The following is a 72,089-nucleotide window of genomic DNA, read 5'->3' as shown; positions in this document are numbered from 1 at the left end:
ATGAGGATATTAGAGACCCACATGGTGGATTTTACTACTTTCCAGCTGGAGGGCAGGGCTCGTAGATGGTGGCAGTCTTATCTTCTTGGCAGATCAACAGATTTTCTTCCCTTGACTTGGAATTAGTTTACATGACTTTTCTTGGATAGGTATATTCCACCCTCCCAGAGGGAAGAGTTTCAGTTTCAGTTTAAGCAGCTCCAGCAGGGTCAAATGTCAGTGACCGACTATGAGGCGAGATTCTCTGAGTTGTCTCGCCATGCACTTATTATACTTCCTACTGAGACGGAGAGAGTACAGAGGTTTGTTGTGGGGTTGAACTCCGGTATTCAGGCCACTATGGCCCAAGAGGTTAAGATGGGGACTTCTTACCAGCTAGTTGTGGAGATAGCTCGGAGGATTGAGGGTTATTATCAGCGGGGTCGAGAGCAGATGCCGCAGGACAAGCGGTTTCGTTATTCTGGAGTGTTCAGTAGTGCTCCGTCTGGGGGCATAGGTCAATTTGGGAGGGGTCAGCCTAGCAGGCCCACATAACCAGCACCATTGCCTTCTCGAGGTGCTCCAGTGCGACCTTATTTCAGCGCCATATCAGAGAGTTCCTACTGCCCACCAGCTATTCAGGATTCCTTCAATGGGTATTTAGGCCATCAGGGTAAGACTTCAGGTCAGTAGTCCATCGTATCGAGAGGTTGTTTAGAGTGCGGGGATTTCAGCCATGTGCGAAGGTTCTGCACCAGGCTTCGGGCAAGGTAGTGCAGCATGGTTCTCAGCCTATAATTACATCACTAGTAGTCGCACCGGCCGTCAGGCTTCCTAGAGGCGGAGGGCAGGTGGGTAGGGGCCGTCCTAGAGGTGGATGCCAGGTAGGTGGATGCCAGTCAGGTGTTGCTCCAGCTAGATTCTATGCTTTCCCATCCAGACTAGATGAAGTGGCCTCAGATGCCATTATCACATATATTATTTCTATCCGCGGTAAGGATGCTTCGGTATTATTTGATCCAGGGTCTACCTATTCATATGTGTCACCTCTGTTTGCTCATTTCCTAGATGTTCCGCGTGAGTCCTTGGGCACTCTTGTTTATGTGTCTACTTCAGTGGACGATTCTGTTATTGTGGATCGGGTCTATCGGTCCTGCATTGTTACATTTTGTGGTTATGAGACTAGAGCGGATATTTTGCTGCTTGTTATGACCGACTTTGGGGTCATCCTGGGCATGGACTGGTTATCTCCATATCATGCCATCCTTGATTGTCATGCCAAGACTGTTACCTTGGCGATGCCAAAGTTGAATAGATTAGAGTGGAAGGGTTCGTCTGTTAGCACACCTAGTCGGATCATTTCTTTTATGAAGGCTCGACACATGGCCGAGAAGGGTTATTTGGCTTATCTAGCTTATGTTCGGGATACTACCTTAGAGACTCTGGCGATTGATTCAGTACCTGTAGTCCTGGAGTTCTCCTATGTGTTTCCTTCTAATCTCCCAAGCATGCCACCAGATCGTGATGTCGATTTTTGCATTGATTTGGCTCCAGGTACCCAGCCTATATCTATCCCACCGTACCATATGGCTTCAAAAGAGTTGAAGGAGTTGAAGGAACAACTTGAGGAGTTGCTGGCAAAGGGGTTCGTTAGGCCGAGTGTGTCGCCTTGGGGTGCACAAGTGTTATTTGTGAAGAAGAAAGATGGGACTATGCTGATGTGCATTGATTACCACCAGTTGAACAAAGTTACCATCAAGAACAAGTACCCATTGCCGATGATTAATGATTTGTTTGACCAGTTGCAGGGTGCCAGGGTGTTCTCCAAGATTGATTTGAGATCGGGGTACCATCAATTGAAGATTCGGGATTCAGATGCTCTGAAGACTGCTTTCCGGACTAGATATGGCCATTATGAGTTTCTAGTGATGTCTTTCGGTTTGACTAACGCCTCAGCGGCATTTATGGATTTGATGAACATAGTGTTCAGGCCATATATTGACTCGTTTGTCATTGTCTTCATTGATGACATTTTGATCTACTCGCGCAGCATGGAGGCGCACGAGCAATATTTGAGAGTGGTACTTCAGACCTTGTGGGAACAGAAGCTATATGCTAAGTTCTCCAAGTATGAGTTTTGGCTAGATTTTGTAGCATTCTTGGGGCATGTTATATCAGGCGAGGGTATTAAGGTGGATCCCAAGAAGATTGAGGCAGTTCAGAGTTGGCCTCGTCCTACTACGACGATTGAGATAAGGAGCTTCTTTGGGTTAGCAGGTTATTATCACCGATTTGTGGTGGGCTTCTCATCTATTGCAGCACCTTTGACTAGATTGACCCAGAAGGGTGCTCCGTTTCGTTGGTCCGATGACTGTGAGGCAAGCTTTCAGAAGCTCAAGATAGTTTTGACTACAACACCGGTTCTAGTGTTGCCTTCTGATTCGGGGATGTATACTGTGTATTGCGGTGCTTCACGCGTTGGTTTGGGTTGTGTATTGATGCAGGAGGGGCGATTTATTGCATATGCTTCACGTCAACTGAATCCCCATGAGAGGAATTACCATGTACATGATTTGGAGTTAGCTGCTATTGTTCATGCTCTTAAGATCTGGAGGCATTATCTTTATGGGGTGTCCTGTGAGGTTTACACTGATCATCGCAACTTGCAATATTTGTTCAAGCAGAGGGATCTCAATTTGAGGCAACGCAAATGGATTGAGTCACTAAAGGACTATGATATTACCATTCTTTATCATCCAGGCAAGGTAAATGTAGTTACTAATGCTTTGAGCAGAAAGGCGAAGAGTATGGGTAGTTTGGCATTCATTTCAGCAGAGGAGAGGCTATTAGCTTTGAACATTCAGTCCCTGGCTAACAGACTTGTGAAGTTGTATATTTAAGAGCCCAAGCGAGTTCTTGCATGCGTCGTTGCCCAGTCTTCACTATTGGAGCAGATCAAGGCTCGTCAGTTTGATGATCCGCACTTATTGATTCTCAGAGAGACGGTACTACAAGGTGGTTCCAAGGAGGTTACTATTGATGAGGATGGTGTTCTGCGACTCCAGGGTCATCTATGTGTTCCTAATGTCGATGGCTCGGGGGAGAGGATTCTAAAGAAGGCACACAATTCTTGGTATTCTATTCATCCAGGTGCTACGAAGATATATCGTGACCTGAGGCAGCATTATTGGTGGCGGCGGATGAAGAATGACATAGTTGAGTATGTTGCGAGGTGTCTAAATTTCCAACAGGTTAAGTATGAGCACCAGAGGCCAGGTGTCCTATTCCAGTAGATGACTATACCTGAGTGAAAGTGGGAGCGCATTACTATGGACTTCGTAGTTGGGTTGCCGCGGACCTTGCATAAGTTTGATGCAGTTTGGGTCATTGTCGACAGGTTGACCAAGTCGGCGCACTTCATTCCGGTTGTGACCATGTATACTTCAGAGAGGTTGGCCCGGATTTATATTCAGTAGATAGTTCGGTTGCATGGTGTGCCTGTTTCCATCATATCCGATAGAGGCCCCCAATTTACTTCACATTTCTAGAGAGTAGTACAGAGTGAGTTAGGGACCCGGGTAGAGCTCAACACGGCTTTTCATCTGTAGACCGACGGGCAGTCGGAGCGGACAATCAGATCTTGGAGGACATGCTCAGAGCATGTGTGATTGACTTTGGAGGGCATTGGTATCGATTCTTGCCTTTGGCCGAGTTTGCTTACAATAATAGTTATCAGTCCAGCATCGAGATGGCTCCATTTGAGGCTTTATATGGTCGGCGATATAGTTCACCCATCGGATGGTTTGAGATCGACGAGGCTAAGTTATATGGTACGGATTTGGTGAAGGATGCCTCGGAAAAGGTAAAATTGATTCAGGAGCGACTTCGCACAGCACAATCCAGACATAAGAGTTACGCGAATCAGAAGGTGCGTGATTTATCATTTATGGTGGGCGAGAATGTTCTCTTGAAAGTCTCGCCGATGAAGGGGATCATGAGGTTCGGGAAGAAGGGCAAGTTGAGATCAAGGTTTATAGGTTCATTTGAGGTGTTGAGACGAGTTGGGGAGGTTGCTTATGAGCTTGCCTTGCCTCCCAGTCTATTGGGAGTTCATCCGATTTTCCACGTGTCTATGCTCCGGAGGTATCATGCCGACAAGTCGCATGTGTTAGACTTTAGCATGGTTCAGTTAGATGAAAGCCTGGGTTATGAGGAGGAACCAGTTGCCATTGTTGACAGGCAGGTTCGCTAGTTGAGGTCCAAGAAGATTTCTGCGATAAACGTTCAGTGGATGGGCCAACCAGTCGAGGAGGATAGTTGGGAGGACGAGGAGGACATGCGGAGCAGATATCCACACTTATTCAGCACTCCAGGTATGATTCTAGAACCGTTCGAGGATGAACATTTAAGAGGTGGAGAATGTAACGACCCGACCGGTAATTTTTATCACGACCCAAATCGATGGGCCACGACGGGCACCCGACACCTTACTCAACCGAGTACCAACGTAACGTATATTTTGTATGACCACCCAACATGATATAGAAATTTATGCACGTGACATACGGGCCTATAAGGCCAATATGATCATTTATACACTCAAAACATAAGCTGACAAGGCCATACAATCTTTTATATACATGACATATGTCTACAAGCCTCTAAGAGTACATAAACATCATGAGGCCGGGACAGGGCCCCGATATACCAATCAATACGTGTCAAATGTATACTGACCAAATAGGCAACCCCTGAGCAAATGGAGCGCACCAACATCTTCCGCTGAGTTGATAGCCTACTTGGAGGACTCTCGACCTATCTATCAGGACCTGTGGGCATGAAATGCAGCGTCCCCAGAAAAAAGAGACGTCAATACAAATAATGTACCGAGTATGTAAGGAATAAAAATCAGTAAATAATAGACATGAGAAACATGGAGTAAATGACTCAACATGTAAGTCTGAATAATTCTGTGAATCAATAATATTTACAATGCCATGCATATGCGTATAAATGTCATACCATGCATAGGAATATGCGTACATAACATCATCAAACCTCTGAGGGCATCCCATCATATCATCTCGCCACTGTGGGCAAATTATTAACGTATACCGGCTGATCAGGTGGTGATGCGTATATAACGCCGTAACCTTTTCCCATATCCCATATACATATAATATACGCGTATATAACGCCATCTGATCATGGGTCAATATACATGTATAAATGCATGAAATGCATAAGAAATACATTAATAAGATTTCTCGGAATGTCATAAAATCAATATGCCTTTCGGATAAACTTTATCAAATACGTATTTTTCTGAGACCCATGAACAGAAGAAATAATAATAATTCACATGGGGAATCAAGAATATAAACACCCCTAGTTCTTCTATGAATAGAGTCATTTATGAAAATTGGGCGTTTACTCATTTCGTTTGTATCATATGGATCATGCCAAAAAGAAAGAAGGGATAGCCTTAACATACCTGAACCGATTCTCTTGACAATCCCTTTAACACCCGTTGATTGCGACAACACGTAACGACAGATCAAAGTAGGGGAAAATTCGTATGATATTCTTGATAAAGATTGCACCGTACTCCCTTAGAATCGCAAAATCCTGTTGCGATTACGCAGTATAATTTCGTATGAATTCATTTGCTAATCCAAGAACTCACGTTTCTATTTCAATATGGAGTCTCGTATGAATTTCAAAATCCCTCACCTTTTCGTCCTTGACTTTTCCCTTTTTATAACTCCCCCCACCCCAAATGAATTTTTATTGAAGTAACCCACGTTACTATCATACATGTTCTTGTATGAACTTGCTGAAGACTCCCTTCCTCATATAGTAGAGATATCAACACCTCTTTAAGTGATTTATAGAGGCTTTTAAATTTTGGTGGGTGTGGGACCCACTTAGGATGACTTAGCCACCTAACTCTAATTTTGCCACCTTACCATATAACACTAAGAGTCATTTATTTGGGGTAGATTTGCTGCCACGTTTGGGGGAAATTCTTAATTATCTTGCTAATCCCCCATTAATCAGTAATTAACCAACTACCCACATAATTAATAATTATCTGAACTTACTTAAAATACTACTCACTTTTAACATACTTTATACTAGTGTCATGTGGTACCTTGTATGACACTAGTCCATAAATACGGGGTATTATGGCTTGGACCGTATTTTATCTCAAAATGACAACCTTCAACGAAACTCATTTTCTTTGATTCGTTTACCCCTTCACCTTCACGAATTTACTCATCATTTGTTTGAAATAGCATAATACTTATAATCCCCAAATAATCTTGTCCTTGAACTGATGTCAATTATCTTATGACAAATTCAATGTACAATACTACATGGTATAACATCGTCGTAATAAAATACTACGGAGCGTAATGTCATCTTAATATAATACTGTGGAGCATAACATCGATGTAATACTATGGGGCGTTACATCATTCCCCCATTTGGAACATTCGTCCTCAAATGTTGACTGATGCACTTACCATTTTCATAACCTATGTCTTTCGAATACTTTAGTATTCTCTCCTTGCCACCTAGGCAACTGTTATGTGAATATATACAAAGTCCAGGGCATTCCCCCCTTTAGGCCTCTTTCTCACACCATGACTTGTGGTCGGAATCCTTCCAATATCGTAACTGTTGTTACCTTCTGTCATGCAGCCTGTACGACTCTGACCTTGTAAGGGCTCCTATGCGACTCTTCTCTCCTTTCTCCTCCAGCTTTTATCCAAACTCTAGGCCTCACTTTGTAAACATATACAGAGCATGATAAGGTGTCCCTCTGGGCATCTATGGGTAAACTGAAGTTCTTTGCTCGGTACGTTGTTGAACTTACGCATATTGCTATATCTTGTTTCATAGCATTCCAATGTGGCTCACCTCACATGGGTATTTTAATCCCGAACAATTCATGAGATCCTCTTCAAGTCATTACTCAATCGAAGGCCCAAACTTCATCTTTTATCTATCACAAATACACCCTCATTCTACTACCAGGGCAACATTCCATCTCTTCTAAATGCTACTAGTCTTAGACTCCTTTGAGTTCATTCGGGCTATACTGAGCTTTCTATAACTTAGAGAAACCATCAGCTCTCTTGTTTTCATGGGTTTAATCCCGAGGTCCATTCTCGTCACCTTCGCACTTGCCTTTTCTTATCCTTACTCATGTCTTCCTAAAACCTTGTCGCTTTACTATACTTTAGCTTGCGACCTACACATATCTATTTATACTACTCGTAACCTTCCTTCAACTTGCTTGCATAATAGATTTCCTTATGTCATCCTGGAACATCAAGCGAGACATCACATCGTCTCTAACTCTTCTTTGCTCTCTTAATTAGGCTTCTCGTTACCTAGAAACCATAGGCTGAAAGACATGCCACTGACGACGCCGCTATCATTCCTGGATATTGAATCCCCGCACTTCTAGCCTTCTATCCAAAGTAAGGACTATTCACAACCTTCTGCATTTGAGTATCTCGTACGTTGTCCACCTTTACCTTACTTATCTTAAAGTCTCACATCATATCTTCTATCTCTTTCATGACCTCCCTTCCACATAGGTATAATTCACATTCACAACTTGAAGCTCTACTATAATACTTGCACCTCTGGTGCATACACAATCTGGTGGCAGGTTCATACTGACTTCTGATGAGGCTGGTACTCTTCTATCTAGATTTCTCGTAGAGCCGTTATAGAATATGGTTGTTGTACTATCTCTCTTGTACCTCTGATATTAAGAGTGATTCTACAATGTTCTCAATCATGATTTCTATAATTTTCTGGATCCAATAATCAGACTCCTGATTTACTTGGTTGATGTAACTCTTTAGTTTCCTCTTTCCTCTGACCAACCTTTATGCAAGCTTAAGCTATCTTCCGATTTACGGCTCCTGGTATTAGTTATTACTTTAGCCTTTCATGGACGCTATGGAATATCCATGATACAATCATTTAATAATTCAATCTTTTGTCCGTGACCTAGACTCAATTCTTTCTTTTAACTTATATCGGAGTCTTTTATAGCTGTACGATTGTCAACATATATACTGCATGGATAATACTCCAAAATCTTAAGTGCGTTCATAACGTAACTAACTCTGGATCAGTGATCGAATAATTTCTTTCGTTCCTTCTCATCTTTCTTTAAACGTAAGCTATTACTTTTCCTGGTCTTTCTGTCCCTTCATTGCATGCGTACTTAGATTATCTTAGTTCCCACGCATTTGTGCAACTCATATGATCTCAACTATTACTTTTGGTTTCATTTCCCACTCATTAGCTACGATAGGTGCAACTTTCTTATGGAGTGCGTACAATGTTGCTGTAAGGATGTTGTTACAAGACCATTTCCTCTTTAGGTCACTGTGCTTAGGTTGAAGCCTTCTTCCTTATTTTCTCAGCTAGCCTTTCGTTGTAGTACTTAGGGAAGACCCTTTGACTCTTGTAAAGTTGCGAGCTTATTACATCGTATTCCCGATAGAATTTTTGATGTCCTTCCTCGCCTATAATTATCCGTAGTTATTTATTTCCACGCCCTTGTGCTTGTAGGGTTGATTCTGAACTAATATTTTGACTATCTTCCCAGTGTCATTCTCTTTTATTTCTGTAACACTCATACGGTACCTTTAACTACCCCAACTCATATCTGAATATTTCTCAAGGATCACAATGTCGTATCTGCGAGACTGAATTCCATATGTTGGGGTTCAATATGTTTATCTCGCACGATCTGTTGATTTGTCTGTATCCTCTTGTCTAGCCATTACTAGGCTCTTCCTGAATCAACTACTCGTTGGCCCATTCTCATATCAATATTCTGCGTAATCTTCCGTGGGTTATTTCCTTTGTCTTAACTTACCTCTCGCACTGGCTCCTTATTTATCCATAACATCCCGGGCAGGAACCCTTACTTCCTTTCTTTGACGTCATGCTTTCATAATTATTTAGCTCCCCTTGTTCCATCCACTGGCTCTTCGGGTTACCTAACATTCTTTCTTTACTAGGGACGGGAGCCATACTAAGGTAATATTTATCCCTTCAAGGCTTCTAATGTCTATATTTGTAGTACTCATATCTATCTGTACTATTTTAGAGTGCACCATATATTAACACGTTTGCAATATCCTTCGGAAATGTCAATTAACGCAAACAATCCATTCACTATGTTGGGTTACTCTAACCCCAGCCGGATCCTGATATCCCGCCCTTTTTCTTAAACTACACATGTTAGCCCTCATAGAGCATAACTGAAATAGGTGTGACCAATTGTACATACCTCTGTTACTGTTGAAGGTAACTCAAAATGCTTATATCTCTCTTCCTGAATTATAGATAATGTTCATCTTTACTAACTGGGTACCTTGTACCCTTCTTCACCTTGCTTCTTTTACTTGTTGAAACTTGTACCTTCTCATTCTCTCGTCGCTTTTCACCATATGGGTGGATAGATATTCATGCCTTAGGGCTCCTTAACAAGAAGCTCACACGTCTTAGTACACACATGATCTGCTGGAGACCTTATATTTACTCATCATAAGCATGATGCAAAATTGAGTTCCTCTTACTCAACTCTTCCACAACCTCATTCAATCCCTTACCAACCGTCTTTCTACATGTAGGCATCGTCGTATTATGAACAAGATAGAGTTTAGGAAATTGAGTTCTTACAACTGAGCTCTACCACACGATCTAGAGTAAGAAGAAAGAGTGACAGTCCTAAATACCCTATAGCCTCCTGCTTATAAGTGTGGTGCACAACACACCCATAAACAAGACTCTACTAGACACGGCTTGTAGACTCCCTAGGATAGAATTGATCTGATACCACTTTTGTCACGACCCAAACTGATGGGCCACGACGAACACCTGGCACCTTACTCAACCGAGTACCAACGTAACGTATATTTTGTATGACCACCCAACATGATATAGAAATTTATGCACGTGACATACGGGCCTATAAGGCCAACATGATCATTTATGCACTCAAAATATAGGCCGACAAGGCCATACAAACTTTTATATACATTACATATGTCTACAAGCCTCTAAAATTACATAAACATCATGAGGCCGAGACAGGGCCCCGACATACCAATCAATACGTGTCCAATGTATACTGACCAAATAGGCAACTCCGGAGCAAATGAAGCGCACCAACATCTTTCGCTAAGATGATAGCCTACTTGGAGGACTCTCGACCTATCTATCGGGACCTGCGGGCATGAAACGCAGCGTCTCCAGACAAAAGGGACGTCGGTACAAATAATGTACCGAGTATGTAAGGAATGAAAATCAGTAAATAATAGATATGAGAAACATGGAGTAAATGACTCAACATGTAAGTCTGAATAACTCTGTGAATAAATAATATTTACAATGCCATGCATATGCGTATAAATGTCATATCATGCATAGGTATATGCGTACATAACATTATCAAGCCTCCGAGGGCATCTCATCATATCATCTCGGCCACTGGGGGCAAATTATCATTGTATACCAGCTGATCAGGTGGTGGTACGTATATAACATCGTAACCTTTTTCCATATCCCATATACATATAATATATGCGTATATAACGCCATATGGTCATGGGTCAATGTACATGTATAAATGCATGAAATGCATAAGAAATACGTTAATAAGATTTCCTGGAATGTAATAAAATCAATATGCCTTTCGGATAAACTTTATCAAATACGTATTTTTCTGAGACCCATGAACAGAAGAAATAATAATAATTCACATGGGGAATCAAGAATATAGACAACCCTAGTTCTTCTATGAATAGAGTCATTTATGAAAATTGGCCGTTTACTCGTTTCGTTTGTATCGCATGGATCATGCCAAAAAGAAAGAAGGGATAGCCTTAACATACCTTAACCGATTCTCTTGACAATCCCTTTAACACCCGTTGATTGCGACAACACATAACGGCGGATCAAAGTAGGGAAAAATTCGTATGATATTCTTGATAAAGATTGCACCGTACTCCCTTAGAATCGCAAAATTCCGTTGCTATTACGCAGTATAATTTCGTATGAATTCCTTTACTAAACCAAGAACTGTCGTTGCTATTTCATATGGAGTCTCGTATGAATTTCAAAATCCCTCACCTTTTCGTCCTTGGCTTTTCCCTTTCTATAACCCCTCCCCCCCCCCCCCCAAAAAAATGAATTTTTTTTTGAAGTTACTCACGTTACTATCATATATGTTCTTGTATGAACTTGCTGAAGACTCCATTCCTCATATTGTAGAGATATCAACACCTCTTTATGTAATTTAGGGAGGCTTTTAAATTTTGGTGGGTGTGGGACCCACTTAGGATGACTTAGCCACCTAACTCTCTAATTTTGCCACCTTACCATATAACACTAAGAGTCATTTATTTGGGGTAGGTTTGTTGCCACATTGGGGGGGAGGGGGGGTTAGGCTTATCCACATAATTAAGAATTATCTCAACTTACTTAAAATACTACTCACTTTTAACATACTTTATACACCTTACTATCATGGTCATGTGGTACCTTGTATGGCACTAGTCCATAAATACGGGATATTATGGCTTGGACCGTATTTTATCTCAAAATGACAACATTCAACAAAACTCATTTTCTTTGATTCGTTTACCCTTTCACCTTCACGAATTTACTCATCATTTGTTTGAAATAGCATAATACTTATAACCCCCAAATAATCTTGTCCTTGAACTGATGTCAATTATCTTACGATAAATTCAATGTACAATACTACAGGGTGTAGCATCGTCGTAATAAAATACCGCGAAGCGTAACATCAACGTAATATAATACTGCGGAGCATAATATCGACCTAATACTGCGAGGCATAACATTTTTGCTTTCTATAACCCCGTTCTCCTAAATCAGACTCCTCTTATGTTCTCTTACTGTTATATGACTTGTGGGGATAGTTAGTTCGGGATTTGGAAGGGTTCAGGTTGAAATCTGAACACTTGTTTTCTTAGGTTGGCCTTAAAAGGCTAAGTTTGACTTTGAACAACGTTTTGAGTAAACGACCCCGGAATTGATATTTGACGGTTCCAATAGGTTTGTATGATGATTTCAGTTTTGGGCGTATGTTTGGATCGAGTTTTGGATGACCCGGGAGCGTTTCGACGCCTAATAGTGAAAGTTGGCATTTTGGGTGAATGTCATATGTTTGGGTTGAAGTGGATTTTTACATTATAGACGTCTGTTTAGGATGCTGAGCCTGGTAATAGCTCCGTATAGTGATTCTAGACTTAGAAACGTGCCCGGATATGGATTTGGAGGCCCGTAGGTCGTTTCGGGGTCATTTTGTGAAAGTTGGAAATTTGAAGGTTTTTGAAAATTTTGACCGAGAGTGGACTTTTTGATATCGGGTTCGGATTCTGATTCCCAAAGTTGGAGTAGTCCGTAATGTTATTTAGGACTTGTGTACAAAATTTGAGGTCAATCGAACGTGATTTGATAGGAATTTGACGTGCGGATGTGTTTTCAGAATTTTTGAGTTTTCATGATTTGATTCATGTATTTTGGCATCCGATTCGTGCTTTTAGATGTTATTACAGCGTTTCGATCATGCGAGCAAGTTCGTATGATATTTTTAGACTTGTGTGGACGTTTGGTATGAATCCCCGAGGGCTCGGGTGAGTTTCGGACGCGTTCGGATGGATGGGTAGACTTTAGTTTTCTGGTTTTTTTGCTGGTGTCTCAGGTATCGCAAATGCGAGCTTTTGTTCGCATTTGCGAATCTCGCATTTGTGAGACAGGCTTCGCATTTGAGAAGAAGCCCGGTCAAGGAAGGACTCGCATTTGAGAGATTTCCAGTTTCTTTTGCGATCAACCTCCCTTCGCATTTGCGATGTTGTGGTTACAAATGCGACCTTGACAGTGTGGGCTCAGCTTCGCATTTGCGAACAAGGTGTCGCAAATGCGACACCTGCGGCCTGTGCAACAACTTTTATTATGGGACTTAGACTTATTTTCCTCATTTCTCATTTGGTCTTAGGCGATTTTGAGAGCATGTTTGGGGGGAGGGGGGAGGGGGTTTCCATCAACATTAAGAGGTAAGTGATCCCTATCAATTCTTTAACTAAATACACGAATCATAAGTAGATTTAACATGGAAAATGGTAGGATTTATGGGAATTTTGAGAAAAACCTAGGGTTTTGATAAAAATGGGGTTTAACCACGAAAATGATTATGGAATGGGGTAAAAATTATATATTTGAGTTCGTGAGTTTATGGGTAACAACTTTATTCAAAATTTTCTGGAATCCGGGCACGTGGGCCCGGGGATGAATTTTAGAAATCCTTCAATTGGGGTTGGGTAATCACTTTAGTAGTTAGGATATGAACTTTTGAACATGTATTGATTATTTTATATAACATTTGACTAGTTTCGAGTCGATTGGCACCGAGTTGAGGGTTTAAAGCACATTTGCGGACCGGAAAGTAAGCTTTGAGACGAGGTACGTCTCTTTTCTAACCTTGTAAGAGAGAATTAACCTCATAGGCGAATTGAATTAATATGTGCTTCTATTTGTGGGGGCTACTTACGCACGAGGTGAACGGTTCGACCCTCGTAGAATAGATGCATCTATGGTTCGTGTCGTTCGACCCTCGGTAGTGCACAGTTTATATATTTGTATGTTGGATCGGATCGTACGACCTCAGCATAATCCGTGCGTAATAAATTCTTGGAGCCCAATTATAATTGATATTATTTCATTGGCTTGAGAGATTAATTTGTTAAATGATGAAAATTAATTTGGGATTTACTATTAGCGAAAGAATTATTTATTTATTTATTATTATTGAGTTATCAGCTGTATTTATGTAGCCCATGCTTAATATAATTTCGGTATTTTATTGTTAGCCCATAGTAAGTGTCGAAGTTGACCCCTCTTCACTACTTTTTCGAGGTTAGACTAGATACTTACTGGGTACATGTTATTTATGTACTCATACTACACTTCTGTACTAATCGTTCAGGATCCGAGACAGGTGCATCTGGTTATCAGTCCGACGCGCATCTTTGATCCCACGAGACTTTGCGATAAGCTGCCTTCCAAGCCCGTTCTGCAGCACCCGAAGTCTTTCTTTTGCTTTTACTTTCTGTCTAATTTCCTTCAGACAGTAGTGTAGTATTTTTTATATATTTTACTAGTAGCTCATACACTTGTGCCACCAGGTCTTGGAGATTATGCTAGTAAACACTTGGTGATTTTTGATTATTTACTTCATCTCATTTGTTTTTAAAACTGTCTATTTCTCATGTTATTTAACTTTTCACTTCTTATTTATCCAATAACTAAAAATCAACCATTTCTAAATTGTTAAAAGAAATAATCACACGACTAATTCATTGTTGGCTTGCCTAGTAGTAATATTGGACGTCATCACGACCTATAGGAGAAATTGGGTCGTGACATAAGTATTTATATAAAAAAAATAGAAAAATAAAGAGGAAACAAAAACAAGGCAAAAAATAGCAATCTCAAAACTCAAGTAAGATATTAGGTTCTTTTTAGAGCGTTTAACCACTCACCTCACAAAAAGAGGAAAAAAGAAAGAAAGAAAGAAAGAAAGAGCAGAAGAAAACAAAACAATTATAGCAAAAGAAAAAAAAAATAGGAGTAGGATATTCCACAATTTTGTTTGAGGATACCTAGTGTATATACAAAGAGCCGTCAAAAAGGAGGAATGAGACTATTTTCTTTAAATCTTTTGGGGCATTTGTGTTTAAACTCAGTTTTAGAGTTACAATTGTACTTATAGCCATTTTTTAAGTTTACCCACTTTAAAATCAACTTTAGACTTATCGAATTTGAAGTTGAAGGAAAAAAGTGTGAAGTGCAATCCACTTAAGGCTAATTAAGCCTGAAGTGCAAAAATTACGCTAAAGATACACTTAAGGCCTGAAGTGCAATAAATATTTCATGCACTTAAAATAGGTTTCAAGTGAAAAATTTGCACTTAAGATGCACTTAAAGTCAAATAGGTCTGAAGCGTATCAAATGTTTTCATGCACTTAAGGCCAAATAGGTCTGAAGTGCAAGTTGCCCAAAATGAAAAAAAATTGTTCTTTGAATTTCAACAATCTAATACACGATTCAACACCTAAAATCTATTCCATATGACCTCAAATTTGAAACATAACCTCCAAATATCACAAAGAACAAACCCCAATAATCAATTTGTCAAAGTGACAAAAAATCTAACAAACTCATTTTGCAATTATTATTATTATTATTATTATTATTATTAATAATAATAATAATAATAATAATAATAATGAAGAAGAAGAAGAAAGAAATGAGCGCCACAACATCTTACTACTACGAAATACCAAAAACCACCTTAAAACCTGCTAACAAACTGATGGATTATATATTATAGCGTAAACAATTTCAGTATCATATTCACGTATAAATTAAATAATTAGCATATACGGAGATTATTCGAGTTACCTCTTGAAGCGTGAACAAAGCAGATTAATCTCGGTCTCTAGTTTCAGAGTAGCAAGACCGCGACCTCAGCAAAACGTTCCACAGTCTTCTACTGTGTTACCCAAATAATATCCGAAAAGAGAGAATTTCGGATGGGCAAAATTTCAAGGAAAAACGTGCAAAAAGCCAATGCAAAAACGGCCAGCCCTATATGGAGTATATATAGACACATTTTTAGGTTTAAATCCTTTTCCAAAACGTGTTAGGTTTTCTTCTTGCACTAAGAAAATATTTTCTTCATTTCCTATTATTTAGGCACAGTAGGGACCGCATACTTTAATTAACAATGCTCCCTATTATGAAATTAATTTTGAAATTCGAAATTAATTTCTACCATAATAAATTACGAATTATTCCACTAAAAATTCATAATTGCACTCCTTAGTTCAATTTTGAAATTCTTCCATAAAACTTTATTTAACTCCTCATGTTAAGATTCAGATACTAATCAATCAAATTAAATTATTGGCAATTTAATTTATTAATTACTTCCTTTAGACTTTCGCTTAACTTATTTCATGTGTCGGATACAAAATCCACCAGCCAGGTTTACACATGAAAACTTATAAGCTTTCATAAAGGAATATCATCAATCTCAAAAGCCGAGATATGGATTCTATCAACTAATTATTACTTCGCCAATGTATATTATTATTGTCCAATTTACCAGGCTTATTGACCCACGAAAGAATCTCGCATTTTAATAAATTAAAACAATAAATGACATATACAACAAATAATAATTATATCAAGATAAATTATATTTAATCTTGTGCTACAACCATTCCGATGGTTTGTCCAATTTCATCATTAGATTGTGAACATAAACTTTATGACTTATCAGAACCGATGATCTAATCTTCCGTGTATAAGCTAAACTCTATACACTAAATCATCTACTATATAAGCAACGGACACACAGACAAATACAAGAGGAGGAGGAGGAGGAGTAAAAGTCTTGCAATGGCTAGCACAAACACCGTCACTTTTTTTTTTCACAGCGACTAAGAAGAAGGAGGCCTGAAGTTGTTTGTACTTGGGATACTAATTAATTTTTTTTTTAAAAGTAGGTACAAGTTATATGGGGGCAACCAAATAGGGCGCCTGTGAAATTCTAACAAATCCTTTTCAAATTTAGGAATTATCGATATAGGGGAGCCAGAATTTTTCAAACAAGAATTAAAATATGAAGAAGTTAATATACGAAAAAATAAAAGATGATTCAACATTAACATTGTGACGAAGGTGATAAAGGCAACACAATTCATCATGTTATGGCAACAAAGAAGTCAAACCATATTATAAAAGCGAGTAGCCCTTAGAGCAATAGCAAACGGCCTACTTATAGATTAGGCGGCCCAAAGATTGCGCCATAGCAATAGCTATGTGCACCAGCATACATAGAAGAAGTGTGACACTGATCACTACACGTCAATATACATCTTTTGTACCAAAGATATTAGTAATGAAAAATAACAGTAGCATAAGCTTGAGTTCTTACCACGAAATCCAAGTAAGTTATAACTTATATCACATTTATTTTGCACTTATTTTTGTTTGCCTAGTTTCTTCTTTCAGTTTCTAATGCTTATCTTCACTAGCTAAATATAGTTGATCGTTAGTTTCACTGTCGAGTGCCTTTTCACTTTTCCCCCTTTTTTTCTTAGGAATATTGGATTTAGGTTGATTCTTTCCTATGTTAGTTTTAGGACTCGTTTGTCCATAAATTATTTTCCTTTTATCCGAAAATCTCTTTCAGAAACACGTTTGTATATGAAAATTTATAAGTTTTTGGAGATTTTTCGAAAATGAGTTTTTCAAAAATTAAAATTTTCAAATTTTACGGAAAAGCCTTTTTTGCACTCACAAAACTGCAATAGTTTTTTAAATGAAATGCATGTCCAAATATAATTTTAAATTCTAAATACTATGTTTCAATTTAAATCCAAATACTATTTTTTTTTCAAATATCATACAATAATTTTTATGTCCAAATGCCTACTTAAAGTACAATTGATCCAAAAAGAGGTTGTGAATTGTGGGGGGTTGACGGTAGAAATAGTCTGAGGGCAGTCTGGCGTACAAAGTATCACATGTGTATGCAGGATACGGGGAAGCACTACATCGTGATGTAGACAACCAACTCTAATACAAGTATTAGTGACTACTTCCACGGTTCGAACTCATGACCAAATCACACAAAAATAATTTTGTTATTGCTCAAAGGCTCCCCTTCAAACATAGATTAGTCTTGATTAGTCTAAACTGAGCTCTTGTTTTAGTGTGATTGATTTTAGTAGTCTTTCTTCCTATGTTGCCCGGATCCTTCAAAAATATCGACATATAAGATTCAAAAGTTCTTTTTTTTTTATTAAACTTTATGTCAAGTCAAACTAAGATAAATAAAGCGAAATGAAGGGAGTGCTAGCATTGTGTTCCATCCTTTCTGAAATTTAGTTTGCTCATTGCTCTTCTTTACCTTAGCTTAATTTTTTCCTATTCCCATCACCAGTATTGTTCTTATCTAATTTTTCCTCTTTTTCAGTGCTAATTTTACAAATAGCAGTAGCAACATTAATTGTATTTCTGGGATGGGCATATTTGGCATTAATTAAACCTCCCCCTCCAAAAATTTGTGGCTCATTAAATGGTCCTCCGGTGACTTCACAAAGGATTAAACTCAGAGATGGTAGATATTTGGCCTACAAAGAGAGAGGCATTGACAAAGAGAATGCCAAGTTCATGGCTTTGATAGTTCCAAAGATGAGAACCTACCTATCTCCCAAGTATGTAAACTCTTCTCCTTTTAATCTGTTTATAAAAAGTTGTTATAGCTACAGAAATGTCATGAAATATTTAAGTACACCAGTTCCAAAAGTATTTTTTGCTTTCTTTAATTTCGTGTCTAATCAAGCACCATCACGGAAAATAAAATGGAGAAACTTCCGAAAAATTATTTTCGCGAAAAAATTTCATGTTGGGTCAGATTTAAAATGGATGTTTCAATAATTTTTATGAAACTCTTAGCAAGTGCATGTATTTTAAAGGGATCTTTATACAAATAGCCCGATAAATTCATAGTTTACTTTTTCTCGTTAGTAAGCTATATATCGATTATATTGTGTTATGTGTCTATGGTGTTATACACATATTATATATTAATTATACGTATATTATATATTCACCGATTATTTTTAATTTAAGCGGTTGAATAGGCGGCTATTTTGTTTTTTGTTTTCCAATGAAACTTCTAGTCTGTTGTTGTACTCTTAAATTCTGGATTATAACAGCTGTCTTATTTCATATTTAAGCAGGATAATTGCATCAGACTTCTTGAAGAGTTAACTATGTAACTATCCGTTTCTGTGAGATATATTATATGCACTATTTGTACAATCAGGCTATGATTAAACAAAAGTGACTCTTGGTCGCCATTTGTAGAATATAATTTTCTAATTAAGAGGGTTTAAATTAAACCCTTTTGCCTGAACGTCTATAGCTCCATTCCAAAGTTATATTCAAATTTACTGGTTCTGATTTTAAGTTCTCAAGACCTCGACCTCATGGGCGAATTTATGGTATAGTCAGGGGTTCACGTGAACTCAATAACTTTTGTGCTGATTTTATATTTGTGTTAAAAATTTACTAAATGTATAATAATATTTAACTCGGAACCAAGTTCGTTGATCCGATTATTATTACATATTAAGTTAAGATCGTTATAGGAAATCACAAACTTCAAATCTTGTATCTGTCTATGCAGAACCTGATTGAGGAGCTCCAAATATATCTCTTGTCATATGATCGTGCTGGTTATGGAGAGAGTGATCCACATTCAAAACGTTCAGCGAAGAGTGAAGCATTGGATATTCAGGAGCTAGCCAACAAGTTGCAATTAGGACCAAAGTTCTATATTGTTGGCTTGTCCATGGGAGCCTACCCTGTTTGGGGTTGCCTAAATCACATTCCACAAAGGTATATATACTTTGGAAATCATTGTCTAATTTGATGTATGATACCTTAACTTTATCAAGTATAAATGGTCGTCTGGTGCACTAAGCTCCCGTTATGCGCAAGATCCAGGGAAGGGCCGGATCACAAGAGTCTATTGTACGCAGTCTTACCCTGCATTTCTGCAAGAGAGCTCGAATTCATGATCTTCTTGTCACATGACAACAAGTTTACCAGTTACGCAAAGACCCTCGTATCTATATAATACTAAAATCTCAAAATTATTTTATTTTATTAAAGTAATTGAACTATGTTTGAATAGTTTAAAAAACACAAATGTCCGGCCAGAAGATCTAATTTCTGACACCTGGTTATGACACGTCACTCACCACTTCTCGTGCTTTTTTCACTCAATAAATTTTATAGTACGGAAAAGGGTCAAAAATGCTCATATCCTATTGGATTTGGGTTAAAGATACTCTTCTTCTACTTATTGATCACAAATGCCTTAGCGTTATATTTTAGCTCAAAAATGTCCACAAGATAAGCGGTTGACTAACGGACTATATAAGCTTTTATACAGATGTATGTGACACTTTTTTATTGGTCCACGTGGAAGGATATGATTTAAAAATAAATAAATTTAAATGAGCAAACTGAGTGCCTATAGACGCTGCCATTAATTTTCATTTTACTCCTCTTTCTCTTTCTAATTGCACTCAAATTGCTCATTTTAGTTATTTTTAAAAAAGTCAATATCCGTCCACGTGGACCAATTAAGAGTGCCACATGGATTTTTTTTAAAAGGCTTACGCAGTCGGTTAGTCAACTGTTAGTTGTAGGGATATTTTTGAGCCAAAATATAACGTTAAATGTATTTGTAATCCTATATGTGGAGGAAGGATATTTTAAAGCTAAATCCAATAGGATAGGGCGTTACTTAATAAATATAATGAGAATGAGTTATTCAAACAAAAAAAAAAAGGCCCTACTTAGTTGACTGACAATGACAAAGGCTTGTGAGCGAATCATAGTGAACCTCTCCGTGTGATCTGTTCCGTTTATAGTATAAAAGTTGTTTAGTTATCCCATATTTCATTTAAATACATTTTTTAATTATCTTTTGTTAAAAACATGGATAGTAAAACTTTTTACATGGTTGAACTTTTTCTTTCTTCTTTTCTTTTTATTTTTTGACGTGGAATTTATAAAGCGGTAAAGAGCTGCCATGAAAAGTGACATGTCATAACTGAGGTCATTTGTTTGACCTTCTGGTCATTTATATTCACACATATTTTAGTTACTTTAATATGATAAAATATTATTTTGTGACTTATCCTGTTGTAGTAGGCAAAATTTAGTGGGCGTTTTGGACATAAGAATTCTGAAATTTAGGAAAAAGCGAAAAAATAAGTGAAAATGATATTTGAAAATTAGAGTTGTATCTGGACATGAATATAATTTAGAGTTGTTTTTGAATTCTTGTGAGTAATTTGAAGTGAAAATTTTGAAAAATAACTTTTAATTTTTTTTTAAATATTCTGAAATTTAATTTCAAGTGAAAATTGAAAATTTCATGCCCAAATACCGATTCGGAAAAAAAGTAAAAAATTTCAAATTAACCCGAAATTCTACATTATTATTTGATTGATTTATCGAGCATCTGTGCAGATTGGCTGGAGTTGCTCTTGTAGGTCCGGCTGTGAACTATTGGTGGAGTTGTTATCCTTCTAAACTATCAAAAGAAGCTTTGGAAATGATAATTCCACAAGACAAGAGGATATTTCAAATTGCACATTATGCCCCTTGGCTGATTAATTGGTGGATGAATCAAAAATGGTTCCATACTTTAAGTTATATGGAAGGAAATATGGCGATTTTTTGCGATGCGGATTTGAAAATCGTGAAACAGTTAGACGAAACCTTGAGTCCTGGTCAGGTAAATACATAGTTTGCTCTTTGAACTTGAGGTCAAATTCCTTTGATACACTTGCAGGTAACGGTCTAGTCCACTAGTGATATTGTTCGCATTGAACCTAGACCCGCACGGATTTAAAAATGCGTCATTAAAGTTTAAGACTTGTTTTGACCAAATAATTTGATAGTTCATTTTGAGTTCAGTCGTTAGTTGAAGTCAATAAACTAGTCATGGTGCGACACATTTAAACTTGAGCCAGTTATATAATAATAACATGTTTGACCAAGCTTAAAAAATCAACTTATTTTTAGAAGTGTTTTTCTTGAAAATATTTTTTTTAAAAGTATTTTTGGTGAAAAACAGTTTGTGTTTGTATAATTAATTTGAAAATCACTTTTGAGCAACAATTAAAGTTTGACTCTAAGTATATTTTTCTCAAAAGTGTTTTTGGAGAGAAATTATTTTTTTTTGCTTCTGCTTCTACTCAAAAGCAAAAAAAAAAATTGAAAACCTTAGCCAAACACTCCAATTTTGAAAAAAATATACTTTTAGTTTTGGAGAAGATCGGGCAAACAGGCTATAAGTCTCGACACGCTCTTTTATGTGTGAACTTGATTCTTTTGTTTTTTCATTCAGGAAAAGGTACGACAACAGGGCGAGTTTGAATCGCTATACCGAGACCTAATAGTAGGTTATGGAAAATGGGAATTTGATCCAACAGAAGTTTCTAATCCATTCCAAGAAAATGAAGGTAAAGTCCATCTATGGCAAGGTTATGATGACAGAATTATCCCAAGAAAACTTAATCAATATTTAGCAGAGAAGCTTCATTGGATTCAATATCATGAGGTTCCTAGTGCTGGACATTTCTTAATTTACAATGCCACTCTATGTGAAATCATATTGAGGAAACTTGTGATTGGATGAAGAGGAAATAGTATGACTAAATTCAGAAACGGATTCAAGATTTAAAGTTTATGGGTTCTTGTAATAATCTCAAGTTAATATACAATAACGACTGAGTTCATATTCTAATATATATAAACATTTAATAAATTTCTTAATATGTATGTAAGGTATAAGCAAAAACTGATGTGTTCCGGTAAACCTGTATATAGTAGTTAATACTTTGGATTCCCCCCCCCCCCCCCCCGACTAAATTTGGCAGCTTATGATTGTATAGGTAGATTATTTTCTACAAGCAGGTTGAGATGAACAACTTTAAAAATAAGTGTAATATTCCTAGCTTTTGTGATAATTCCAAGTAAAAATAAAAAGCTACAACAATTTTCTGATTCAACTGATCTCGTGCATGCTTTCTTTCCAAGAAAATGCACTAGAATGATCACATTTAGAAATTAACAAACTCATCAGAGAGAGCGCTTTCAGTTTAATGGGCCTTATATATTAGGATCTGCGAATTTAAATTAGTCAGATCAATTGGCTTAAGACACACACAAAAAGAGACCAATTTTGATTGCTTTTAGCTCAATACTAGAATACCCCCTTTAGCTTTAAGTTCTCAATTTTCGATTGTTTTGGCCTATTTCTTATTGCTCTCTTAAAAATATGTGTAAGACATGGCCTAAATTTATTCGTGGATAATCTTGGAGCTAAAGTATTTTAGCTTGGAGCCAAAGAATAAAAGTATTTTCTTTATTTATTTTTCTTTGCTTGGATACCAAGATTTTTGCCCTATAAATATGGATCTTCTTACTTCATTTGAATGATCCCACATTTTGATTGAAACTCATCTTGAGTATTTTTTGTGAGAGAGAATTTTAATATATTCCATTGGGAAATTTGAATGAACTTCTTTTTTGTGAGTGATTTTATTATGTTATTCTCTTGGGATATATTTTTGGAAAATTTTTATCTTTAATTTTGTACTCCTTTTTTTGTACCAGTTGTTATAGTGAAATTGCTCTTTTACACTTGATGTAAATCACATTGACTGAACCACGTTAACTGTTGTAATTTCAAAAAGGAGGATTAGTTTTAGGCTCTATATATTGCCATAGAAATCATTTATAAATACTCCATTTAATAGAAATTTGGCTAATGATACAATCTTTTTATTTTTATTTTGAATAAACTAGTGTCTAGTAACATAAGAAATGAAAGAATCCATTTCCATCCTAGAAACACCACCATCCATCATAGATTCTCTAACTTTTTTACCAAATTCCATAGCTCTTTTCCTCATTTCATCTCCCTCTTGTGAAGCCATCAATTTTCTAACAGCATTTTCAATTTTTGTTGAAGTAACCAAATCTTCACAATGCTCCCAATCTTTCACAACTATGCCAATTTTCAACACATTTGTCACTAACACTGCATTTCTTGGCTGATCAAAACTCATTGGCCATGTAGCAATAGGTACTCCCATAGTAATACTCTCCATACAAGAATTCCATCCGCAATGACTCAGAAAACCGCCAGTTGATGAATGTGCCAAGATTTCAAATTGTGGTGCCCAATCTTTTATAACAATCCCTCTTCCTTCTATTCTTTCTTCATATCCATTTGGGATATTAACTTCTTCACCTTCTCCTAACAACACATCTCTCACTACCCAAATGAACTTTTGGTTACTTTTTTCTAATCCAATTGCTAGCTCTTTGATTTGTTCACTAGATAATGAACTTGTTGTTCCAAATGAAACTAATATTACTGAGTTTGGTTCTTGTTTGTCAAGCCATTTCAAACATTTGTGACAATTTTTTGAGTCTTTTTGTATTTTGATTGGATTAAATGGACCAATAGCCCATTGGTTGCCTCTTCTTAACAACCTATGTAATTTTTCTAGACTTTCAAGAAATGACCCCTCAATAACTTTGCATGTATCAAATAGATTTCCAGAACAAATATTATGATGTCTATCTTGCATAAAAATAAAATGCAATAACTCTTGTGTGAAACTACTCTCAAGTGATGGAAGTTGTTGTGGAATTTTAAGAAGTTTGGTAGCAATAAATTTCCCTAGAAATTTAGGGAGATGGAAAAATTTCTCTATACCTTCCCATAGAATAGAGCTTGTAGTAAAAGCAGAAACAGCGCGAAAACAATAGGCCTCAACATTTGGTATAGAAACTACATCTTGAACTACCCAAGCCATTAAGCTATCATAAATAATTACCATTCTCCTAGTTGTGCTAGAGAGTTCATTTAGAAATGCACTTATTGGCTCTCTTAAGGTTAAAGATAAATCAAGTGTTGATGCTATGAATTTTGACATATTAGAACAATTAGGAGATTGAACATGAGTTGAAGGTATTGGAAATTCTTTGAAATGGATGTTAGGAGTGGTATTGGTGATAGGATCCCAACCATGGACGCGAAATTTAGCCTGTCGAATAGAAGTGCTAAAACTGACATAATGGACCGGTAAATGGTACGATGATACGAGACGAGAGAGATGGAGGAGTTGATTGAGATGTCCTTGAGCTGGAAAGGGTACCATAACTATTAGAACATCTTGATCTTTGGTGCAATTTTGGCTATGGTTTGCTAGAGAAGCAATATTGCTAGCCATTGCAAGATTTTTATAAGAATCTAATGTTGTTTCAGTATGGCTTTTCAATAGGATGTATGCTAGCTCTTATATATATGATAATCAGTGAACAATGTGCAAAAATAGGAACTGAATTGTAACACATTAATTGCATGAGCAGAGAAGTACAAAGTAAACCTTTTTTGATAGCCTTGGAAACAGCCTCTGGCAGAAATAAAAGATGAGGTTGCGTACAATAGACCCTTATAGTTCGACTCTTCTCCGAATTTCGCGTCGCAAAAGCTTAGTACACCGGGCTGCCTTTTTTTTTTTCTACGAGGAAGGTATGGAAGTCTTTCATCATATTGCTGACAATAAGGTTGAAACATGTATCAACATGACTATGCAAGTGCAATTATATGGGTTGAGCTTCCTCCTCAGACTTTTCTACCCCAACTGACTCTGGTACTTGTATAACACTTTCATTTTAATTTATGTGGCATTATTTGACTGGGCACGAAATTTAAGCAAAAATAAAAAACTTCTGAAATTGGTCTTAAACATCTAGTAATATTTTTGTAACTTTAAGACTTTTGAAATGTATGATATTAAATATGATATAACATTTGTGACTATAAAAGCTTGTCAATAAGCGAGAAATGAGAAGTATAATTTAGATTATTTGCTAATAAAAAACTATCATTCTTTTTTAAACGGATTATAAAAGAAATATTGCCACATAAACTAAAACGGAGGAAATATTATGATGAAGCTTATATCCATGAACCTGTTACATCGACCTTGAATTAATTAAATTGGCTCACCCATTTTTCCTAGTTCTAACCTAAGTTGTTCGGATACGAGTGCAGATCTAATGGTCGATCGGATCGAAAATTTTGATCCTAGTACGGATACGGATGTGGGGATCCAGCTAAAAGTAATTCAAAAAAATAAAAATATAAACAAGAAAGTTTGTGGAATACTTAAGTATAACTTCTAAAGTGTGGATTTCTTTTTTATTCGCAAGTTGTAGATAAGTAAATAATTGATTTCTTAGATAAGGTACGCTATTTTCTTCAAATTTATCCTAATTTTGGTTATGATTTCGGGAATCAAATTGTATCTCGTTCCAAATTTTTTCGTCCGCCATAATCATAGTACCCAAAATTATTTGACCAAATCTGATACAGATCCTATACCCATACTAGTGTCATGTCGACACAAATACGATACCTAAATTGCCTTAGGTTCTAATTGGACTAACTCAGCCTATGGAAATGCTCTAGAAGAGCTATATTAGCTAGTACATAGTAATAAGAGCTATAATTGGATTGTAAGTACCTTTTGTCAAAAACAACATATAAAACCTGACATATTTTTCCTGTTGTGGCAAAAGCCAAAAAGTAAAGTAACTACGAAGGGAAATTATATTTGAGTATCAAAAACTCATTGCTACAGACTAAAAAGCTTCTTCCAGCTTGCTACACTCATCATTAAATTATTAAAGGGAAAATGAAATTGTGTAGCCGCTTTCAAAATAATAATCAAAAGAATATATATTTTTTGTATATATATATTTTGTATGTCATACAAAATTATACAAATTTTATACACTTTTTCGACTATCAAATATAAATAATTTCTAGCGCAGGCTGAAAGTGGAAAAAACCCATTAATTAATTCTCCAGTGGTGGTATGTAAAATCAGCATCTCATAAATGTTGAGCCTAGCGGTGACAAAATGGATAAAAGAAACAGTTATCCATCCATATTATCTACAAAAAAATGGATTGGATAATGAGCTTTTTCAAAAACATGTCAAATTATGGATAAGAACCATATTATCCACTTAGAAAATGGATAAATAATTATTTAACTTTTACATTTGTAATGACACAAATTGGTAATTCCTCAAGCTTGAAAGACTAGGAATTATATCAAAAGTAATCATATTCAAAAAGCCATGATAATATGGTTAACCATGTTATCCACCGATTAACCCATTTTCTATCCGTATTAAATATGGATCGGTCGGATAATTTATCCATTTTTACATACCTATTTTCGACCCGACACGCCCGTTTGCCACCCCTAATTGAGCCCAAGTTTCATTTATCTTGACTCGTGTCGGGAGTGATAAAGGTGTGGCAAATTTGGGATTTAAACTCGATAGATTCAACTTAACTTTTAAGATTTTTACTTATTAATTAATTAAGCAATTGCACTTTTGAAATAGTGGGCTCAAAATTTATAGTATGAGTCTGCCCATGCAACTAAAGATTGTTTAGAAATTATGTTTTCAGAGTTCTCTTACTAATGGGAACCCTTTCTTATAAAAAACTTAGGAAGTTTTCATTGTCTTCATATCGACGGATGTTGTAGTACAACAAAGTTATTTCTTTTTGTACATCTGCAGCTTCCTCTTGTACTGATAGTGAGAATCTTCTCTAATGAAGCAACCAGGGATAAAGTATACGTATCAAAATAAAATAAAAAATAAATCAAGTTGCCTAAACCAGGGATAAACTTTTTCCTTTTTAATCAAAAAAATAACTTTCAAAGTACAACCTCTTGGTGTAAGTAGCATAGAAATCTCATATATCTCAATGTACTTCAACTAGTTTACTTGGAAGATACAAAAATAAATATTGTACAATAGAGATCACAAATCGTAGTAAAAGCTTTTCAGAAAAAATATTACTAGAAGACACTACAGAGTATTAAAAATAAGAAGGTGCCATAAATAATAAAGCAGTGAGAGTCTCCACCAAATATGAGGTGCCTGTTGTTTGCAGTACAGAAAACAAGAAATGAAGCATCTAATGCATCAACTGCTCACAGCAAAAACCTGGGGAGGGTAGGGTGTAGGCAGACCTTACCCCTACCCGGGAGGGGTAAAGAGGCTGTTTTCGGGAGACCCTCGGCTCAACAAAAGAGACAATAATATCATAAAAGAACAAAAGAATGAATCCGAAACAACAAAAAAATAGAAAAATAATATAATCATAATAAGAGACAACAAATAAGTGAAAGGGCAATAACACAATACTATGCAAAGCGAAAAAACAAAAAAAAAAGTGTGAACACAACATAAACCGCTAGCAGTCCTAGACAAGGAGGAAAAACACTCGACTACCACCTAACTTACAACCCTAATGCTCGACCTTCACACCTTTCTATCAAGAGTCATGTCCTCGAAAATTTGAAGTCGCGTCATGTCCTGCCTGATCACCTCGCCTCAATACTTCTTAGGCCGCCCTCTACCTCTTCCCGTACCTGCCAGAGCCAACCACTCACACCTAACCGCGGCATCTAGGCTTCTCCTCCGTACGTGCCCAAGCCATTTAAGCCTCGCTTCCCACATCTTGTCGTCCATGGGAGCAATGCACATCCTCTCCCGAATATCTTCATTCCTAATCTTATCCAGCCTAGTGTGCCCGCACAACCATCTCAACAGCCTCATTTCTACTACTTTCATCTTCTGGATATGTAAATTCTTGACTGGCCAACACTCACTGCTCACAACAAGGTTTTACAATAAATAGGAAAATCTTTCAAATAGAAAAGTTTTAGAATGCACGATTCTAAGATGAATAAACAGAAAAACCAATGGTGACACTGGCAAAAACACGAAAAGTATTGAAATGTATATTTATCAATGTAACAGAAACACATCTTAAGCTTTTCAACTTGCTTGATTCTCAGAAGTATTCAATTCTTGTTACTCCGCCATCTTCTACAAACTGGAAAGAAACTACCCACGAATAAGCAGGAAAGCGTTTTATTAACTTCAAAGTTTTGCTTAAACACTCGCTTGCTAAAAGTTTACTATACACTTACAAATTTAAGCCATAATATTCTACTTTTTCACTTCAGCTTTCTGCCCATTTAATTTCAAAAAGTAGAGGACTTAAACTTCTTCCCAAGTATGGAAATATGATGCTAATATGGTTCCTGAGTGCAACAGCGATTACTTGAGGCACATATAACATTGAACAGATGCTTTAGACAACCAAATGAGAACAAATTATTTGGCATATGTATCAACAGAGTTAATAGTCTACTCACAACCAAAAGAAGTAGCTAATTTTGCATCTGCAATACTGATATTTCTTAGAGCTAAAAGTTCATTTTAAATTCGACATCCATGTCAAAGCCAAAATATGCTACATTATATGTTTCGGAACAAGGAGAAACTGGTTCTATATTTTGTATTGCTCCATAAATATTGTTTAATGTGTGGAAGCATCCTATTCCACCAGTACTAATAGGATATGAATATGGATGGGAATAACCCTTGCAAGAAATCTAAGAAAAATAGTGTTTGGCTCTGCACAAAAGTAGTATTGACATTGTGGTAAAAGGAAACCAGATTTATAACTCAATATTAGAACTTGAAATAGAGAAGGAAGCATCTTCAACAAATATCTCATTTGACATCTAAGTGTAAGACTTTAATATCTTTCTACTAGTAGTTCAAGAAATTGCAGAAGTTAATTTTCTATATTACAATTGTATACAACATAATCTATCTACAGCTCTTTCCCCTGACAATTATTTCTTATCAGTGAACCTAACAATATAGTTCCAATAATTCTAGATAAGGAAGAACAGAGATACCTAAGGAATTAATATTAATGAGTCAGACGTTTTTTCTTAGATGCTAAGGCCGAAGGGTTACACATTTCTTGCACCTGATATTCATACTCAAGAGTTCCATGCATTAAGAACTAGTCATCCTTGAGTTTGGTGGTAGATTAAATGATTTAAAATCTTCCACTAGATCGAGGGGTTCGAGACTCGTATTGATCAATAAGAGTTCCATGCATTAAGAAATCATCATCCTTTCTTCAAATAGAAAAGAAAGAAAGAGATTCCATCTTCCACACTCTTAATTCAAACAAAATTCAAGTGTCAATCCATCAACTAATCAACTGCCCTCCATCTCCAGGTTCTTTACTTATGAAGAAATTCAGCCAAACATTGAAATTTTGCTACCTCTCGGTCTTGCAAGTTCCTCCTAACCTCAAATCTCAATGCACTTCTCTGCCTTGCAGATTCCGAATTCGTTGGATTGCTACTTCACATACCAGAAGTAAAGTAAAGGAAAGCAAACTTAGCAGCTTCATTTTGAGCTTCTTTATATGATTTGTGAAAAGTGGGAGTGTCAAAATCGCCATTTCTTATTATGACACAATTTTTGCAGTCTGTTGTCTGCCTGAGATTAATTTGACCTATTCTAACCTGTTGTCTGCCTTATTTTTTCAGTTACTAGTTCTACTTATTATGTTTAGTTACATATAGTTGTCTTTTAATTAGGTGGCCTTTTACAGGGTGTATAGAAGTAAAACTCTTTTTCAATTGATAAATTACCTATAATACCTTTATATGATACTCTTATATTTTAAAATTGACACGTAAAGCTGCTATATAGCATTTTCAAACAGAACTTTTCATTAGATAGACACCAGTGATTTCATTTGTAAGACAACAACAACAATAACAACAACATACCCATTGTAGTCCCACAAGTGGGGTCGGGAGGGGGGAGGGGTTAGAGTGTACGCAGACCTTACCCTTTTCTTTGTAAGACATGTATGGTAATTCAAGCTCACTTGGTTAGTGCTCGCCAACTGTGCGCGAAGGAGCTTAGCACCTGCAACCATGTTGCTGAGTGCAGGCTTAAATTCAGTATACTTGTGCGTCTAGAAGCTATAGACAGGGTTGACCCGGGGATGTTGGTATCAAGGACTGCAAGGATCTTGCTGATCCTGTCAGCAATTTGTTCTGTCAATGGAATCCTTGGCTAATGGATGTCGTATACACCAGAGCCAATCCCAGCACCATACTTCACTCCCTTGCGGAACACAAAAAAAAGTTTCTTACCAGACCTGAAGGTCGCGATGGTGATCACGTCAACATCGATGTCGATAATTGAATGGATGATGATGTCATTGAAGTTTGAATAGCGTGGGTGTAAATCTGCACAAACAAGGGCCAACATGATTAGAATCTTGTAAAAGAAAGAAAAATATTACTCCCTCCCATGCTTTTATTTGCCACTTTAGTCACACACAAAAGAAATTGGTTCAAAATATTTGTCACTTTAGAAAACAAAAAGGCTTAACTATTCTTCCCAATTCCGCCCGTACTACTCCAAGGCGGCAAATAGTCATGACTGACTCGTCTAAAGAAACGATAGAAGTAATTTAATTAAAAGTCCCTTATGATTAGTGTTACTGGATGATTTTTTTAATTAGTGTACCAAAACCTTAAAGGGAAGATAAAAACGACCAGAAGGAGTACCCCTTTAAGAGATGAATTCAGTAAGCAGGATAGTAATAACCCTGCTAAAGAGCCAGCAAAAGAGGCTAAAAGTCTTCCAGAAAGATCTTCAGCAGATAAAAGTAATTCTTACAGCGAATCTGAGGGTAAATCTCCGATGAAGCGAATGATGATGAAACAGCCAGAAATGCTAGTGGTTTGGCTGCAAACCTGAAGAATCCAAGAAAGATGACGAAAATGACTCTTGGTGCTTTATTGGTTCTTGGTACTGGATTCTATGTCGCCAACATGATGAAGTCTGCAAACGAAGCTGAGAAATGGGGCTAGTCTTTCTATAGCTCAAATTTGTGCATTTCCCCCAGCTTTATCCCATTTCCTCCCAGCTATAATTGTGAATAGAAACTAACAAAGTATCCCCTTTTCATTTCTAAAATGTAATCAATCTATTTGTTATGAATAAAAAAACCATCATTTGAATAAATCATGCGCTAATGAGGTGAAATGGTATGCATCTCATGTGTGCTCATTAGAGGTCTGGATCATTTGAACCCATTGTGTATAGGCTGCATCTACCTCTGCTTGCACGGTTGAACAGCAACTTAACAGATTACTTACTGATAATCTTTTTTCATTGGATTTCTAATCCAAAATTATGTGCAAGCACATTATGCAATAATCTCTCTCCAGAACAAGTGTCTAAAGATTAACTGACTTGGCATGCTTCTAAAAAGCTAAATTTGCTCAATCACAGCATGCAAAGATTGTCTAAAGTTAATGTGTTTCTCCACATGAGAGAGAGAGAGAGAGAGTTAACTTAGACAGCAATCCTGAAGAATTGCCATGCCCGAAGTCATGTTTTTTTCACCTAATCCTGAAGAAGACATCAATCACAACCAAACAGAACAAAAGGGATAATTAAGGGGCATAAACAAGGAATCACTTCTTATTATCCTTCATTCAGTTTAGCCACTATATTTAAGAAGACAATAAACATGACAATAAGTATAGCTGAATAAATCAAGTGAAATAAATCACTTCTTATTTCCCAAGTGAAATTGTGGTATCATGTTAAGAAAAGAAGGATCCTTCGCTATATCATCTATTAGTGACTCTACAGTACTTGCGTCAAATAAGAAGCCCCTTCCGGTCATTTCCTTCAAAAAAGTTGTCAGCTCACTAGTTTTGTCACACTTGAGAAATCCTAGCACAATAACATTGTAGGTGACATCGTCTGGCGAATAACCATTCTCCTCCATTTTTCTTAGCATACTTTTAGCTTCATCTAACAACCCTTCTAGAGAAAATCCGGTAATTATTATTCGGTATGTAATTACATCGGGAAACAATCCAATTAAAGAAAGCTTCTCAAAAATAGCATGAGCTCTATCGAGCTGGCCATTTTTGCACAATCCGTGTATTACAACATTGTAAAGTTTAATATCAATATCTTCTCTCTTTATTTCCAACTTATGAAATAGCGACATAGCTTTTTCAACAAGTCCATTTTGAAAATAACCACCGAGCAAAATGCTAGTAGTGCATAAATTAGGTATGAGCCCCGTAGATAGCATCTCAGCAAAGTATTTTTGTGCAAAGTCAGTTCTTCCAACTTCAAATAGACCTTGCAAGATAGTATTGTATGTAACAATGCTAGGTTTCAATCCATTTCGAGAAATATCATGATACAAATGCATGGCCTCATCCAATTTCTTTTTCTTACAGTATCCATTTATTAATATATTATAGCTAACAATGTTATGCTCAATGCTCTTATCAATCATGGAATAAACAAGTATCCTACTTCTATCAATTTGGCCACGCAAGCAATATCCATCAATTATCACATTATAGGTTACCACATTAGGCTCTACACCTTTTCCAATCATGTGTCTCATTACCTTCTCAGCATCTTCAACTTTCCCTTCTTTGCATAGACCATCTGTCAGTATGTTGAAGGTGCGCACATCTGGATAAATATTAAGATTTACCATTTCTAAGAACAAATTCCTAACCTTTTCCCACTCACCAGACTTACTAAGACCATCAATCAATGAACTGTAAGTGACAGCATCTGGAGGAATGCCTTTTTGTTTCATTTCATTCAAAAGGCTAATTGCAGCATCTACCATTCTATCTTTGCATAAGGCATCTATAACAATGTTATAGATGTATGCATTGGGCTTAAAGCTTCCTTGTTCCATTAACCTAAGCAAATCAAAAGTTTTTTGAGTATGGCCCATTTTGCTAAGCCCATTCATGACAGTTGAATACATGATTTTATCAGGCTCACAAATATTCTCTCTCACCAACTTTTTGAACAAGTTAACTGCACCTTTTATCTTATTTTCCGCAAAGAGTCCCCTTAGCAGGGTGCTAAAGGTGACGACATCAAATGGAATGCCACTCTGCAAGTAAATGGCTAACACTGAAAATCCGCAGTCAGAACGATGCATTAGGCAATAACTGTTAATTGCTATACTCAAGATGAAATAATTAATTGGGATGCCCAATTTCAGTATTTCTCGAAAAAGGGAAAGAACAACAGAGTAATGCTTCATATTTACCATAGTTTTAAATAATTTCGCAAAGCAAGAAACAGAAGGAAGAGGCTGCGTTCTTAGTTCTTACCATTCGATGGAATAGACTCACGTTCTCAAATTTATCCTTTGCCGAAGAAATAGATGTGTTGCTCTGAGAAGAAGAAGAATCTCTGATTGTAATTGACGAACCAGAACATGAAATAGCAAAGCGTGAGATACCATTGCAAGAGTAACGCAACAGAGAATTCTCGTCATCTTCAATGGCTAAGGAATCCCTCAAATTTCTGAAAGGAATTTTCCAGTGTGTGCGCCCTAATTTTTAGGATACGGAACACATTTTTTTTCCCATATAGAAAACATTTGCTACTTTCAAATACATATTTACCCATCCACTTTCAAACCACTAGTATTGACCACATTCTTTCACCAAAAATTAGTCGAAATTTTTTATTTCTTGATTTCATTTTCGAATTTGGTTTTGGACAATGTGAAATAGACCTAGGACCGCTTTGGAACTAATTAAACTCAAAGAGGTGAAAGATGCTTTTCTACTACCATAACATGAAGGAAAATCTCATAATTCATGATTTACTGAAATGTTCAAAGCATAATGAAATATTTTTTTATGATGGTACATTTTATTGGTTGCGAGTTCAATGCTTTAGGATTTTAGTGTGTAGAGATTTTCGTTATGGGCAGTCATTGCCGCTAGTATACTTTCTAAAAAGAGAAAAGAAAGTTGTTTCTTTGCTACCTTATGCCACCTGGGCGGATTTATGTGGAATGGTACGCGGTCACGTGAACCCCTAGACGGTGTATAGCACTGTAATTTCTTGAGGTAAAATAATTATATATATATATATATCTGAGTGAACCCATTCACAAGATAACATTTTGGTTCATTGGTGGTTGTGTGCGCCTTTTATAATTCAGGTTAAGGGATAGATTCCCTGCCCTCTAATTTTATCTCCTTTCTGTTTCCCTTTATATTTTGTCATTCTATTTTTTTGTTTTTTTTCGTCTTTGTGTTTGGTGCCATTTTGTAGTTCTTTTTTTATTGTTTTGTCTTTTCTTTCTTTTACGTTTATTCTTTTTTCCCTTTTGTCCTTTTCTTTTTCGGTTCATTCTTGAGTTTTATATCCTGAGAAAATCAAAATTTGTATCTTCTCCTTACCCCTCTTTTTCTCCCAACATTTTTATGAACAACCGTCACCCTCTAACCATTTTTTTAAATCATTTCTCTCCTTTATATTTTCCTTTAGTTTTTTCTTTGATTTGTGAAGCGGGTTTTCTACAAACAAATATGCTATTTATTGATCACTTTTAAAGTACGAAAATTTGTTAAGAACAATGATGAACAAATGTTTTCTTGCGATAATAGTATTAGTCATGGTTTGCTAGATAAGTTGTTAGCATGGTAAACTTTTGACAGAATCAAACTAAACGATAGTATAATGCACTCACACTCTTAAAATTCTGGATACGCCTCTACAGATGTCTCGCTTATTTTACGCTAGAAGCAGTTTTAGGTTCCATTTCCAGCTATAGAGCTCAGCTTTGTATTGTAGAGAAAGCTATGTTAAATTATAATATACATCTTTCCAATTAAATTTTGGCAATTCTTTTGGACACAATGTTCTTTTCGTGCTCTATCTTTTGACAAAATAAACTACTGCCCGCTGAAGCTGCTCTAACAAGCTTTGGCACGTTCGTAAATCCGAAAATGAAACCAAGAAATCATAATATTCGATTGATTTTTAGTGAAAGAATGGTGGTCAAGACTAGTGGTTTGATGGTGGTGAAAGAATAGATGGTGGTTGATAAAGAGGGAGGTGGTAGTGGAAGAAGAAGTTGTTGGGGAGGGGGTAAAATAGTATAGGTGTGATGAGGTGGCATCCACATCAGCGATATGTCAGGTCACATAAGATAATTTTACCACGCTGGAGGGTCCTAACTGCAGAGGGATATTTTTGCACTAGTTTTATAATGTGGGGGCTATTGTAGACTAATAGTATAACGGAGGGTATAACTAAATATTTTTAAATAGTAAAGGAATATTTTTTACCTTTTTCCGCTTTCTTGACCCAAACCCATTAAGTCAAACAAAAAAAAATATTTGTCAAAAAATCTGTCAACTAATTAGCTTCCAACTATACATACAAAAATTCAACACTTTTGTAGCACTATTTCTTATTTTATTTGTGTGTGTTCTCATTAATTTTATTGCCCTAATTTAGTTCTGAAATTTTCATAAATTTAATTGATGTGGTACTTGAAATTCAATAGGGTTTGAAGTATTGAGCTAAAATCAGAAGGGACTCACTAATTTGGTGGAGAAGTTGAAAATGAAGTTGTTGGGTTATTGTTTGTTTGAGTTGAAATTATTTCTTCCCTATTGTGATTGAGCTGAATTCGGTTTTTGAGTTCTTCCAATTCGAAGCTAAGATTAAAAAAATGAAGTTCTTCAATAGTTCGTCACTGTTGACTCATCAAAATTTCAAGTTGCTGAGATTTTGAAGTGTCATGTGTGTATATTAAAGATCATCAGTTTAGGTAAATTTTATTGTATTTAAAGCAGTCAAAACTAATTTGAAGAAATAATATGTCAATATTCCGTTGCTTATATTTAAAGCTTAAAGGGAAAAAAGTAAAAAACGATATTTGAAGCTTCATTTGGTCGAGTTATGATTATTCGGGAGTGTTGATTTGGGCAAAATGAATTCGGTCCTTTAAATTAATCCTGAATCGTCAATATTCCTATTCTAATACTGAGAACACGTCATTTAACGGGTATGGGACTTATTTGAGCCAAAGTAGGCAGAAATGTTTACATTCGAATAGTAAAACAGCGGGTAAATATAAACAAAAGTTAAAAAATAAAGGGGTAAAGATGATTTTCACTTGTAATATATAAGTGGCATGATGATTTGTATTTGTATAAGTGAATTTGCTACTTTTTAAACAAGTGAACTGATCCGAATACAATTTTTTATCACTATTGTTGTCGATATCAACTTGAGGTATTATGAGAGAGAGAGTGTATGTAATTCAGTTGAAAGAAAATACTACAAATTCTGAGGCAATTAACATTTCACATTAAAAGTTAGGATTTTTACCTTTCTTTACGCTATTTGAAACTTTATTATCCTCTCTACTCAAATTTCAATTTAATTATATGGTCATGTACAATTTAACAACTATATACAAATAAATTTTAAATGAGTATCCTTTTATATTAGGAATTGAATAAGAAATATCAGTTATTTCCTTATTCCTTTATATTTGCTCTCTCTCTCTCTCTCTCTTCATCTCTCTACTCCCCTTCTCTATCCCCCCCCCCCCCCGTATTTCTTCATTTGATGTTTTCCGTTTTTTTATGTTTTCCTGTTGTATAGAGTTTTAATATAATTCATCAATGGATTTCAATCGTTTTAACTTATCAGTTCCCTTTTATGTTGTACAATTGACGTTCAAATTAAAATTGCCAATCAATAAATTTTAAAAATATTTGATTCTCCACCATTGACATCCATTAAAATGCTTCGAAATTTTAAATTCGAATTTGTGATTTCAAAAACTATTATTTGTTTGGACTGGGCGTTGTTGCAAACAATTGAGAATATTTTTTTAGAGTTTATATCTCAATGTTGAGGGTGTTTGGTGAAGATTAGACTTGATTTTGACTGAATTTCAGAAGAAGAAGAATACATGACATACAATATACTTACGAAATTGTAGTAAAGTCGTATTATAATTGTATGTAAATTGTATTATTTTGTAGTTATATATAGTTTTTAATTTGAATGTTGTATGAAAGTTGAAAAATAGTTGTATAATGTATGAATCGTTGTATAAAATTTGTATTTAACTTATCAATACAATCTTTTTACATAAAGTTGTTGATATGTATCAAAATTATATTAAGAGAGTAAGTTTTGATCGAAATTTTAGAGAGGAAGAAGCACACACCACATACAAAATATATACAAATCAGATACAGAATATACAAAAGACATATTGTATAAAATTTGTATGAAAAATGTATTTAAGTTGTATGATATTGTAGTTGTATTTAACTGGGTAGAAATAATATATGAAAGTTGTAGATAAGTTATAAAATAAGTTGTATAATATATAATTAGTTGTATGAAATTTGTTTTTACTATGTATATTGTTGTAGATATTCAAATTTGTACGAAATTTATTTTTAATTTGTATATTGATGTACCATATATTGTTCTTTTCTTAGTTGATTTTATCTTCTCTAAAGTCAGGGAAAATACTAAATTTTGTTCAGTTGCAATATTCGATGTAGGTTTTTCGTTACTTGCTTTTGGAGACATTACCTTCTCCTAGCTGTCCGAAAATTTCAGTCTTCGGTTCTTGCTCATTGATGAGATGATCTTTTTTTCTAGTGTATACGTGGTGACCTATCAACTATTGGTGTTGATAGTACTTTCCTATCCGGACTATCAGCAAAGAAAACCCATTATATTGTTGCAACACATTAATGATCGCATAAATCCTATTCCATTATTAAATCCACCGGCAAAATAAAGAAGAAAAGAGACCCAAAAAAGAAAGATGACAACTTCGACAGTATTTTATGATTTTGACGAATGTATTTTGAAACAATTATCAAACAAGAATCCCTAAATATAAGTTCGATTTGGAGAAGAAGGGGGAGGGGAGAGAAAAAAGGAGAAGGGTGTAACTAAATCCCTTGATTGAATGCACTAATAATGGATTGTGAGCCTTTTAAGGTGGAATATATATATAATTTGTAAGTAACACTTATTTAGAACATGTAATATATAGAACAATAATAAGTTTCAAATATTATATAGGAACAAAAAAATCCTACACAAATTACAAGTCTTGAATTGACCAGAATCCAAAGCGAGATTGGGCTACAATGATTCGCCATTGATACTTAGCAGCCACGGATTTCCAACTCAAGTCCCAACTTCGAGTTTTAGTTCAATCCCACTTTGCGCCAAATAGCCGCTCACTCAACTACTTAAACCTAAACAGCCGATAGATTTATATATACATATAAAAAATCATGTATAATCGGTTATAATCAATATATAATATGTGTATACCGGTTAGAAAAAGTAAAGGGCTTTCAACACATATGGCCAGTCACCCGAAGATAAATACATCCGCTAACTAATATATATATATATATATATATATATATATATATATATATATATATATATATACACTAATTATGTACAAAATATGTATTATGCATTAATATATGTAGCATATATATTTGTTGGCTACTATTATTTTGGTGGGAGGCTATACAATGTAAAGTTTCCAAAAGTAACTGTGATCCGATTGGCTATTTATGTAAAGATCCCTTATTTAATTCTAGGCTGGGTTTAGCTTTTATGGGCTTTGACCCAATTCCAAAGAAAATTGAGTTAACCATTGTTGAGTTAGGCCCAAGTTATGAAGTTATTCATTCGGCATGCACAGATCATAAATTGGAGATCTAAAATTTTATATCATACGTAAATGCCTATTTCTTCTTGCTAATAAATCCAAATAGTTTTGAACTACCTAAGATATTGTGCAAATTAATCATGGTTTAGATGATAAAATTTGTCGCTCTTATGAGAGATTGTTAGTTGATTTATGACTATTTAATAAACAAACTTAGATTTAGGGGTGTTTCTGCCAATTATTTTATAAAATTTATATCATACCAATTTTTTGGATATTCTATTATGTATAATCAAAATCAGACCTTTCAAAATTGTCCAAATCATGTCAGTTTCTCTTCGGCATCGGCATCGGTACGGTTCGGTTAATTTTCGATAATTTTTTAAATGTCATGTAAAAGTCACTAGTAAAAGTAGAATGCAATAACACACATATTTTTATAGGATTTAACAAAACTCTCTAAACAGTTTCACTGTTTAAAATGATGATGAATTAAGAAAACATAAAAGATGGCCAAAGTATAGATCCATCAACTACTCTACAACAACATAAAAGAAACTAAGTAATATATATATATATATATATATATATATATATATATATATATATATCATAAGAGTAGAAAGATATTAACCAAGTTGGGACTCAAAAATAAAGTCTATAGAAGATTAAATATTCAAAAAAATAAATCTAAATCATACGAAAGAAAATATAAGTTTGTGTCTTGCTAGTGAATATGTTGAAAATAATATAGTTTCAGTAGGAGTAGCATAATAAGTATGGGAATTAGAATTTTGATTTTAATTACTTGTTGGCTTATAACCATTTTCATAATTTTCAAGGCACAAGGAAAAAATAATGCATTATTATTTTTAACCTTAATATATAAATATATTTTTCATATGTAAATTTATTCGGTACGGTTAGATATTTTTTTGATTTATTTTCATAAATAAAAAACGTACCGTAATTATCGGTACGATTGTAGATTTATATAAAACCCTATAATTTTGTTTTAAAAAAATCTAAAAATCAGTTCGGTGTCGTTCGGTCGGTTTAGTCGGTTTTTAAATATCCATTGACACCCCTACTTAGATTTATCTAAAAGGATCAGACTTACACAAAAAAATGTTTTCCACTGAATTTGTATGATTTTAACAATATCCGTTTATATAACTTACACCTTAAAATTGATTATCTTGTGATCATATATTTCATGTTGTGGGACAAGTTTCATCCCTAACTTTGTCCATGCCTTGAAAGAGACCCAATTTCACACAAAAGAAGGCGCCAAAGAATATTCTTATAGAATTTAGGTATAAACCAATTCCATGATTTCGAATAATAAACAAAACACTTATTTATATAGTGGCGTATATTTTTATATCATGTCCAAGCATAGGCAGATTCAAAATTTAATTTTCATTGGTTCGGTCATTAAGTTTTTTTAGAAAAACACATTATATATATAAAATTATGAGTTTATATCTACTACGCCTTTTGTTTCAATTTATTTGAATATTTTCGGTGTACGAGAGTTAAATTGACTATTTTATAATATGAATTTGAACTTATATTCTTTAAGTTTTTAAAGATAAAACTTATATATTTATAAAATATATAAAAAGTACTATAAGTCACAATAGTTAACATTTCAAAATAATTTAAAAAATATTTTCCAAAAATATGATCAAAGAAAATCTTATTTGACTCCCCAAACAGTAATCGATTCATTTTTTTTAAATAGAAGGAGTATTTTTAAACATTTCAACAAAACTTTAAACATAAATTTATATTTCGTATCTAAAATATTAAATTCAGATGAACCCAATAACAGAAAGTTACTGTACAAAATCAATCAATTTAATCTAATTTGGATGTACACGTTTTTGCAAGTTACAATCAATTTAAAGAATTTATGAATTGTTGTCAACAACTTTCTCTTGACACTTCAAATTCAAGTCCTCACGCCAATTATTGCTCTAAAGAAAAAAAAAATTATAATTCCCTGGTTTGAAAATATTTTTAAGAATAAATAGATTACCATATATATATAGAGAGAGAATTTTTGTCTCCCATATTAACTTGTGTTGTTTTTTAATTACTAGTTGTTGTTGTTGTTGTTGTTATGATGTTATGATAATTAGTACATAAATAATAGCAATGCTACCAACTCAAAATTCCAAATAAAGAAAGGAATAAAACAATGCAATATAATTGGAAATTTAGGCAAAACCAGTAATTATTTGACCATAAACATAGCTACTCAATTAAAAAGAAAAGTTTGTCCCACATGATAACATATCATTGAATCCAAGTCATAAGTGACAGCACGTCCAACATGTTCTGCCAGTGAGGAGCCTAAAATGAACATAAACCAACAAATATTTTCCTCTCAATACTATTTTTTTAATAGTATTGTAGAATGTCACCAGGGTATATTTACCCGTATTGGTGTTTATATCAATCAAATAAATACATAAAATATGTTTCACAAATATAGTTATTACTAAATTATAGTTAATTAACACATATTCTCACCTTAATTTATTAATTAACTATAATAAATTAGTATGATTTGATGTGAGCACGTGACACAACTAAGTTTTTTTACCCAATTATACAGGCTTAAAGAGAGAATATTTTTTTATCGGGCATTCTATATTTATAATAAACTACACTAATATACTATTATTAAGTGATAAATTAAGGTAAAAATATATATGAATTAAATATGATTAAAAAATAAAAATGCATGTGAAAGACATGTTTTATATTTATTGATTTGATAATATTGGATCAAAGTGAATAATTTTTTCTTAGTGAGGTCTCTTGTTAAAGGGAAACCCCGTGCGTAAAATATTTCATATTCACGCAGAATCCGAGGAAGGACAACACCCCTAGAATTTGACTTAGAAAACCTACTCTAAGCTTAGTGGAAAAGTCCTTAGAGAAGCAATCTTTCAAGTTAAGATGCTTTATTCTTTCAAATAAAGATATCATTATATTATATAATTTATATAGTTTTTCAAGCTAAGATGTTTCATTTCTCCAAGTTGAAAACCAAATTAAGCAGCTAGCTTTCAGCAGCCACTTGAATCTTACTTTAGAAACATTGGAAAAATGGGCAACAGGTGCAAGTATTACTGCATTCAGTATTTTTCTCTAACCATAAATACAGTACCTAATACAAAAATTATTCTGTTAAAGAAAAAATACAATATATATTGCCATCCAACTTTATTTTAAAAATCAAAATTCCTCTCCAACTTTAGGCAATAGACAATGTGACTCCCTCTTATCCTAAAGAATGTCGATTTCCCCTTTGACTTATCAATTCCCTATCCTTATGTAATTTTTAAATTATAATATTTGGATTCTTTTTTTTTCTTTCATTTTAGTGCTTTTTAATGATTATAATATTAATTTAAGTTAAAATTAATTGACATGAGATTTTAATAATGCAAGTTCATGAACTCTTTAGACTATCAACCTCTACCTCTGTGTAAATTCTTAATACACGTGGTATTTTTTTCTGTAACTTTTTACTAGATATTATTTTATTTGCCTATATAGTATAATTAACATTTTATGGATTCAAAATATAAATATATAGCAATCATCATATAGTAAAATAACTTTAAAAATGAAGGTATTCGGGATAACAGAATAATTTTTTTAAAATATAGAAAAATCGTTTATGTATTTATAATGGAAAAACATAAAAATATATCTGCAAAAATTGAAACTAAAATAGGGAGGAGGGGGACTCAAGTACCTATCCACGAAATACTAAAATAACATTTGTTAAAAGTACTAATTGGTCTTATAACTATTTCATCAAAGAATTTATCTATTGATAATACTTTGAATGTCCTTAAGATTATAATTCTAAATAAAATATGCCATCAATTGATGATAGATAAAGCACTCAAAGGTGAAAAAGAGTAGAAATTTCATAATATAAAAAAATACATAGAGGAGAAATTGATAACTAAAAAAAGGAAAAAAAATAAACATTGCCTCATTTATTGGAGAAGTAGTATAAATTTCAACCATACACATTGAAAAATATTTTTTTTGTTTAAATTATTGTAATATATATATTATATTTCTTCACCTTATTTGCCACCTTATCCATGAAATGTTCTTTCCGTTTTGCATCTAATGTTGCTAATTACACTAAAAAATATAGAAAAAAATCTTAGCGTGTGATTCTTGGAGAGAAAGAACCTTATTTATTTAGGTTTTCAATTTTATATGTGTTTAACTAATTTTGATAAGTCTATAATTAATTGCTAGATGTTGGTAAGTTGGAACTTATTTGGGACGTAAGATTCCCTTATTTTTTTAAGTTAAAGTTGGAAGGAATATAATTTTCAGTTTTTCACCCATTTAAGTTATACCAGAATATACTTTAGGATATCTTTTTGTTAAAAACTTGAAACAAATTATTTTCAATACTCATAATACAAACAGGGGCTTGACCCCCCAAAATAAAAAATGAGATCAGCACTCCTATATATTTTGAAAGAGGGGCTAGACAAGAAATGTACAAACTTACAAAGACAAAACCTTAATAAAATATTCAGATGCAAATTACCTGTACACAACCCCATTTGCACATGGTCTAAGGTGGTCCACTCCCCATTTTCTAGCAAACAGAACTCAACTTCCATTCAAACAGAAAAAGGCAAAGACATAAATTTGGATTTTCAAGAATCTAATGAGCAGCCAAAGCTAGCACCAACTCTTGATTCTGCTGAGGCTCAGTTATCTTCTTTGGTAAGTCCAAATCAACCTCATTTAATCTATGTTGCTCGAACTCTTAAAAGTATTGTCGGAAGGCACTACATTTTTTTGAGGATCCGACATGAGTGCGGAGCATCTAATTGAGTTTATCTACAACATCAAACCCTGAGATGATGGAATATATGTAGACTTAATCTATATTGGTCGGACTCTTTAAAAATGTTGCCTGTGCGTGTCGGATCCTCCAAAAAATAGGACATTTTTTGAGGATCCGGCATGGGGCGGTAGCATTTCTGGGGAGTCTGAGCTTGCATTTAATTGAATTTATCTGCTGAGCTAAATTTGAAGTGGCATTTTGACTTATCAGATTCTTGATGTTGTGTTCCTTATTTTTTTATTTTGCAGAAAATGGTATTTAGAAGAATTTTTGTGCTGATGATGGGTTGTTTAGGATGTGCTGATCAGCCAACAGAACCAAATGATAATTTGCAGGAATCAAAGACAGTTGTAGATGAATCTGCTATTAGTACTACTACTTGTAGAGTCAGACTTAGTGATGGGAGATTTTTGGCTTATAGGGAAAGAGGAGTGCCCAAAAACAAGTGCAAATACAGAATTATCATTGTTCATGGATTTGGCAGCTCCAAAGAAATGAGCTTTATGGCTTCTGATGTATCTCTCTCTCTCTCTCTCTCTCTCTCTATATATATATATATATATATATATATATATATATATATATATCTGAATCTTGAAATTACTGTTTTGTGAAGAGGCTAGTTAAGTATCAATCTGCTTTAGAGTTGAGAATTGGGTATTGAGTATCTTAAATTTGAAGATAAAGGGTTGAGATAAATAGATCCAGATGTGTTTTAAGTTTGTCAAAGAAAAACTATAAACTTTTTAAGTTAGACTGTTAGAAGAGTTGTTTGCACTGATAATTGCTTTTGACTTTTAAGAGAAAAGAAATTATTTGATAGGTGCAATCATACTAGTGCCAAAATGCAACGGATCTTATTAGAACTCCGAAGTTCAGCATGCTTGATTGAGAGTATATAGAGGATGGACGAGCTCCGGGGAAATGCCAGAAATTTCGCTAAGGGTGTTTCAAGATTTAATTTATATGTATAAATAATACTATTTGACCTATACAATAACAACAACTCAATAAATCCCACAAGTGGGGGTCTAGGGATGTTAGTGTGTATGCATACCTTAACTCTACCCTGGGGTAGAAGAGAAAAAGAAACAACAGAACCACTATTTGACCTATATACACATTATAATTTTGTCGACCGTAGCTCCGCCAATGCTTGCTAAGAAGTCCTCGGGTTACCTCCCTTGTCGACCTCAATTAGTTTGAGACTAAAGTGTAGTTGATTGATACCTTTATTTTGTGTTGTTTATCATCTTTAGCTTCCTTCTTTTGGTAAGGATTTCTAGTAGGAAACCAGAAAGTGATTGCTTTTCTCTCTTTTCTGCTAAAGGAATGTCATTCTTGAATTTCCACAATATTCCTTCTGGATTTACATAATTCAGTTGACAATGCTCTAATAGTTTTTTAGTTCTCAGGAACTCCTGGATGTAATGGAGATATACCTTCTGATATACGACAGAGCCGGATATGGAGAGAGTGATCCGAATCCAAAGCGCTCAGTTAAAAGCGAAGCATCTGATATTGAAGAGTTAGCTGATCAGTTGCAATTAGGATCTAAGTATTATGTTATTGGCGTGTCGTTGGGATGTTACCCTGCTTGGAGTTGCATCAAACGCATTCCTCAAAAGTAAAGAATACTCACTTCAGAATTTTTTTAGCTTTTCAGCTTTTCTTGTCAATGTTTAGGCCTAATTGTTTAGGTTTGAAAAATGTATGCACTGTAGGCTTGCAGGAGTGGCTCTAGTTGTCCCGTTTGTCAATTACAAATGGCGCTCGCTACCTGATGATCTCACGAAAGATGACTATAGGAAACAACTTTGCCTGTTTATGATTTGTCTCACACGATATACTCCAGGGCTATTACATTGGTGGTTGACTCAAAAATTGTTCCCTTCAGCTACTGCTCTAGAAGGAAATCCTACATTTTTTTGTGACAAAGATCTCGACGTTTTGAAGAATACACCAGGATATCAATTATTCACTCAGGTAAACTTCTTCAGCTATTCCCAAAAAAGAGAACATGATAGAATATACACAGTCGACCAACTTTATTAACTCAAATCGGATCATGTTGTACTTGTTCAAGTTGACTCGATACTAATACGATCAACTAAGCCTTATTTGGCCACTCTCGTGAGCTATAGTACTGTTTTATCCATTCCGGTCAGAAGCGGATTTATGATTTAAACTCTATGGGTTCAACTTTTAAGGTTCTTAGCAGTTAGCATTGAACCCATTATATTTTTAAAATTATGGGTTCAGACTTACTAACTGTTGTAATTTAGTGCATTAAAAACACATAAATTTATGTTCAATATCGGAATACTGGGTTCAGATGAACCCAATGACAGAACTCTACATTCGCCCTGACTCAAGCTCCCCCGAATAGTTTGATCTTTGTATTCCTATTGTTCCTTTTTGTCAGGAAACGATAAAAAATGTTTAGGTGATTCGATTTCATACTCATATAGCAGCATTGGAACTACTCCGCTTTCTGTTATGTGACAGATTTTACTTCTATTGACAGGACGGGCTAAGGAAACGAAGGGTATTCGACTCCCTTCGTCGTGACTTTATAGTAGCTTTTAGCAAGTGGGATTTCGATCCACTGGAGCTAAGTAATCCATACCCACAAAACGAAAGCTCTGTTCACATCTGGCAAGGTTATGAGGACAAAGTTGTGCCTGTTCAATTACAAAGATATGTCTCGCAAAAGCTCCCTTGGATTCGATATCATGAAGTTCCAGATGGTGGTCATTTGCTTGTGTATGATACTGTAGTGTGTGAAGCTATCTTAAAGTCGCTTTTGCTCGGGGAAGATCCTCCATTGTACAGGCCAAAGTTAGCTAGCTGACTATTTATTTCATTCTTGTACTCAAAGATGACCATGTAAGTAATTTATTTCTAGATATCAGTAAAGTGTGATTGTTGCATTTTCTCCATTATCTTCCTGAATAGAAAAAGCCTGATGTATTTCAATTACCATTTGAAGAATTGCCTGAAACATATGGTACAACTAACTGGAACAAGGGGAAAAACCCGGGGCTTCGAACTACCTTTGTTTCTTTGTTTCCCTATCAACATTTGCAAACAGCTTATGACTGAAAGTATAGCTGGTTTCAGAGTTCGTCTGCGGACTTCTTTTTTTTGGGTAATCAATAAAGTGGAACGATACAGAAAAGATTAGCATGACTCTTATGCAAGAGTGATATGCGCAAATCAAGAAATGGACCAAATAAATGCAGTTCAGTATATTGATCTCAAAACCATAGAACTCAAATTCCATTTTTTATGCTAGACATTCTAATCATTGTCTCAAATCCAAGATATGCCAAAAAAGGGAACTTTACTGGTCAGCTTCAATGAGAAGTGTGTTCTTGATTCTCCTTTATTATGATGTAGTTAATCAAATAGGATACTTCCATCTTTAGATCCCACAAGTCCAAGGATTTCCTTTTCTGATAAAATGAATTTGCTATGTAAGGCTATAAACTAACTTCTTTTCCTGGTAAGCGTCATCTTGCTTATTGGACCGAATGACTCTATGAAATTATGTGTATTTTCCACATATTATGGGTAACGTAGGAGACATCTCTATTTTTTCCCCGGGGAATCTTTAGAATTCTCACTGCTTAACTTTCAATTCGCCTCTGACCATCAAATGAAATATGAATAACTCGTCCTCTAACACATGATTTGAACATGTGCCTTTTTTCCTTAGGATTCCCTCCTTGTTGGTGGGAGCTAAAGATGCTCTTAACATGTTGTGATATTGTTCGCTTTGAGCTACGCCCGTACGGTTTTCTTCAAAAGGCGTCACACCATTAAGAGTATTCAACTCTTTATAAGTAGCTTATTTTTCTTTTCTACTTTTTATGTGGGACTTTGTTCTCACATACCCAATAATCCCCCCCCGAACTAAGTTCACATGACCCATCACCATTCATAGACTAATTTGGAGATTAACTGTGTGCCAATCACATGATTTTCAGTATTTACGGCATGTTGCGATGTCCGAAATTATGCCCCTTTTGGGACATTACAACATGTTATAAAAGTAATTCGCTTCCGGGGAATCAAAATAAAAAGGCAATCCAGTGTACTAAGTTCCATTATGCATAGATTAAGACAATGCCAAAGTAAATAGGCACATTCCCTCACTATATCTTTTAGGGGTCCTTTGGTTTGTACAGAGTATTGCCTAGATTATAATGCAGGGATTGTAATACTATGATTAATAATGTACCAAAAGATCCATACTCAAGCTTGCAAATTTTGACTCCTTACTAAAAAAATTTAAAAATAATAGCGTTGCATTTTAAAAATTAATTGGTATCTAAGTTATTCAGTAAAAAAGGTGTGTTGTTTAGGATAGGAAGTGCGAATGCTTATTATGGAATTTGAATAGCAATTGCATATGCTTATGGAATATGAATATTCCTACTTGTTTCTCAACTGGTGCAAGCCAAGTTATGGTTACACAATGTCACTGTCAGTATTGACAACACATAAAAGCAACCTGTGATTGATATATATGAATTATTTCGTTGGCTAATAACGAATAAATCAAGGTGCGTAAAACGTAACATAAAAATGCATTATAAAAATTATAAATTAAAAAAAAAAAAAAGTAGCACCATCAACTCAAAATTGGGCCATGATGCTTAGTGGGCTTTTCTTTTGGTGTGATAACAATAAAGTGGGCTAAGTATCAAGAGTGATTTGCACAAATAGGACACTTCAGTGCCATTATTGATTGTTTCAGCCCGCTTGCTCCATCTGCATTTTAAATTTAACAAATGCTGCCCCTCGGCCCTCGCTTGTCCTATGAGCAAATCTTTTAACTTTTGACCTTAAAAGTTTTGCCATGTAAAAACTGGGGGTCAAAAAATTAAGAGTGGCCATTTTCAAGTTAATTGAGTGTAGTTTTCTGAAGTATCACTATCCTTAGATCGAAGCAGATTCTGGTTGGAGGGAATGTAGGGGTATTATAATTTATAGCTTTTAACACACGCCAGAAACTATTTACATTTCGGTAGTCGAAAAATCATATGAAATTTGTATAATTTTTGTATATAACACACATAATGTATTTATTTATACAAAAAAAATATATTATTTCGGTTATTATTAATCTTAAAGAAAGGAAATCTGGCATGGCATAGCCAGTTGGATCAGTAATTGGTGAAAAATAACCCGACTTACTATTACTAAAATGCTTAGCTTAATTTGGCATTTTTAGTTAAAAAATTGGCACAGTATTGAAAAGTGCTAAAAATTCACTTCTCACTCACAATTAGCATAGATATAAACTTTCATATTAGAAAATTATCACTTTCAAAAATCGACTCCCTTACTGACCAGAGCTTGAAATTCATGGTTGTTGAAGACTTGAACAGATTTGGAAGAAGCAATTCGAAGCAACATGGTAGAAATTGTAACATGATAATTTCTATCAAAGGTTAAACTACACGGATAATGTAAAAAAAAAATTAAAATTTCATTATAAAAAAATATTTACGCAATCACTTAGAGTATAATTACATATAAATTTTTATAATAAACATTATGGTAATATGGTAAAAATGATAACAACATAGAATATTTTATCAAAGAACTACATCGGTAAAGTAAAAAATACTCTCAACTGTCAATGTAAAAAAGATATTTACACAAACTAATCATTTATAATGTAGATATAGGTAAACCCTTGTAATAAATACGGTAATAGATAATTTGGTAAAAAGAGTAATTAATATGCTTTCAATGTTAAGTTATATATAAAAAAGGGGCCAGTTAGGTGCACAAATATCTCGCTTTCACGCAGGATTCGATGAAGGGCCGTAACTCAAAGGGTACCATGTAGACAACCCATACTAATGTAAGCATTAGTGGTTGTTTTCACATCTTGACTCGTTATTATAAATCATAAGGAGATAACTACAATCAACCAAAGTACTCTATACTTCTTCACTACTCGTACAGGCTTGACGGAGTTAAGTCGTATTGAGGGAATCGTTTGTCTCAGTCAATCAAGAATGTTATATATTTCAGGAGCTGGATTAGTTTACTATGAACAAGTAAGAATTGCTTCAACCAAAATTGATAAGGTTCATGTTAAATTATACTGATTGTAAAAACCCTTGTCGGTACACATAGATAACTTATATCCTGAATTAATTAGGATGAATCTACACGAAAACCCACTCATATTTTCCATTTTAAAACTCAAAACTCGCTAATATTAACTGCATCGTTCTTTAACCAATACACAAAAGATTAAACTGCGCTGCCAACCCTCTCGAGATCTATGCATAAGTTAATTGCTTCCTCATTTCATCTTCAACTTTCTTCTTTCTTGTAACTCATAATCTGATTATATATATATACTACTCATATTATATATGAACTTAAGACTTAAACCGCAGATAAAAAGTTTAGTTAAGAAGAGATGGCACATAGTAGCAGAAATATTAGGGGTTTGAGCTTAGCCATTTTATTGGTTAGTGTTGTTGTAGCTTGTAGTCTTTTGGACGGAGCCTTTGCACAGGCAGGGTACGGCAGTATTGGCACCTTGAATGCAGAGAGCAATATTGGCAAATTTCATGCAGCTCTAACTCACTGCAAAAGTGCTGATGTTGAAAATCAAAGTTGTTGTAAAGCACTCAATGCTTTGGATCTAGCATGGAATTCTTTGCTTAGACGGAATTTTGTAGATGACCTCTTCAAGTGTGGTGTTAGTCCACAACGTTGAGTAAGTTACATTATAGGAGTATATTTTCTTATCCGCAGAATTCTATCACTACCGTATGTTATTTCTTTCGCTTCCGTTTTCTTATTATGTTATCTTGTTGTTGTTATCACTTCTTATTCATCTTTCGATATTTTGTCTATTTTCGTCTTCTTGAGCCGAGGGTCTTTCGGATATAACTACCCTCCTCAGACATCACTAGTGAAATTTTACGGGGTCGTTGTTGTTGTTGTTGTTGTTGTTGTTGTTGTTGTTGTACTTCCTATTCATCTTTCCTTGAGTCGAGTGTCTATCAGATGTAGTCTCTCTACCTTTACAAAGTGAGAGTAAGGTTTGCATACACACAGAGGCAGATGCAATGTATCGGTATCGAGTTCAACCAAACCCAACACTTTTGACGCGTATTATAAATTTATATGTAAAAATTCATTAATATTGCAAAATATAGCAATATAAATTCATGACTTTAAAAAGACAATCGGTTCAATGCTAAAAACCTTAAATGTTGAACTCATAAAGCTTAAATACTAGATCTGCCTTTGAGTACACGCTACCCTCCCCAAGCCTCACTTTGTGGGATTACATTAGATTTTTTATTGTTGTTATTGTTGTTGTATATTTGGTCTTATTAATTCTAATTGTACTAAGGTAGCGAAATTCCTGGTGACTCTGCACGAATAATGTAACGAGTAAGACTACATGTCCATCTAGTGTGACTCGGAAGCGAGCTACCTTGTCCATTTTCCAAAATTCTAAATAATTAATTGGCGATTAAAGAATGTAAGGACGGACTGTGCATCTTCCGCCACGCCACAGTAATCTCCGCGTATTTCGGATGCCTGAACCCGCTGAAACAAAGCGACTTAGAAATATTCCTCAATAATAGTTAGGTTTCATTGTTTATCACTTTTTATTTGTGAGGAAGCATCATATATGGCCAGTGGCATAGCCGTGAATTCTGTCAACGGTCTTCAAACTTTAAACAAGATAATAAATATTTTTTATCAATGAATGGTGTACCCAAAACTACATTTATTTAGCTAAACAATAAAAAAGAATTGATAGAACTATAATTTTATAAATCAAAATTAAAATTTTAATTTTTTTATAGAAATTTTACTAATAAAAGTAAGCATAAAACCAAAGAAAAAAGAGAGTCGAGAGGATTTGTAATTCGTAGAAAACTTTTGTTGAAGAAATTTTTGCAGATCTTGACTTTTAACTTATAAAATTTATTTAAGAAATAACTTTTTAGTTAATAAGATTCATTTTAAGATTAGTGTTTTTCTACGTAAGTTTTTAGAGTTATTTTATTAGGAAATTTTTTAGATGGATAAATGGAATCAAATAGACCATACATGGTGGTCTGTGTTTAGTTTTGGGAAATAAATGGGCAAAACTTTGAACCCGTGAACAACACATCACTTTAAACACCTCGAATCACTGGACTACCACACTCAACTATGTTAAGGATGTTCAAGATATAATATATAATATATAACTATATAAAGCAGTACTTATATAACTTATATACACAATATAATTTTTTTGCGAAGTAAGTGCGCTTGATTGGCATAAGGTGGCTAAGCCAATGGCAAAAAACCAGTACCAATTATTCAATCATATCAGTTAAGTGTGCTACATGTATAAAGTAATTAGAGTAAATTATATGAATCTTTAGTATCTATTCTACTTTATTCAAGCTTGATCATTCTATCTAGTACTACAGTAAAGAGATACTTAGCGACAATTAAGCCTTAATCTCAAGTTGTACGTATCCCTTATATAGATCATTTGCTTCTATTAGTTTTTGTTCTTAATTAAGTTCACATGATTCCTAGAGAGAGATTTCTTGAGTTAACTTCTTGTCACGATCCAAAATCTAACTAGTCGTGATGACACCTAACCCAATTCGCTAAGTAAGCTAATTATCAACTATCCAATTTTAATAACAATTATTAAAACAATATAAGTAAAGAAAAATCTTAATCTTATATATTCCCCAAGAACTGGTAGTACAAATCACGAGCTTCTCAGAATAGAATATACAAAGTTGGTATGAAGTAATACATCATCTGTATGAAAAGTACATAAACAGAGTTTTATGAATCTAAGGCTACCATGAACAAGAGGCAGCTACAATCGGAACTCAGGTACATCTTCATATCCAGCTCCCAATGAACGCAGCAACATCAACGACCAATATCTGCACGCAAGGTGCAAAAGTGTATTATGAGTACAACCGACCACATGTACTCAATAAGTAACAAACCTAACATTAGGTTGAAAGTAGTGACGAGCTCGTACCAAGGTCAGAGTCCTACTTTCATAACCAACAATAGTTCATAACAATATAAAATAAGTAATACACGAAGTAACTCAGAGATAAAAAATGCTCAATAAAATCATGATTTCTGAAAATAGTTCTACCTTTCAAGTACATCAGTGAAAACCCAAATCGTTTACCGAAGTTGCCAAAAATATGAGTAAGTTTGAAAACAGTAATTTTCTCAAAAATCCTTGCAATAATAATAAAAATGTTTCTTTCCAGATAATCAGTGTAAAACCGATGCATCACTATGCCCATATATCAACGTGTGTGAGAAGTCATAAATGACGTGATACCGTATAACATGAGGAAAAATACATCTCTATGCCTGTATGTCATGTGTGCATGTCAATGCAATGTATTTCATAGATGAACTAATGTACTCACACTCTCAGAGTACTTAATCTCACTTGCTCACACATTCCACTCATCATACTCAATCACTCGGTACTGTATATGGCCAATCCGGCCTAGGGAAGATCCATCCCGGAATATACACATTAACTGATCATCAGTCACTCAGTACCAAGTAGGGCCAATCCAGCCCGTGGAGAAGATCCATCTCCAGGTATATCACTTCGGACAAGATCCATGTCCAGGGAAGATCCATCCCTCAATAATATCAACCGCGCTCACTGGGGGTATGCAGACTCCAGAGGGGCTCCTTCAGCTCAAGCGCTATAAACTGCACGGACAACTCACGTGTTGTACGGATAACTCATGTGCTATATAAAGCCTATAAGGCCTGCTGCAGGCGGGCATCTCCGATCCACATAATTATCCTTGCAATCAGGCCCTCGGCCTCACTCAGTCATCAATCTCTCCAGTCTCCCGGGCTCACAATGTCATGAAACTAGCCCAAAATGATGATACAATGCATCAATAAATAATAATAGAGACTGAGATATGATATGCAATGAAATGAATATGACTGAGTATGAAATTTTAATTTAAACAAATAATTCATAGCAATATAACCTCTGTGGGTCTCAATAATACTAGTACATAGCCTCAGCATGATTTTTAATATGATTCTCGCTCAATTTCTTTAGCACATAAAACAACATGGAAAATGCCAATATTATTTGACTATAGAATTCCAGTGAAACAATTACGTCACAATTTCTATGATGCTCGCCCACACGCCCGTCACCTAGAATGTGCGTCACCTCCAAACAATTCGTATAATATGTATATTCAGGGTTCATTCCCCCAGCTCCAAGATTAGAAGAGTTACTTATCTCGAACTAGACTAATCCAATGTCGAGCAAGCTAAACAATGCTCCAGAAATCCCATTCTACGCGTATCAACTCCTGAACGGCTCAAATCTAACTACAATAAATTGGATCTAGTCCACACAATTTATAGGAATTAATTCCACATCAAAATACTAATATTTTCCCATAAAATCCGAAATTACACTCAAAAAATTGCTTGTGGGTCTCACATCTCAGAATCTGACGAAACTCATAAAATTCGACAACCCATCCAATTACAAGTTCAACCATACTAAGTTTACTCAATTCTGACTCTAATTCGATGTTCAACACTCAAAATTTTATATTATGAACTTTAGGCCAACACCCCCAATTTCCTCTTAAATTCATCAACCAATTGCTAAAAATGAAGATAGATTCATGGAATATAATCACAAGGGAGGCACAACACTTACCCCAAGTTGTATGAAATAATTCCTCTCCAAAGTCGCCCAAACCGAGCTCCAAAATGTCCAAAATGAGAAAAATCTCGGAAACCCTCATTTTTAACACTGCCCAGGCATTTCCATACCTGCGGTGCCTGGGCTCGCACCTGCGCATCCGCTTTTCCGGACAAAAATGCGTGTCTGCGGACACAACCATCCATCCAAATCCTCGCATCTGCGACGCCCTTCTCGCATCTGCGTACTCGCATATGCGCATTCCCCTTCGCACCTGCATTCGCGCCAAGCCAGCCCAGTCCCGCATCTGCGCCAACCTCGCCGCACCTATGGCATCGCACCTGCGGCCAAGACCCTCGCAGGTGCGATTACACCAGAGGCAGTAGTTTCAGCATTTCCTTAAGTCCGAATTTGATCCGTTAACCATCCGAAACTCAATCCGAGGTCCCCGGGACCTCAACCAAACATACCAACAAGTCTTATATCCAAATACGAACTTAGTTGAACTCTCAAATCACCTCAAACAACTTCAAAAATATGAACTACACACGGATTCAAGCCTAATGAATTTTGAAATTTCTAAATTCTACAAACGACGCCGAAACCTATCAAATCACGTCCGATTGATCTAAAATTTTGCACACAAGTCACACTTGACATAACGAAGATATTCAAATTTCCAGAATTGTATTTCGACCCCTATATCAAAAAGTAAACCCCCAGTCAAACTTCTCAAAAATTCAACTTTCGCCATTTCAAGCCTAATTCCACTACAGACTTCCAAATAATTTTCCGGACATGCTCCTAAGTCCAAAATCACCATACGGAGTTACTAGAATCATCAGAATTTGAATCTGAAGTCGTTTACATATAGATCAACACCCGATCTACTTTTCCAACTTAAACTTTTCATTTAAGAGACTAAGTGTCTCATTTCACTCCTAATTCTTTCCGGACCCGAGCTAATTAACCCGATAAGTCATACAACAACTATAAAGCACAAACAAAGCAGTAAATGAGGGAACATGGCTGTAATACTCAAAACGACCGGTCGGGTCGTTACATTCTCCCCCACTTAAACATACGTTCGTCCTCGAACTTGCCAACAGTTGTTCACAAGCCATCAAATCACTATTCCATCCTACCACGCACGTACCCGGGGGTGATCCCACGCCACCCTATTCTATATAGGCTTGACAACACCATACAACTGAAAATTATTAATTTAACATTAGGCCATAAACCTTGGAATTTAAATTCCCAACATTTAGAATTTCTTATAAGACCCGAATCTCACAGTTACATACTGTATAAGTCTGAACAAGTTGCATCGATCCATAACTACAACCACAGATATAATCACCAAATATATTACACAACTCGCATGCTCCTAGCACCATTGTTGATCACAGTAACTACTCCAAAACCAACTAAGTACTAGTATTAAACCCCATATCGAACCAAAGCTCATCCCAAAACCTTCGTACACTGTTGATAAATAAAGAAACACGCAGAATCTCGTAACTCCTTATCAAATAAACAAGTCATGAAGCTCTCTCGCCCTAACCAGAACCATAATCCCTTTCTTATCTGAGTTTCAATGTCATCTTCCCAAATATACCGTAATCAAACCTGACAGTACCCATTTTGGGTCCAATGACCTTATATTATTAAACACAACTATCCTACAGACATGCCATACCAATATAACTCAGAGCCACAACCTGTGCCATCTGTGCACCAATACGCAACAATTCAAATGCACTCAGTTCATGGAAAATGACTCAAATGAGAGAACTGCCCCGCAAGATTAACAAGTACTGCCACAATGAAATGCTGAAAAATCTATCACACACTGTAGAACCATCACACGATTCTAACACAAGGTTCATACCTTAACATAACTCCACTGCAATACATGACCCCATCCAAACGCTGGTCCATATTATATACCTCGAGCCACCCTGCTAAAAATCAATAACCACGGAGAGGCAAATGACACAATGTTACAAAAAACCTGAAAGAACATTACCAATACACACTCGATCATGCAATACCCAAATACTCATCTCGCTTGAATTCTGCCATGAGCCCCCCCAATAGAACCGCACCATGTGTGCATATAACCAATGAATCATAACTCCTCGTAGCATAGAAGAGTAACTCACAGATCATTTCCGACCACGAATAAGTTCAACATCAACTGAATGGCACATCCCTCAACAATAGCAGTATAGAGCCAACCGATCCAGCTTGATGTAGAATGCACATCCTAATTGGGCCTACCAATGGGGCCCCAAATCAACTTCGGGCACCCACACATGGATAAATAACCCTCCTAAAATCCACAACGAATGAGTCTTAATACATACTATTATCTGGCTAGCTTCGGCCATGATTTTACAGTCCGCAACCATGAAACAATCTACTCCTGACAACTCGAGTCTCCCAATCCCTAGAACACGCGAATCACCATTTCTGATCCAATCTCCACCGCCCGAATGACTGTCATATCCTTCATGCACGATCATTGTACTCGGAATATTTCCATAATTCTTCCGTGCTACATAGCAATAATTTGAATATCAACAGTCTAACAACTAGGACAGTGCCGCAATACCTATGAAATATCCATGATTCAAAACACATTTCCCCTTCTGAAATGTATACTTTTATCAGGCCATACCGACTAGTAATATCATTTACCTAGTCATCTGAAACCGTCCAGGCTGCCTATGAATTTATGTCATTCCTTTCAAAACTGAACTGTGACCTTGCACATGTAACTCTCAATCCCACACAATACACCACGTCTACTATGCCATCCTATGAAGAGTACAAGAATCTCATAATCAACTCCGAGTCAAAAGCAGAATACATACCCGATCAGTCAGAAACCTTCCATTTGATCTCATCTCGGAGAAAATCCAAATATGCAACATATTCCTTACATCGGTAGGAAATATACTCCTCAAACTGTGGTAAAAACCATTGAGAACTCTTCGAAACCCATTTGCACACAACCAAGCTATCAGAATCGAATCTCTCTAACTCAACCCAGCCACGCAGGTCGCCAAAACCCAAGAGCATTACCAAGAAACACCTGTGGAGGCTAGCCACATCGTAAGTACCCAGAGAATCGATTATACCCGTTATTGTGCTGATCCAACCTACCACCACAATGTCATATTTCTCTAAGTCCCTTCCAAATTGCCTTCAAATTGATACTTCTCCTTGCTGGAACACCACGATCCTTAACCAAAATTCACCATACAAAAGACTCTAGTATAAAGCCACAACGCCCTAAGGCCCATAAGCAACTGTATTCTTCTTAAGTACCTTCATAAATACCACAACTCTAACACTCAATATGAAAATACCTTATGTGAATTTGCAATTGTTCTTCTTATCTTCCTTATATTAAAATATAGAATCCACAGTCATACAGAATTTCTGAAAGTCCAGGCACCATCAAATGCAAATCTCAGATTTTATCCATACACAAGTCCGGAGAAATTCTCAATTACTATATATAAACCTCAAACCTATTGGAACTTTCTCGAGAGTCTCCCCCTTTGTTCAAATCCAAATTACACCACCCAAATGGGCCGAAAGACACGTGCCCCGTTAGCATAATAACACTCAAAAAAGTAACTCTACTTTAATACCACCTATCAAATTCATACTCCGTGCGCACTACATCATTCACAAATAACAACTCACTCATACCACTATTTTTATATACTCATAAAGCGCAATATAACTCGTATCCAAAAATTTCCTTACTCGAATCATTCTCGAACTCCACCTCTGCAAGTCATCATGGACTCCCAAGTATACTTCAGACCAAAACAAAAAATAAATTTTACACATAACCATGAATTGAATTGTCAATAGCAGGCTCCCCCACTTGGCTCAAAGCCATCAATTAAAATACTCGATAATGCGCAGTACCCATATTCTATTACTGCTATAACACCGTGGTCAGTTGAACGAAAATTCTTCTCAAGCTCATACCACGCCAACCATAAATATACTTCAATCGTCCGCTAAGCTTGCATCTATTCCCTTAACACTCAAGTCAACTTTCTCAACCATATTCAAATTCAAGTCATAACACATACGCCCCGCTGTTAGAAAAGAAACTCTCTATTCATATCATAGGAAACACACATACGTAGATTAATCCGCAGAAGATAACCCACCTGCTTAGTCTCAAATTTGCATCTTGTTATACCCTTTCGCAGCCACAATTACTATGTAATCACTTAATCTTTCTGAGTCCAAACTCATTAACCAGACACGAGAATTTAATTTTCCCCAAAATTTAACAACGTGAAAAATCTTTCAAAACATTCACACTCGAGATTGTACATCACATCAAAACGAAAATCAAGCACCTAGTGGCCTTCCTTTACACTTCAAGGAAACATTTCTCACCACATTTAAATCGTCTTAACACATCCCACAATTACATCATACTCATCACAAAGCCATTTCACCTCTCATCGAGCCACAAATTCCATTAGTAGGGATATTACCGTACATATGAGTCCAAATATACAAGTTACAACTAATGCTACCGAGCTTAAGTTGAGGTTCAACCATGGCCTCAAGTCCTCCAGACTAGCCCATCACCAAAACACATAATACACCTCTCGAACCTCGTTCATAGAATAACAAGCCGGCGATGCACAGCATATACCAAACGCTCTTGTGTGCATACGAATACATGGAAGGAATTCAAAGAGTTATGTTTCAAGTTGAATCAATTCCGCACGATAAGCAAATAAATATTGAAAGTATATATCCTAAATTCCCTGTACCCTCTCAAAGATAGATATGAACATCATCATACCGATCCGCAAGACCCTACTAGACACTTGCTCATGACTTGTAGAACCTATGAACCTAGAGCTCTGATACCACCTTGTCACGACCCAAAATCCGACTAGTCGTGATGGCACCTAACCCAACCCGCTAGGTAAGCCAATTATCAACTATCCATGAGCTTCTAAGAATAGAGTGTACAAAACTGGTATGAAGTAATACATCATCTACTTGAAAAGTACATAAACAGAGTTTTATGAATCTAAGGCTACCATGAACAAGAGGCAGCTACAATCGGAACGCAAGTACATCTTCATATCCAGCTCCCAATGAACGCAGCAACATCAACGACCAATATCTGCACGCAAGGTACAAAAGTGTATTATGAGTACAACCGACCCCATGTACTCAATAAGTAACAAACCTAACCTTAGGTTGAAAGTAGTGACGAGCTCGTACCAAGGTCAGAGTCCTACTTTCATAACCAACAATAGTTCATAACAATATAAAACAAGTAATACACGAAGTAACTCAGAGATAAAAAATGCTCAATAAAATCATGATTTCTGAAAATAGTTCTGCCTTTCAAGTACATCAGTGAAAACCCAAATCGTTTATCGAAGTTGCCAAAAATATGAGTAAGTTTGAAAACAGTAATTTTCTCAAAAATCCTTGCAATAATAATAAAGATGTTTCTTTCCAGATAATCAGTGTAAAACCGATGCATCACTATGCCTATATGTCAACGTGTGTCAGAAGTCATAAATGACGTGATACCGTATAACATGAGGAAAAATACATCTCTATGCCTGTATGTCATGTGTGCATGTCAATGCAATGTATTTCATAGATAAACTAATGTACTCACACTCTCAGAGTACTTAATCTCACTTGCTCACACATTCCACTCATCATGCTCAATCACTCGGTACTGTATATGGCCAATCCGGCCCAGGGAAGATCCATCCCGGAATATACACATTAACTGATCATCAGTCACTCAGTACCGAGTAGGGCCAATCCAGCCCGTGGATAAGATCCATCTCCAGGTATATCACTTCGGGCAAGATCCATGTCCAGGGAAGATCCATCCCTCAATAATATCAACCGCGCTCACTGGGGGTATGCAGACTCCAGAGGGGCTCCTTCAGCACAAGCGCTATAAACTTCACGGACAACTCACGTGCTGCACGGATAACTCATGTGCTATATAAAGCCTATAAGTCCTGCTGCAGGCGGGCATCTCCGATCCACATAATTATCCTTGCAATCAGGCCCTCGGCCTCACTCAGTCATCAATCTCTCCAGTCTCCCGGGCTCACAATGTCATGAAACTAGCCCAAAATGATGATACGATACATCAATAAATAATAATAGAGACTGAGATATGATATGCAATGAAATGAATATGACTGAGTATGAACATGTGGGTTCTTTTATGAGTCCAAATCTTATTACCAATTTTAGGCTGAAGCCCAATAGTCCAATACCCATTTGAAGCCCAAATTATCCAAACTTACTGATAGTATGATACGTTACACTTAGTCACTTACTTCCCAATTCCCATTTCCCAAACCTAAATAAAAAATTAGATTTAGGGTTCTTTCTCAGCTCTGTCTCTGTGCGACTGCTACCTTCTTCCCCAGCTCTGTACGACTACTGCATTCTTCCTCAACTTGACTGTAATGCCTTCTTTCTCAGCTCGTCGCTCATCCTTCTTTCTCGTGTTAGTGCGATTTCTTTTGAGTTCTGAGTTGAGTTGGGTCCAATGTCATTTTGCAGTTTTGCTCACCGTTAATGCTGTTTTGGCAGAACTTTCTGATAGAGTTTTTGCTGGAAAAGGTGTTCAAGATTTCTTTGGTTGATTTTTTATTAAGATAAGGTTTTTTTTTTGTGTTTTAGTTCTTTTCTATTCATTCATTATGACAATATCTTCTTTTCTATTCAATGGTTGTTAATGTCGTATCTGTTATGTACAATGGTTATTGGACCAATATCTTCTTTTCAATTCATTCATTATGACAATCTATTTACTTTTGCCAGAGAAACATAAAATTTTCTTCAACCGTTTAAAACCGAAAAAATAAATCGGAAATAACCAAACCGAACTTTGAAAAATCCGCACTGAACAGTAAATACTTTGGTTTGATTTGGTTATTAATATTACAAAACCAAAAACCGATAAACCGAACCGTACTTTCATAATAACTGACCGAACCGACTGACGCCCACCCCTACATCAGATGCCCTAATCTTAAACTGATGGTAACCAGACCTCAAATCGATCTTTGAAAACACCTTGACACCCTGAAGCTGATCGAATAAGTCATCAATTATTGGCAATGTATACTTGTTCTTCATAGTATCATTGTTCAACTGCCTATAATCTATACACATCCGCATTGAACCATTTTTATTCTTTACAAATAACACTGGTGCAGCTCATGGCGAGACACTAGGTCTAATGAATCCCAGATCAAGCAAGTATTGTAACTCCTCCTTCAATTCTTTCAATTTCGGTGGGGCCATACGATATGGTGGAATAGAAATGGGCTGACTACCCGGAGCCAAATTCAATACAGAAGTCAATATCTCTATCGGGTGGCATCCCCGTGTCACGACCCAATATTAACCGTCGTGATGGCGCCTATCGTGGAACTAGGCCAGCCTCAACTCAACAACCCAACACCAACAACAATAAGTTTGAAAACGTTAACGGAAGCATTAAAATTTATGAAAAACTATTTAAAATATATAAAAATCTCAAAGTGATACAATACAACCCAAAACCAGGGTGCCATTGAGTATATGAGCGCCAAGATCATAAATACAGTCTACTACAGTGTCTAGAGATATAAACTGAAAGTACGACAAAGATAAAGAAAGGAGAATCAAGGCCTCCGAATGCCGTGTAGTTACCTTGATAGTGTCCAAAACTATAGGATCCTCAATCAGCAACCGCCGCTACGACCGGTATCGCCTAAATAGGCACACGAGGTGTAGGGGATAACATGAGTACACCAACTCAGTAAGTAACAAGTCCAAACTTTGGACTAAAAGGTAGTGACGAACTCAACCGATACAAATAAAATAGAAATAACTGAACAGAAACGTAGGCATGCTTTCAAATTAAATAGGCAATTCAAATAGTAAAGTGAAGCAGAACTGAACAGTGTAAAGAATACAACTCTGTTATCTCTACATGCCAATGCATATACTGTATGTGATGCACCATGCTTTCAGCCTCATGTGCACATACTATCGAATGCTCAACTACTCAGTACTGTATATGGCCCAAACGACCCAGGGAAGATTCATCCCAAAACATATACATCACTGACTATAAGTCACCCAGTACCGAGAAAGGCCAATCCAGCCCTATAGAGAAGATCCATCTCCAGGTATCAAGTACTTCGGACAAGACATGTCCAGTGAAGATCCATCCCTCAATAATATTAACCGCGCTCACTGGGAGTGTGTGATATCCCAAGCGCTATCATAATCATCAATACAACCACTGCGACGTGCAGTCCGATCCCATAACTGTCACTCAAAACCAGGCACTCGGCCTCACTCAGTCATCAACCTCTCTAGTCTCACCACGGGTTCACAATGTCATGGAAACAACCCGGAACAATGATATGATGAATCAACAATTAACTGAGATCGAGGTATGATATAAAAATGCATGATCATGACTGAGTATGAAATGGTAAATGGAAACTAGTGAGATGACAGCAAGAAACGACCGCTACGGGTCTATACAATACCGGCACAAAGCCTAAACATGATATCTAGCATGATTTACAGTTCAACTACATTATCACATGATGAAAACATGGATATCAACAGGATAAAGTCACTAAACGGTGCCATAGAATTACCCAGGTCACAATTCTCACGGTGCACACCCGCACGCTCGTCAGTTGGCGTGTGCGTCACCTTAATACCAATCACATAACACATAACTTGGGGTTACGGACCCCCAGAACTAAGTTTGAAAGTGTTACTTACCTCAATCCAAGCAAAGTCCTACTCCGGAATGCCCTTGCCTCTCAATTCGTTCTCCGAACATCCCGAATATAGCCACAAGATACAATACGATCAATATGGTCTGAACAAGCTGTACCAAAAACCGTAACCATAATTCAAATTCTCAAAACTTCAAATACCATATAGCTAAATTGCTCGAATTAATGGTTTCTAATCACCAAAGCTGCTCGAAACAACCCCATGCCGGTAATAAACCTCATATCAAACAAGACTCTATTCCAAAACTTTCGTACACTACCGATGATGAGAGAAACATGCAGAGACTCGTAACCATTCACCAGATCTACCAGTCATGGAGCTCTCTCTCCTACGACAAGAATCATAGCAAATTCCTAAGCCGACTTTCGATATTATCCTTCCAAATATGCCACAATCAAATCTGATAGCACCCATCCTGGATCTGAGGACTTCATCTTATCAATTACGCTACTCTACTGACATGCCACACCAATACTATCTAAAGCCACGACCCATGCAATCTGTGCACCAATACGCAACCTTCCAAATGTATTCAATCACGAAAATGTCCCAAACAAGAGAATCGTCCCGTAAGCCCGAAGGGTAACACCCCAACGCAATGCTAAGAACACATCACACACCGTAGAACCATAACACACGAATCTAACACAAGGATTATATCTAAACATAATTCTTCCGTAATACGCGACCATATCCAAACATTGATCCATATGAAATGCCTCAGCCATCATGCTTAAAATCAATAACCACGCGCAATCCGACATCAAGTACTCGAAGTGCGTTACCATGATCATGGAGAAGCAAATGACACCATTCCACACAAACCCAAAAGAACATAACCAATGCGCAACCATTCATGCATCACCCAAATACTCATCTCGTGCTAATTTTCGCTTTAAGGCCCCAATAGAACTGCACCATGGGTACATACAACCAACGGATCACAACCTCTCGTAGCATAGAAAAGCAACTCACCGAACATATCAAAACACAAATAAGCTCAACGACAACCGAATGACACATCCGTAAATCAAAACACAATGCCCCTTTGAACCGCGCACCCCTCTCAAGGATTATCGAGCAACTATAACATTCATCTAAATATACAACACTGACCATTCTGTCCAGAATTCATGTACTTGCCTTCAAGAACGAACTGTCACCTTGTACATGCAAATTTTAATCCTGCACAACACACCACATCTATCATGTCATCACCTTACTGGTCTAGCCTACTACCTAGTTATCCTATTTACTTCGAGTTTCTTCTGAATTATCCTCAATTTGATACTTCTCCTTGTCAGAACTCCACGATCCTTACCCAAAACCCACTACAAGACACTCTAACATAACATCACACCACCATAAGACTCGTAATCCATTGTACTCTTCTTATGTACCTCCATAAATACATTAACTGTAACGCTCACTTTGAAAATACCTTATGTAACTTTAAAATTATTCTTCTTACCTTTATTATACAAAAATATAGAATCCATAATCATACAGAATTACCATAAATCTCGGCACCTCATTAGCGCAACAACTCTCGGAGGGGTAACCCTGCCTTAACACTACCGATCAAACTCACACTCCGTGTGCACTACATCCTTCAATATAACAATTTTATCATTTCATGATTTTTTTTCATAAAGTGCAATATAACTTGCATTCAAGATTCTTCTTACTCAAGTCATCCTCGATATCAACCTCTACAAGTCATGACCAATCAACAAGTATGCCTCAACCCAAAACTAATACCGTACAAAATCGTGCGATCAAATCATAGATAGCAAACTCCCCCACTTAGCTCAAAGCCATATAACAAAATATCTGATAACTCACCATACCCAAGATAACATCTAAATTGACCATAGTAGGCAATAAGAGATCTACTCTAGTCTCCAGACTCCCAATAGTCAACACACATGACCGATATACATGGTCCATAATGACAGTATCGCCCACCGATGTAGACACATGAACAAGTGAAGCTAGAGACTCAGGGGGCATTTTAGATAATGAGCAAAATAAGAGGACACATATGAATAAGTGGGACCAGGGTCATATAATACAAGGCATCTCTATGGAAAAATAAGACAATACCTGTAATCACAGCATCTGAAGCAATGACATCTAGTCTGGAAGGGAGTGCGTAGAAACGGGCCTGACCGCCACCTGATCGACCTCCCCCTCTAGGGCAACCCCTAACTGACTGAGCTCCACCCCGATCTGGCTGGGCGGGTGGTGAAGTAACTGGTGCCAAAGTCAAAGGCTGACTCCTCTGCTGAGATGAACTTCCCAAAAGACGGGGACAATACCTCTTGATATGACCCAAATGGCGGTGGGGACTGAAGGAAACCACGAGCACCGGAATAACTGCTAGAAGGTCCTGACAGAGACGAACCCTGAGTTAATGGTGCATGAGATGAACTCTGCGGTAGTAGCGCACAGAATGATGTCTGGCCTTACTGATAACCATAGGGCCCATGGCCGGAAGATGCACCTCGGTGCATTGGGTAAGCCGTCTGAGCATGCCCCAAAGGACGACCTCTACCATGCTGTAACTGGACCCCAAAAGGAGCACCACTAAATCCTCCCTGTCCACGAGGCCTCTTGGCCTCCCTCTCAACCCTCTCCTAACTACGAACCATCTCAATCTGGCGAGTGATGTCGACAACCTCATCAAAAGTAGCACCAGACACCCCTCTCTCTCTCTCTGGTCATAAGCAATCGCATCTGATAAGTGAGACCATCTACAAACCTCATGATCCTTTCCCTGTGTGTGGGAACCAACCAGATAGCATCACGGGTCAACTCCGAGAATCGCATCTCATACTGCATCACAGACATATCACCCTGACGAAGCTGCTCAAACTGCCTGCGCAACTCTTCTCTACGGGACTGAGGCACAAACTTCTCTAAAAAGATCACGGAGAACTACTTCCAAGTAAGGGGTGCTGCGCCCACAGGACTACGCCTCTCGTAAGTCTCCCACCATCTGAGTGCAACCCCAAAAAACTGAAAAGTAGTGAATGAAACCCCACAAGTCTCCAGAATGCCAGTTGTACGGAGTATCCTATGACACCTGTCCAAGAAGTCCCGGGCATCCTCTCTCTCTGTGCCACTGAAAGGTGGAGGTGGAGTCTCCCAAACCTTTCCAATCTACACTGATCATCCTCAGGCATAATAGGAACCATATAATCCTGAGCAGCTGTAACTGGATGGGCTGGTGGTGCCTCCAGTGTCTGAAATCCCTGAACAACCTGCTCGGGTGTGCGAGCGGCGGGAGTCTAAGAACCTTCCCCACCCTGAGAAGTGGCTGATGCGGCCGGAACAGAGACCGCCTGAGCAAGGCTGGTACATGTGGTCAGAATCTGAGCTAAGGCCTCCTGAAGGTCTGGAATTACAATAGGCATAGGTGGTGCCTGAGTTGGTGCATCAACAACTGGGATCTGGTCCTGATCTGGGGTAACTGGTGAATCTGCAGGTACTGCCCCAACTGCTATGCGGGTTGCACCTCTACCCCTATCGCGGCCTCTACCGCGCCCTCGGCCTCTCGCGGCCTTGGATGGTGGTATTGGTGGCTGTCCATCCTGCCCGGTGGTACGAGTCCTCACCATTTACGAGAGAACGAAATAACAAATGTTTAGTTACTAGAATCAACAGATTCGCATGACTAGAATTCAAGAATGAGAAATTTTCCTAAAGGTTCGGCAACCTCTCAAAGATAAGTACAGACGTTTCCGTACCGATCCGCAAGACTCTACTAAAACCACTCATGACTCGTGAGACCTATGTAACCTAGGCTCCGATACCAAATTGTCACGACCCAAAATCAACCTTCATGATGGCGCCTATCATGGAACTAGGCCAGCCTCAACTCTACAACCCAACACCAACAACAATAAGTTTGAAAATGTTAACGGAAGCATTTAACATTTACAAAAATCTGTTTAAAATATATACAAATCCCAAAGTGGTACAATCCAACCCAAAACCAGGGTGTCACTAAGTATATGAGTGCCTAGATCAGAAATACAGTCTACTATAGTGTTTAGAGATATAAACTGAAAGTATGACAAAGATAAAGAAAGGAGAATCAAGGCCCGCGAACGCCGTGCAACTACCTTGATAGTCTCCAAAACTTTAGGATCCTCAATCAGCAACCGCCGCTACGGCCGGTGTCTCCTGGATCTGCACACGAGGTGCAGGGGGTAACGTGAGTACACCAACTCAGTAAGTAACAAGTCCAAACTTTGGACTGAAAGGTAGTGACGAACTCAATCGATACAGATAAATAGAAATAACTGAACAGAAATGTAGGCATGCTTTCAAATTAAATAAGAAATTCAAACAGTAAAGTGAAGCAGAACCGAACAATGTAAAGAATACAACTCTACTATCTCTACATGCCAATGCATATATTGTATGTGATGCACCATGCTTTCAGCCTCATGTGCACATACTCTCGAATGCTCAATCAGTCAGTACAGTATATGGCCCAAACGACCCAGGGAAGATTCATCCCAAAACATATACATCACTGACTATAAGTCACCCAGTACCGAGAAAGGCCAATCCAGCCCTATGGAGAAGATCCATCTCCAGGTATCAAGTACTTCGGACAAGACATGTCCAGGGAAGATCCATCCTTCAATAATATTAACCGCGCTCACTGGGGGTGTGTGATATCCCAAGCGCTATCATAATCATCAATACAACCACTGCGACGTGCAGTCCGATCTCATAACTGTCACTCATAACCAGGCACTCGGCCTCACTCAGTCATCAACCTCTCTAGTCTCACCACGGGTTCACAATGTCATGGAAACAACCCGGAATAATGATATGCTGAATCAAAAATTAACTGAGATCGAGGTATGATATAAAAATGCATGATCATGACTGAGTATGAAATGGTAAATGGAAACTAGTGAGATGACAGCAAGAAACGACCGCTACGGGTCTAAACAATACCGGCAGAAAAGCCTAAACATGATATCTAGCATGATTTACAGTTCAACTACATTATCACATGATGAAAACATGGATATCAACAGGATAAAGTCACTAAACAGTGCCATAGAATTACCCAGGTCACAATTCTCACGGTGCACACCCGCACGCTCGTCAGTTGGCGTGTGCGTCACCTTAATACCAATCACATAACACATAACTTGGGGTTACGGACCCCCAGAACTAAGTTTGAAAGTGTTACTTACCTCAATCCAAGCAAAGTCCTACTCCGGAATGCCCTTGCCTCTCAATTCGTTCTCCGAACATCCCGAATATAGCCACAAGATACAATACGATCAACATGGTCTAAAGGAATCAATTCCACATGAAAAATAACAAATTAGACTCAAAACCCGAAATTGGCTCAAACCCGGTCTCCGGGCCCACGTCTCGAAATTTGACAAAATTTACAAAACTAGATAGCCCATTCACTCACGAGTCCATCATACAAAATTTATCCAAATCCGACATCATTTGGTCCCTCAAATCCTTAATTTAAACTCTCCAAAATACCAAGCCCTAACCCCTTATTTTCACTCCAAATTCCTACTAATTAATGTTGAACAAGCCATAGATTCACGAAATTTATACCATTATGGGTTAGAATCACTTACCCCAATGTTTCTCCTTGAAAACCTTCGAAGAATCGCCTCTCTCCCGAGTTTCTCAAATCCAAAAATTGAAAATGAAGACAAAACCATGAGTTGGGGCTTTTCTGCCCAGCAATATAGCACTCGCGGCCCCTTTTTCAGCTTCTGCAACGCCGCACCTGCGAAATTTCCATCGCAGGTGCGGAACTCATTCAAGATCCCAGGTTCCGCATCTGCGTCCAACCTTTCGCATTTGCGCTTGCGCACCTGCGCATAATTCTCCACATCTGCGAAGCCAGTCTCGTCCTTCCCTTCCGCATCTACGACCCAGGTCTCGCACCTACGGGCTCGCAGATGCGATAGCTTTCTCGCACCTGCGCTTCCAGCCCACCTTAGCCTTGCCCGCACCTGCGAATTCTACAAGCGCTTTTGCGCCCTCGCACTTGCGAGCTCGCCCTCCACAGGTGCGAAAATAACATCAAGTCATATATCAATATAGAAACTTAGTCAAGCCTTTGAATCACTCAAAACAACATCAAAACACCAAATTACCCTCGGATTCAAGCCTAAGGACTTCCAAACTTCCGAATTCCACAAACGACGCTGAAACCACCGATCCACATTTGAATGACCTTATATTTTACACATCCGTCACAAATGACACCACAAACCTACTCCACCTTCCGGAAATCCATTCCGACCCCGATATCAAATGTTCCACTGTCGACTGAAATCACCCAATTTTCCATTTTTGCCAATTTATGCCAAATTCCACTACGGACCTCCAATTCACATTACGGATGCGCTCCTAAGTCCAAAATCACCTAACAGAGCTAATGTAGCCATACAAATTCCAATCCGAGACCATTTATACATAAGTCAACATTCGGTTGACTTCTCCAACTTAAGCTTCTACTTAAGAGACTAAGTGTCTCAATCTACTCCGAAACCACTCTGGACCCGAACCAACTAACCCTATATAACACAATATAGCTGAAGGACACAGAAAAAAGAAGAAATTGGGGAAACGGGGCTATAACTCTCGAAACGACCGACCGGGTCGTTACACCCCGGCAAATCTACAGGAAATACTTCTGAAAATTCATGAACAACTGGTACTGAGTCCATAAAAGTAACATCCGCACTAGGATCGCGAATATAAGCTAAATAAGCTTGACACCCCTTCTCGACCATACGCCAAGATTTCATGTAAGAGATAACCTTGCTGGTGGAATGGCCAAGGGTCCCTTTCCACTCTATTCGAGGTAACCCAGGCATGGCTAAGGTCACCGTCTTGGCATGAAAATACAATATAGCATGATAAGGTGACAGCCAATCCATACCCAATATGATATCAAAATCTACCATATCAAGAAGTAGAAGATCTATACTAGTCTCAAGACTCCTGATAGTAACCACACATGAACGTTAGACATGATTTACAATAACAGAATCTCCCACTGGTGTGGACACACACACATAAGCACTCAGAGAATCATGAGGCACAACCAAATATGAAGCAAAGTAGGAGGAAATATAGGAATTAGTAAATCCTGGATCAAATAAAACTGAAGAATCTCTATGGTAAACTGGAACAATACTTATGAATCGGGGCTGGGCTATACCACTCGGAGTTATATATCTGGGACGGCCCCTAATTGGATGGCCTCCACCTCTAACAACCTGACCTCTACCTCTAGCTGTCTAACCCCTGCCCCTAGCTGGCCAGGAAGGCAGTGTAGCAACCGGTGCCGGTATGATGGCATGAGAATTCAGCTGAGATTTGTTGCTCAATAACCTATGGCAATACCTTCTGATGTGACCAATGTTCCCACACTCATAACACCTATCCTGTTGTCGTGGCTACTGAAGCTTATCCGAACGGTTCAGATAGCTGCCATAGTGACTCTGGAGTGGTGATGCACTAATGAGAGCTGAATATGCACTGAATGATGGCTGTCCAGGGTAAGGAACATAATGACATTGAGTCCCTGAAGCACAGTGAGAAGTCTGAAGTGCTGAATAAAATGGCCTGGGAGGATGACCCCTATCATAAGTACTCCTGCCTCCAGATGAGGCGCCTCTAAAATTACCGGAATGACGGGGCCTCTTATTTGACACTAGCCCTCTCTCCTGTGAAAGAACTATCTCGATCCGCCTGGCGACATTAGCAACCGTCTAAAATGAAATCTCACTCCCCGTCTCCTTGGCCATATGTAGCTTGATAGGTTGAACGAGTCCATCAATGAACTTCCTCACCTTCTCTCTCTCTCGGTAGGAAGCAGAAGAAGAGCATGGTAGGATAGATCCACAAAACGGGTCTCATACTAAGTGACTGACATACTGCCCTGCTGGAGACGCTCAAACTGCTTGTGGTAATTCTCCCTCAGTGTGATATGAAGGAACTTCTGTAGAAATAACTGCGAGAACTGCTCCCAGGTAAGTGCAGGTGAACCAACTGGTCTAGTAAATACATAATATTTCCACCACCTCTTGGCAGAACCAGTCATCTAAAATACAACAAACTCAACCCCATTGCTTTCGACTATCCCCACGTTCTGCAATACTTCATAGCAGCGGTCAAGAAAATCTCTTGGATCCTCAAAAGGTGTACCACTGAAATGGATTAGAAATAGCTTGGTAAACTTGTCTAACCTCAACAAAGCCTCATAAGACAAAGCAAGCCTATCACCGGCATGTGTTTCAATAACTGGTTGAACTACCCCAACTGGATGGGATACTGGAGCCTGATACTGGGGTGTTGTCTGCCTCAGAG

General features: G+C 36.7%; 3 protein-coding genes, 1 non-coding gene and 1 pseudogene across 4 annotated transcripts; 3 read left to right on the top strand and 2 right to left on the bottom strand.

Annotated features, from left to right (window-relative positions):
- Positions 1-23,447: 23,447 nt before the first annotated feature.
- LOC104115191 (zeatin O-xylosyltransferase-like) lies at positions 23,448-24,963 on the bottom strand. The gene has a single exon (XM_009625775.4). It carries the CDS (start codon positions 24,954-24,956, stop codon positions 23,517-23,519), a length of 1,440 nt encoding a protein of 479 aa, XP_009624070.1. The 5' UTR covers positions 24,957-24,963; the 3' UTR covers positions 23,448-23,516.
- A 2,875-nt stretch (positions 24,964-27,838) lies between these two features.
- On the bottom strand, positions 27,839-34,057 carry LOC104115192 (putative pentatricopeptide repeat-containing protein At1g12700, mitochondrial; annotated as a pseudogene).
- On the top strand, positions 30,507-31,525 carry LOC138891685 (uncharacterized). The gene is made up of 3 exons (XM_070175418.1): positions 30,507-30,531; positions 31,174-31,320; positions 31,362-31,525. Exons 1-3 carry the CDS (start codon positions 30,507-30,509, stop codon positions 31,523-31,525), a joined length of 336 nt encoding a protein of 111 aa, XP_070031519.1.
- A 9,625-nt stretch (positions 34,058-43,682) lies between the features above and the next one.
- On the top strand, positions 43,683-47,044 carry LOC104111328 (uncharacterized). The gene is made up of 5 exons (XM_009621005.4): positions 43,683-43,980; positions 44,353-44,619; positions 45,520-45,731; positions 45,829-46,090; positions 46,632-47,044. The coding sequence occupies exons 1-5, from the start codon at positions 43,699-43,701 to the stop codon at positions 46,956-46,958; spliced, it is 1,350 nt and encodes a 449-aa protein (XP_009619300.1). The 5' UTR covers positions 43,683-43,698; the 3' UTR covers positions 46,959-47,044.
- Positions 47,045-47,242: 198 nt separating this feature from the next.
- On the top strand, positions 47,243-47,345 carry LOC117280323 (U6 spliceosomal RNA). The gene has a single exon (XR_004510847.1). It is a non-coding gene; the product is annotated as a U6 spliceosomal RNA (small nuclear RNA).
- The last annotated feature ends 24,744 nt before the right edge of the window (positions 47,346-72,089 follow it).

The sequence above is a fragment of the Nicotiana tomentosiformis genome, chromosome 1 (assembly GCF_000390325.3).
Source record: "Nicotiana tomentosiformis chromosome 1, ASM39032v3, whole genome shotgun sequence".
In the NCBI taxonomy this organism is placed as follows: domain Eukaryota; kingdom Viridiplantae; phylum Streptophyta; class Magnoliopsida; order Solanales; family Solanaceae; genus Nicotiana; species Nicotiana tomentosiformis.
Note: the sequence above shows the minus strand (reverse complement) of the source record. Positions and strands in the feature narration are given on the sequence as shown.

What these genes read in the sequence shown, in the direction of transcription:
- LOC138891685 (XM_070175418.1), top strand. Translation starts at nt 30,507, where the DNA reads ATGTATGGTAATTCAAGCTCACTTG. An exon ending in TGGTAATTCAAGCTCACTTG is followed by an intron (nt 30,532 to 31,173) that starts GTTAGTGCTCGC and finishes TTTTTTAATTAG; the next exon opens with TGTACCAAAACCTTAAAGGG. An exon ending in AAGATCTTCAGCAGATAAAA is followed by an intron (nt 31,321 to 31,361) that starts GTAATTCTTACA and finishes TCTCCGATGAAG; the next exon opens with CGAATGATGATGAAACAGCC.
- LOC104111328 (XM_009621005.4), top strand. Translation starts at nt 43,699, where the DNA reads ATGAGATCAGCACTCCTATATATTTTGAAAGAGGGGCTAGACAAGAAA. An exon ending in AGGCTCAGTTATCTTCTTTG is followed by an intron (nt 43,981 to 44,352) that starts GTAAGTCCAAAT and finishes TTTATTTTGCAG; the next exon opens with AAAATGGTATTTAGAAGAAT. An exon ending in ATCAAACGCATTCCTCAAAA is followed by an intron (nt 45,732 to 45,828) that starts GTAAAGAATACT and finishes TATGCACTGTAG; the next exon opens with GCTTGCAGGAGTGGCTCTAG.
- LOC104115191 (XM_009625775.4), bottom strand. Translation starts at nt 24,956, where the DNA reads ATGGCTAGCAATATTGCTTCTCTAGCAAACCATAGCCAAAATTGCACC.